Source organism: Impatiens glandulifera, chromosome 2 (genome assembly GCF_907164915.1).
Source record: "Impatiens glandulifera chromosome 2, dImpGla2.1, whole genome shotgun sequence".
Lineage (NCBI taxonomy): Eukaryota > Viridiplantae > Streptophyta > Magnoliopsida > Ericales > Balsaminaceae > Impatiens > Impatiens glandulifera.
This window is the reverse complement of record NC_061863.1, coordinates 66,390,068-66,454,371: the sequence shown is the minus strand read 5'-3', so window position 1 is coordinate 66,454,371 and position 64,304 is coordinate 66,390,068. Positions and strand designations below refer to the sequence as shown.

The following is a 64,304-nucleotide window of genomic DNA, read 5'->3' as shown; positions in this document are numbered from 1 at the left end:
ACTTTGATCTAAAGTCAAGTTAGGTTATATCATTGTCCTTACAAATTTCTTTCTAATTTATTGGTTTTGATCAACAATTTTGTTGTTGTGTGATTTTATAAACACAATTTTCAAATAAATATTTGTGTAAAATTTAAAAATAAATATATTTTTACACTGAATAATTATATATCCATTCAATATTTTGATTAAGATTGAGATACATAATCACATAGTAAGAGTGTTTAAATAACATATCAAACTGTTTTTTTATACTAACTTTAATTTGCTAACTAGTAGTTGGAACATTTTGTGAGGATCACATCAAATCTATCATAACTTTGTTAATTCTTCTTTATTTTGACTTAGTTTTTAAAATTTTTATTTTTGAAACCTTTGAACACTTTAGCCTTTTTATAATAACTCAACTTAATCAAACATTATTTCACTCCCCATATTATTAATTCCATCACTCAATTCATTAACTTTTAAACAAAATTCATGTCATTAAAAGAAATAACAATTATTTATCGTCATATCCAACGCAGATGAGCACCAACAAAACCAAATCACTCAATTTATTAACTAAAATACTAAAACATCATTTATTTAAAAATATATATTTTATCATTATATATTAATATCCTTTAAATATTTTTACCAAATAAATCATCACTTGAATCCGAACAAACACACTTAGGCTTATTCAATTTTGGATTATTTAAATAACTCAAACTAATACATCATTTCACTTCATCTCTTATTTATCTCCTCACTCAACTCATTAACCAAACTAAAATGTTTTTATTAATACATTTTAAATTTTTTTACTAAAAAAATATTCACATCCTTAAAATCATTACCCATAGTTATTTTTTAAATAACTCAATTATTTAAAAAAAATTATAATTCGAACAAGTTTAATGAGATGGATTTGAGATTGAGAAATGACAGAAGACTAAATAATATTACAAAAAAAATTGATATAAATGATGTGTCAATTGTCATGAATTAAAAATCTAAAAATTATCTTTTTTAATAAATTTTTAGTTGACACATTATTTCTATCATTCTTGTAACATATTATTTTAGTCCTATATTAACACTCTTTGGGATTAGAAGCATCGGGAGCGGAGCCAGGATGAAAAATTACCTGAGCCTGACTCCAACTTGCATATCATATTTAACATTCTATGCTCTGCTTTTTTTTCAATAAAATTTTCACGATTATTAGAAGATGGAGACTCGTCACGCCCTCTCAATGCACACGCTTGCAAAGTGAGCCACCGGGTGCTTTCAATAGTTGTTGTAAGCCGTAATCTGTTATTTTGTTTTTCATCTAAAGACTATGCATTCAGTACTTTGTCAATATGATAAGGATATTCATTAGATTATCAAGATATTCAACTGCTCTATTATGTGGTGAAATATTACATCATATATGCATAACAAAAGAGCATTTATCTCCATCATTAACTCGCTTTCAATATTTAAATTTATCTATTGTAAATGTAGGTTTTTGGGGTTGCTTATGTTCAAACAAGAAACATGGAAAACAAAAAGCAGCATCTTTCAAAGGAGAGTATTATAACCAAGTAAATTTCTTAAACCAATGACTTTGAAACCGTCGATTTTGATTTCCAAATTTGGTCGGCGGGCACTCATCCTTAATAGGTTGATATGACCACATCTTGATATAAACTCGTCTAATTTCATCCATTTGATTAAAAAGATATTTTCATATCGGAATATGTAATGCTGGATCAAGTTTAAGAGAACTTACATCAACATCAATTCTAGGAGATTTGTTAAGTTCTTGAGCAGAGATATCAAATTCTTTATTTAAATACCGAATCAAACCAAGGTAACTATTTTAACTTGTTTATTACTATTAATTTATATTTTCTTATAAATTTTTGAAATAGTTTAAAATTAAGAAAATATTGTTAGTATAAAATATTAATAATAATTATTTTAATAAAATTAATTTGTTTATAGATAAATTAAAGGTGAGGCCAGGATTGATCACCGACCTCATTTTCACATTTTAGTTACATAGCCAATTGGGATAAGAGTCACATATCAAATATATATATATATATATATAATGTTTTATTTTAAGATTTTAATTTAGGTGGAGCTCCACCTTCCATGGGTAGAATAAATAATATTTTTTTTTTTCTATCTCATCACTCTTTATCTTTTTTTCAACTAGTGATATAATAATATATCATTCTTTTCTCATTTTTTTTTCTCAAATTTCCTACTCTATTACTTTTCTTAATATTATATATATAATTTTAAAAAATGTTGAGAAAATGGACCCATAGATAAAGTGGAGAAATGAGTAGAAATGAGAAACACTCACCTGGTACGGTGAATCCAACCCCATTCTTTCTCTCTACGTAATTGTTGGTTGGTCTGCTGACGTGTCACTCTTTTGACGACTCCCCACTAACGACGTCTATTCTTTCCTATCCAAGTCCCACCACTCTTAACGGCAAAGTCACGTCCTTCCACTCATAAATAATAAATATTTCTTCATCTTCTTCTTCTCTCTATAAATTAAAATATTTATTTATTTTTGACATGAACTGATATTGCAGGCGATGATAACGAGATGGGAGAAAGAGATGATCATCACAAATTACGAGACTGATCATCGACGGTCGATATACACTAAATCAGATTCTCCAAACCCTAACGGCGGCGGGTTCATGGCGTTTAAATACTTTAACTTTCGATCTTTAATCATAATGGTGGTGGTAACGGCGTCTCTACTCCTTCTGCCGTTGGTACTTCCGCCGCTACCGCCGCCGCCGTCGCCGCTCCTTCTATTACCTGTCATGATAATGTTTATGCTCATTTTTGTCGCTTTCTCTCCCAGTTTTGATGATCCAAACGTGGCCCTGGTGGTTTCTGTCTAACTAATTAAACGATGTCGTATAGCTTGATGATCGATCAACTAGACTTGTATGTATTCTAGATTTGTGTTTTGTTACACCAACTAAAATACTTTTCTTCTTCAATTCTTGCTTTATTTTTGTTTCAGTTTAATATTAATTTTGATGCACTTTTTTTTTTTTTTGTCGTCAACTGATCATCAAAACTTCATAGTTCAATCCACATATTCAAGGGAGAAAAGTAGTTACATATTTAGTTAGCCTCTTTCCAAATTTAATTAATTAATTAAATGTTAATAATGTAGTTTTTTTTTTAAAAAAAGGTTAGTTCTGTATTTTACCCCCTTTGTCATATTTAATTTAGACTTTATTTGACTTCTAAAAGTTCAATAAAAATATTCAAACTTTTTATTAAATAGAGAAAAATATATATGTGATAAATATTGTATTTATTTTTAATAAAAAAATATTTTAAGTAAAAGTTATTCACATATATAAATAACATATAAATATTTAAATGGAAAAACAGATTAAATACATAACCCACAAATACACCTAACCGGACGTAGAATTTGTTGCCTGACAAGTTCGAACCCGGAATCTTATGATATTCACGTCTTGTTATTTAATAACATATTTAATAAATTTTAAATGGTTGAGTTCATATCTTAATATATGATATAATTTCAATTTCGACTTAATTTTCAATCCAAAATGTTTGTTTTGACTATTTTTTAAATTGAATTGGTTAAAAGATGAAGAGATGATACTAGTTTGTATCCTATCTAGTTGAACCTTGCTAAAAAGTTGTAAATATATATCAGCAATATAGATATTTACTTATATTTTGCTAATAATATAAAATATAAAATATTAAACTATTTATATTATATATAAAACATTTTTAAATGATTTTTAACATACATAAATATTATTATGAGAGAATATGACTGAAAAAGTTTAATTCAAAAATATTAAAATTGAAAAAAAAAATGTTAATCTAATTCAAATATATGAATTATCTTTTAATTATAGATAGTTATAAACAATTATAAAGTATATAGAATGTAATTAATTAAATATATATCTTATTTCTTTAATTTATTTGAATTGTTTTTTCTTATTAAAGTTTTTGTTTTTGTTTATTTAGATTTGTTATATTGTATTATTGTTATGCTTTAACCTTAGTTCGGTGCTAAAATATGATTGGTCAAACTAATATCAATTAAAATAAAGATCACATTATGTTAAAAGATACTTAAGTACTATGTTTGTACCATTAATTAGATTCAAACAATATAGACAAATTACAATGATTATATATAGATATTGTTTTATCGTAGGGATCGAATAAGTTCAAAGCCCTATGAATTACATGTAATTATATGATAAGAAACTTAATCACAGATACTTTATCTAAGTGGATGCATTAGATTTAAACCACACATTTAACATCACGTCAACCCATATTTTGAATAAATTTGTAATTGTAATTAGGTGGAAAAATGTAAACTTAGATTTAAATAAAAAAATTTAGACCAGATTTATTCTCAAGTGAAGATTAAATACATCTTTAAACTTCACCCGGAGTATATCAACTAGAGAAGAAAAGAGACTTATTTCATATTGTTTATTAATTTGAGAGTTATTTTTTTAGTTTTATAAAAAAAAAAGTTAATGCAAAACTAAATTAAGTTATTTGAGTTTTTAAATAACTATCACGTCTTTTGTATTTGAAATTTTAATTTTGTAAAGATAAAATAAGAATATTTTAATATTATAATCGATGAAATCAATCATTTAATGGACTATATAGCAACGTAATAAAGATAAAATTTATAAAAACCAAAAAATATTTATATAAAATATTTAATAATTATCGAATTGATTAGGAAGTTCCTAAGTAAATAAATGTCACATATTCGAGTTCATTTAAAATTGAGATGATATTAGCTTCTTACTTAACAAAAAAAAATGTGAGTTTTAACTTAATTAAATGTTTGTTTAGATTGATTTATTTGAATAAATTTGTTTGGTATAATTGTATTGGTAAAAAAAGAGTATTAATATATAATATAAAATTAATAATAAAAAAAATAGTTTATAAATTAAGTAATTTGATTAATAAGTTAATGTAAAAATGATTGTATTTTTTCTTACTTTCCTGTTTCGACTACGGGACAATTATTTTCAACTAATATATTGAATGAAAGATCAATGGGCAACGTCTACTTATAAGACCATCAAATGAAAATAATAATAAAAAAAGAGTTAACCGTTTCTTTATTCTCTTTGGAACGACAATAAGCAGGCATGCATGTTGGGTTTGCAATCGTCATTATAAGAAACTTGGGTCATATGTAAGACATGTGCAGTGCCTTCAGATTTGGAAACTTTGTAATATTCCAACGGTGATATGTATGCTGTGGGCTGGAATACATCTGTATTGAGACAAATGGTTAAACTTTTGGCTGTTTAAATTATATTATATTAGTTCAATCACAAGTTTCGTAAGAGATTTAAGGTGACGGATTTGATTTTCACATAAAAATGAAAATAAAAATCAATGAGTAGATCACAACTTGCCATTTTGGTAAAACCTTATGCTTTGTGTCTTGCAAATTGCAATATAGATTTCTAGCTATGTACGAACCCTTCCCATTATTAAATACTATTTAATAGTATTATTAATCTATTCAATTATTAAAAAAAAAACATTTATATATGGTTTATACATATATTTTTTCGGATTCAATGAATACATCAACTTTCTTTAAAAGTAATGAGAATTGTGTTATATATTAGAAGTTTTTTGAAATCTTTAAAACTTTAACATTTCATTAAAGTCAAATAAATTACCATTTTAGAAAAAATGACTCATTGTTCTTTAAGATGCAAATCTGATCGGCACAATTCAAGCATCTCAACCTTATCTAATAATGATTATGTGTGGAGATTCATAAAAAATATTAAATACTAGAGTCTATATCAACAAATATTACTTAAGTAATCAAATAAATTTTGATTGAAAGTTTCTTATCTCATTGTGTATTTCTAAAACCATAAATATCTAATAAATTTAGTGTTCTATACATATTATAAGTGTATCAAAATCACATCTTACAAAAATATGGTATAGACTACAGAGGAGTCCACTTCATTTGTGTGACATAGACTTCAAATACAATGTAAAAAGTTATTTTAATTGAATGAAATGAAAAAATATTAATTAAAATTAATCATAAAAATTAAATATAAGGAGCAAGTGTGATAGATTTTAGGTTTTTGAGGTTATTTTTATTATTTTAAATATTATATTTTAATCACTAAATTATTTAATTTATCAACTAAAATATCAAGATATTTTTATTAAATTTATATTTTTTAAATATAAAATAGCATATTTTGATAGTTCATCTAAAAAAAATATTTTTCAAACTATTTAAAAAAGAAAACTCTAAATTTAGGTGCCGATCAAAACACCCTTTCTTTGACAGAGAATTGCTTCTATATCTATTTAAAATTTTATTATTTATTTATTTATTTACTTACATTTTCTATTAATCCCACCACTAATTTGAATACAAATAACAACAAAATTAAACTGAAGTCAATAAATATATACTCATAATTTAATCCAAAACGGATATACAAACAAAGATCTCCCTTTCAAAAAAATATATGAATTTCATTTTAAAATCACATTTTGGAGAGTTTAAGAAATTACATTTGACCCTTTCAAAGGACTAATTAATTACTAATACAAATTTCAAGCATAATACAGAAGTACTGTTGCTTGATAATTAATTATTAATTATGCTTTGTTTGGTTAAAAGTTGATTCTCTAACCAAATATATTTTTAAAACTCCAAATTGATTTATTATAAATCAAGTAGTCCAATAATACTAGTTATATATTTATTAAAAATTATAGATAAACTAAATAATCATTTTATGTATAATATTACATATACACTATTATTATTCTTCTTCTTTTTTTCAAATTGATAATACAAGTTATCTAGCTAAATATATATATTGTTTTTCACTTTTATCTGATATTGTTCAAATACATTCCATCTGAAAATCAAATTTTGATTTTAATACCCAAAAAATGACATATTCCCAAAATTTATAAATTATTTAATTATCAAATAACCATATATATCAACATGTTCGCGCATCACTTGTTATTATTTTAAAATAAAAAATAACCCTTTTGACAATTAAGAAGGATTATTTTTATTAAATAAGAAAAACTAAAACAACCTAAGTTCAAGACAAAATAAAAAATAATTTTATCTAAAAATCAAAGTTGTTAATTTTTTTTTAAAATTAACATCACCTTTCACATTAATAATCTATCTCAGTTCAATTTGGTCTTTTAAACATAATTTTTATCATTTAAGTTATTATAATAAGTTGCAAATTGTATATTAATAAAATCATTTTATCATGTTAAATAATTCGAAAACAAGTTCTGTTTAATTATTGGGTTTAGGTTTTATCTAATTAGCTAGCTAGATACAATATTTATGTTTGTAAACTAAACTAAACTATTAATAATTAATCTAATATTGTTTATAAGATGACGACAGAATTTGGTTAGACTAATTAATATCTATCTCTCTTTCAATATTAATTACAACCAAAATATGAATTAATTATATCACACGAACACTTATTCAAATGAACAAGCTGGAGAGAGAAATAGATGCAGTGAATGTAGAATAAAGACTTGGAATATAAATATTCTACTTGCTTGAGCTTATCATATATATATATAAAAATTCATTCAGCCCATAATAATCACACCAATATAAAATATATCCACTTTGCATTCCTCTTATATATATATATCCCAACATTAATTAATATTCCTTCTTGTGAAATGCCAAAATTAATTATTATTTAATTAAGTTTAAATCTAATTGGAAACATGTTTCTAATAGGAGATTTAAACTAGTTAGTTTGAGGTTCCAATACTTTGATTAATTCTTTTAAGTAAAAACTAATTAAATGATCGAGTTATGACTGTAGGAGAGTATGCTAACATCTATCGTTCAAGAAAAAATGATAAAAAAATATTAAAAAGTGCCATCAAGTCATGATCCCAAGATGAAGATAAGAATCGACATGTTATGAATTACAATAATTGTTTAATGTTGCTTTTGTAACATAAAATCATAATTTACCCATTAAATAGAAAGTATTGTTGATTTGGATTTGGAATGGTTTAATCTAAAAGGAAGCAATTTATTTAATTAATCCCACCATTAAGTAAATTAATTCTTAAAATTTTAAACATAAACTTTATGCCAAGTTGGTCTCATTGAATAATAATCCATATGCATTGAAATGGTAGATTGTTGATTGGTTGGTTGATCACCATTAATAATTATTAATAAGTCATTCAGTGTACCTAGATGAATTCTTTCTCTTTCTCTACATAATTTTGTCTACTTTAGAGAAAGACACCAATATTTTCTTGATTCGGTTCTTAAATTTGCTACTTGTCAAATTGACCCGATGCCTCCTTTCATGTAATTATTTCAATATATGTTGGCTTTAAATGTAATTGTTTTTTTTATCTATGGTTTATACATTTTTTAAATATGTTGAACATTCTTTTCTTTAGGTGTTTGAAGAGACCATGGCGTGTAGGAGACAAAGAAGGACCAACATTCTGCAGTTTTGAATAAATGTCTCTTTAATGTGAAACCATTTTTATAGTCATAATAATAAACTTTATCTTTTGATTGTGATCATATTGTGTGCCAAAGGATAACTATTTTCTCGGGACTAACATATAAATATTCACATTCATGTTATTCATTTCAATTCAATTCGTGTGAGATGGAATATGAAAGATGAGTAACTCTTAAAATTTTACGAACTCTTACGTATAAAAGAACCAGTTTGAAATTCTTCTCCTAACTGTCTGTCATGCTATAGTAGGAATTGTTGTCACAAAGTGTAAATGGGGCAAGTTAACAAGAGCATTCCAACCAAACAGCTTAGAACAATTATTTTTGTAGTTTCCAAACTGGATATGCTTAAATTGTACCAAGAAGTTGGCATATCCCAAAGAAAAAAGAGATCATTTAACAAACAATTTCATGGAATCTTTAATTGAACCAAGAATATGGTGAGTACAGACTTTACTCAACATTTCTTTCCCTAATCACTGTACAAGTTGCTAGATGGCAAAGGAAGCCAACGTCAGATTGACAAAACTTCCCAGACTGTTCTAGCAATGTTCTACAATTTTCCAATATTGGTCAGGACTTTCCTCCTCTTCAGCTTTGGCTAAAACATCAAGAAGATCCCAACATACGACAATAATAACATTCCTTGTTTTCAATATCCCATGATACTACTACGGTCGAAGCAACCACATGAGGACAAGATCTCAAGGAACCCTAAAAGCTTCATATGGTTTGTGCCGCCATTCTAAGCGGATTGAAATGTGACCTTACCAGAAACTGTTTTATCGAACTCTGCACTAGCCTCTGGGGTGTCTTCCTCACTTGGTGGAACCAACTGCCAAAAGAGAGGCAAGTATCTGTCCCATTCCTTCAAGATAGCCGAGCCTTTGGTGCTCCCAGTTTTTTCCTTCAACAAAGAAGAAAATCATTCATTTAGGGCCTTGTTTGATGTGGGTTATTTGAGATTATTTTCAAATAACCCCCTATCCAATCAACAATCTACATACCAATCACATAATTCAAATCATCAACAAAAGATCTTTTGTTTTTTAAAAAAACTATTCATTGTATAAATACACCCTAATGTTTTTTTTATTTAAATAAACTGATTATTCATAATCTACATCAAATAACCCTAGATCAAACAAGGCCTTAGGCATATAGCACAATGGCAACAACATGAAATGTGTCATACTATGATCAGAAATTTGGTGATAAATCAAATGAAGCACCACCAAACAAACAAAACACAAAACGATTGTGCAAGTATGAACTAATGACCATGTGGTTTGTTTGGTGCACTTACAACATGGGCCTCGATGAGGCTCTTTAGCTGCCCCTGACCTGCTGGAGCTACCACTCTCTGGATCTTCACAATCTCCCCATTTACCTGCCAACAATATATCAGTCATTATCAGCCTCTGGAATAATATACATAAAGCAAAATAACTCCTTTTTTGTGTGATGTGAGGAAGAGAGTACTGAAGTGTAATTATATCAGCAGACCTTGGGAACAAATGTATCATCTTCGTCTAGAATGTATGCTAAGCCTCCAGTCATACCAGCAGCTACGTTTCTGCCCACTCTGTGAAATGGAAAAACGAGAAAGAATTGAAGACTTCAGCTTCCGCCAATATTCTGATCAAATTTGACATTAAGTAGAACTCACTTTCCCAACACAACCACACAGCCTCCAGTCATGTACTCGCAGCAATGATCTCCTGTGCCTTCCACAACAGCTTCAGCAAGAGAATTTCTCACAGCAAAACGCTCTCCAGCTTTTCCTCTAACAAAGACTTGACCGCCCGTTGCTCCATATAAGCATGTATTCCCTACTATGGTCGCATCCTCAGGCAAGAAACCCGGATTCTCAGGTGGAACTACCACTAACTCACCTCCAGCCATACCCTGGCAATCAAGCAATGATGTCAAAGAAGAGAAGATCTCGGGTTGTTTTGTTATCAACTTTATATTGTTGATCATGATCCACGATAAATCTACGTTTGTTATGTTTGCAAAAAATTATAATGATCTCGAAAATAATTTGATCATCGTTGAAAAAAACTCTTAATACCAAATTAAGCAAAAAATTACACTATAATTTGGATAATGATCTATAAAATAATTTGTATAGCAAATGAAGAAACATAAATCACACTGTAAAATGGATCATGATCTAGAAAAAATCTTATACCAAACGAAAAGAAAAAATAAATTCATTTTCAGTTTTAGCTTTACCAATTTTCCAATGGAAACGTAATTGTGTTTCTAAATATTCCCTTTGTGCATACTTTTATAGTATGATGCAATTTAAGAAATCACAGAACCTTTTAGGATTGGATCTCTTTCATTATAGATGTCATTTTTTTATGTTCCCATTTATGCGTGACATGGAACAGACTATACCACAGATGATGATTCACTAGATTCATTACCTTTCCCACATAGTCATTAGATTCTCCTATTAGGCGAATATTCATTCCAGGAGTGAGGAAACAAGCAAATGACTGCCCAGCGCTCCCAGTAAATCTGTAGAATGTGCGGGTTGCAATTATACTTCAGAGACTTCATCAAGAAAAAGTCATAAGCTACAGGTATAAATAGAATAAATATGAGAGCATACGTGATGTTCAACTGCCCAGCAAAACCAGTGTCGCCATATTTTTTCGCAATAACACCTGCTATGCGTCCACAAACAGCACGATCCACATTGTATATTCGTGCACTTTTATTAACCACTTTCTCGTTCGCAATTGCTTCTAGTATCTACATGGGAAATTAACTAATATTTAGACAATGAACTTTAAAGCAAGAAAATTTGGTAAAACAGCATTACACACACAAATATACCTAGTCATTTAGAAAAACAAAACAAAATAAAATAAAATAAGTTTACAAGATCCTGTAATATAATTAGTTCAACTTTATTGTTAATGGCCATGAAATAACTTTACCTCTGGATCTGCAAGTATAACATCATCGAGTACAGGACCATTACTGTGGACCTCTTGTTTCCTGATTTCAGTGCTGCTCCATTTTGGAAAACCAACATTCTACAACATAATCAAAGGGAACAAACATTTTGCATGAGTAAAATTTTACGACAATTGTTTTGATAACCAACTGTATATAGATAATACAGCAATGAAATGAAAAACATACTGAGAGTATATAGTTGAGATCAAGATGTTGGGTCTTCACTAGAGATATATCTCTAGGTTTAAGCAGATTTGTTCTTCCAATTACATCATCCAGCTTCTCATATCCCAGTTGTGCCAATATGCCCCTTACCTAATAGTAATCAATCAATCACAAGTAAAGTAAGAAGAGAATGAAGCATAGTTAATGACAAAAGAGACCAAACTTGAAAGCAAACTATTTCAGAATATTCCATGGAACCTCACACACAGATCAAACTAAATAATACTAGGAATTAAATAGGCAACTAAGTACCTCTTCAGCCACATATAAAAAGTAGTTGACAAGGTCGCCGGGGACACCAGGGAAGCGAGCTCGTAATTCTTCTCTCTGCAGTGTATTTCAGTTAATAAGGAAAATTGTCAAGAAAAGAACCCAAATTTTTTAATGAAATGAAATAGTGTTCACTGTCATACCTGACTGGCAACACCAACTGGACAATTATTTGTGTGGCAAATACGAGCCATGACACATCCGGTGGCAATCATTGCAACCGAACCAAACCCATACTCATCAGCACCCATTGCAGCAGCCATCAGGACATCAAACCCACTTTTGAAACCACCGTCTACCCTAAGGAGGACTCTTTCCCTGAGTCCATTTTCAATGAGTGTCTGTGAAAGTCATTTTAAGAGTTGACAAGATCAATTTTTCACGTCAAGAGTCGTCTAGAATATACTGTAATAAGTGGTGGAGGAAAACATACCTGGTGTGTCTCCGTGAGACCAAGTTCCCAGGGACCACCAGCATGCTTTATAGAGCTGATAGGGCTGGCTCCTGTTCCCCCGTCATGTCCGGATATCTGCACAGAAGCTCTCAGAAATGATGGTAAGAAAAACTTATCCAGAAAATGCATCTAGAAGGCTGCTTACTAAAAAATGAGGCAAATGATCAAGAGCATGTTCTTTTTTCATTTTTTCTTTAAATAGTCCGGGTAATGCTCTACCACTGAGTTATATGAGTCTTCTTTCAAGAGCTTGTTTGATGTATATATTTTGTAAATAAACCTAATTTTGGGGAAAATCTTGTTTGATGAAAAATGGATTATTTGGGGTTATAGGACTAAAATATCCTTTGTATTTAATATTTAAAATGTTATAAAAAATAAAGTGTAATTTAGTATATTGGTTGATGATTTGATAGATAAAGTGATTGATGATGGAATAAAGAGTTATTTGGATTAAATCCTGTAGAATTAATAGCAAATCAATCAATAGACTAATTGAGTTGCTAATTGACCGGGAATGGAAGGTTGAGAAAGTCAATAGCAAATCAATCAATTAGATTAATTGATTTGTTAATTGGCCGTTGATTGTCAAATCAACTAAATGATTTTATTGTTTAATTGATTTCCTTTCTTGTAAATGTAATGTTTATTATTTAAACACTAGACCTCCTATGTAATGACAATAGTAATAAAATACTCTACAATTTCCTCTCTCTAAATATTCTACTTGGTATCAGAGCTTGCCTAAGCTCTCTTAAAAGTTTCATTTTTTTTCGATCGGCTATCTCTTATCATGGCTGGCCAAAATTCTTCCTCATCCACCATCCCTTCTGTGGATTATTCTCCTATCTCCGTTTTTAGATTTAACGGCGACAACTACCTCGAATGGGCAAGCTCCGTCAAAATGAACATTCGAGGTAGAGGAAAACTATCATTTCTGACCGGAGCCACCGTCGCTCCCAAATCCGGTGATCCCACCTATGAAGCATGGGACACCAATAACGGCCTTGTCATGTCCGCTCTTCGTCAACTCCTCGTCGCTAATCCCGGGTTGCTGCACTCTGGAAACAACGATAACAGTTCTGCTGCCGCAAATGCATTCTGCAGAATCAACTCTGACTATCCCAAAGTGTATAACGCCCACTTAGGTACCTCTAACTCTAAATATTGGATTGTTGATTCAGGGGCTTCAGAGCATATGACAGGGAACCGATCTCTACTACATGATTTTTATACTCAAAATCATTTGCCCACCGTTCGCGTGGCTAACGGCGCGTCCGCAAGAGTTATAGGAATTGGATCGGCTTTTATAACGCCTACCATTTGTTTAAAAAATGTTCTATATGTTCCAAATCTTGAGTGCAATCTATTGTCAATTAGAAAAATTTGTCATGATTTAAAATGTCTTACTAAATTCTATCCGAATGGCTGTGAATTTCAGGATACGGAATCGGGGAGGACGATTGGCAATGCTAAGTTGTGTTCAGGGCTCTACATTCTGCAACCTAGTCTATCTACGAAAAATGTTTCATGTTATTCAACTTCCCTTTCAAATAAACGTGCCAAGATAATGTTGTAGCATCGTAGACTAGGACATCCTAGTTTTTTATATTTGGCAAAACTTTTTCCAAAATTATTTACTAATGAAGTCGCTAGTTCTTTTCGTTGTGAAAGTTGTCAATTTGCAAAACACACTCGATCTTCTTATCCATACATTGCATACAAACCTTCTAAACCATTTTCATTAATTCACAGCGATGTGTGGGGACCCTCTCGCACTAACTCTTTAAATGGTAAACGATGGTTCGTGACTTTTATCGATGACCACACTCGTCTCACTTGGCTTTTTCTCATGAAGGAAAAATCTGAAGTTTGTCAAATCTTCAAAGACTTCTTCGTCTTAATCCATAATCAATTCAAAGCCACAATCCAAGCTTTCAAAACCGATAACGGACGCGAATTCTTCTCTTCCAATCTCGGCGACTTCTTAAAATCAAAAGGCATCATCCATTTAAGCTCTTGTGTTGATACTCCCCAACAAAATGGAGTCGCCGAAAAAAAAAATCGTCATTTGCTCGAGGTAACTCGATCCCTTCTAGTCGACTCAAATGCTCCCAAAATATATTGGGGCGATGCCATATCCACCGCTGCCTACCTTATCAACCGTATGCCATCACGCATTCTCCAATTCCAAAGTCCAATTGAAACTCTCTTAAAAATCTTTCCCGATTCTAAAATCGCATCCAAAAACACTCCCGCAAAGATTTTTGGATGCACCTCCTTTGTCCACATTCATAACCACAATCGCGACAAACTCGACCCTCGAGCCACGAAATGCATCTTTTTAGGATACTCACCAAATCAGAAAGGGTACAAATGCTATTGTCCTCGCTCCAAAAAGACTTTCTACTCTATGGATGTCTCATTTTTTGAAGATCAACCCTTCTACCACCATGTTGAGGGGGAGAATCTCAACAATCCTCAACATGATGGTCCTTTCGAAGACACTATCACTAATACATTTATACCTACACCCGAAACAATACCTGAAATATCATCTCCAATTGAAGTCACATCCGAACCCTCAACCACTTCTTCGCCAACCTCACATCCACCTCTCGAAGTTGCACCCGAACCCACAACCACTTCTTCACCAACCTCACATCCACCTCTTTCGGAAAAAGAGCTAAAAGTCTACGTTCGACGAAAAACACAACTTGCACCAGTCCATGAATCCTCCTCGGGTCTGAGTCCAACAGAAATTTCAGGTACGACAGTTAATCATGATAATTTTACTATTGACTTACCCATTGCTCTCAGGAAAGGTGTTAGATCATGCACAAATCACCCGATCTCAAAATTTGTTTCATACAAATGTCTATCGGAGCCATATCGGGCCAGCATTGCCGACTACGACAACGTGAAAATACCTACATCCATTCATGAAGCCTTCGAACAACCAGAATGGAAACGTGCCGTTAATGAAGAAATTGATGCACTTATAAAAAATCATACATGGTCCCTCTGTGAACTTCCAAAGGGAAAGAAATCCATCGGATGTAAATGGATTTTCAAGACAAAACATAACTCAGACGGATCGATTGAAAGGTACAAAGCTCGTCTAGTTGCCAAAGTATTTTCCCAATCATATGGGATAGATTATTTCGAAACATTTGCGCCTGTTGCAAAACTCAACACCATTCGAATACTTCTATCCTTAGCGGCTAACAAAGATTGGGAACTACACCAACTCGACGTAAAAAACGCATTCCTAAATGGAGACCTTGAAGAAGAAGTTTACATGAAAGTGTCTCCTGGTATTAGTGCTTCACCTAACGAAGTGTGTCGCCTCCATAAATCTCTATATGGTCTCAAACAATCACCAAGAGCATGGTTCGAAAAATTCTCAATCTCCATCATCGAGAATGGCTTCTCTCAATGTCAAGCCGACCACACTATGTTTGTCAAGATTGCTCCGAATAAAAAGATCACAATCCTCATTGTTTACGTTGATGACATAATAATAACCGGGGACGATGAAAAAGAGATTCAAAATTTGAAAGAGTTCATAGATAGCCGATTTGACACCAAAGATCTCGGACCCCTCAAATTTTTCCTAGGAATGGAACTTGCCCGATCAAAGAAGGGGATCTCCTTAACACAAAGGAAATACACCATAGACCTTTTAATGGAAACCGGTATGCTTGGATGTAAGCCTGCCGACACCCCTATGGACTCGGTCCACAAACTTGGAAATAACAACGACGATACTCCAACCGATAAAGGTAGATACCAGCGACTCGTGGGGCGACTCCTGTACTTATCTCACACTCGTCCCGACATTTGCTTCGCAGTGAGCGTTGTTAGCCAATTCATGAATCGCCCTTCCGAAGATCATATGAACGCAATTTTCAGAATTCTAAGGTACCTAAAAGGTTCTCCAGGAAAAGGACTTCTATTCACACGTAACGACGACAAGTCAATTCGTGTGTTCACCGATGCCGATTGGGCCGGGGACATTAACGACAGAAAATCCACCTCTGGATATTGTTCATTTGTTTGGGGCAACCTCGTCACATGGAGAAGTAAGAAACAATCTGTTGTCGCTCGGAGTAGTGCCGAAGCTGAGTATCGTTCTCTTGCACTCGGAATTTGTGAAGGAATTTGGATACGCCGCATCCTTGAAGAGTTAGGATTGCCTCCAGATGGACCTATTCAAATGATGTGTGACAATCAAGCTGCAATCAGTATTGCAAAAAATCCGGTTCACCATGATAGGACCAAACACATTGAAATTGATCGTCACTTTATTTCAGAAAATGTAAATAAAGGCTCTATTGCACCTCTCTACGTTACATCTCGCAATCAGGTGGCTGACATACTCACCAAAGCTCTTCCCAAACCGAATTTTGAGGAACTATGTGGCAAGTTGGGCACGTTCAATATCTACTACCCAACTTGAGGGGGAGTGTAGAATTAATAGCAAATCAATCAATAGACTAATTGAGTTGCTAATTGACCGGGAATGGAAGGTTGAGAAAGTCAATAGCAAATCAATCAATTAGATTAATTGATTTGTTAATTGGCCGTTGATTGTCAAATCAACTAAATGATTTTATTGTTTAATTGATTTCCTTTCTTGTAAATGTAATGTTTATTATTTAAACACTAGACCTCCTATGTAATGACAATAGTAATAAAATACTCTACAATTTCCTCTCTCTAAATATTCTACTAAATAACCCTTCAACAAACAGGGCCCAAGGTTTAGAATTTCAGACATGACAATTATGATGATGTAGCTCATAGACAATAAATTCAATGTGTCATTCTACTATTCATCAGAGGCATTACCAAATTTCTCCCTCAAATTGAACAATTGGATCATATTTGATTTTGGAATTTCTGGGCTTCGAAAAGGAAAAGGATGCTTGAAAATATATTCTAAAAACATGTAGCCTTGAAATTTAAAGTTTGGTTAGTTTTACATATATGTAGCTGAATACAACTCCACTGATGACTGAATTGTCAAATAACATCAGATGTATGGAAGGATAAAGAAGACGATAATTAAATATACCTGTATGATATCAGCATTTCCCTTTGCGACTCCCGATGCAACAGTCCCAATCCCAGCTTCTGCTACTAGCTTTACAGAAACCTTTGCTTTAGGATTAACCTGCTCTCAAGATTCAAAAGTGAATTACTGTTATACATGTAACAGAAACATAAGCTCTTTCCATTTCGAGTTGTAAGATTAAGTAGTCACAAGATAAATAAATTGACACCTGATGAAGGTCATATATCAACTGGGCAAGATCCTCAATTGAGTAGATATCATGGTGTGGAGGTGGAGATATGAGTGGAACTCCTGGCTTGGAATTTCGTAATCTTGCAATATATGCACTAACTTTTTTTCCCGGGAGTTGCCCCCCTTCCCCGGGCTTTGCTCCTTGAGCAACTTTTATCTCCAACTGATCAGCATTTACCAAAAATGTAGGGGTGACACCAAAACGTCCTGAAGCAACCTGAAAAGCAATGAAAACTGAACCTTAAATATCTTGGTTATCATTTCAATTAGTGTATAAGGCTAATGTTAGATTCACAAACATCAGTGTTCAATACATGTAAAGGTAATTGGAAAAAATAATATATATTTTACCTGCTTAATGGCACTTGTAGCAGTATCCCCATTTTGAAGACCTTTCAGATGAGGTAATGTTGGAGAGTAGCCATCTTCAACATCCGTAAGAGGCTTCCAGCGGATTGGATCCTATAAAAAATCATCTTCATTATTTCAGTTCATGTTTCATGACAAGAATGAATCCAACAAAATAAACAAGAAATTCACGATATTTCCAATTTCCTCCTTCGTCTTCCTTATACTTTTCGTCATTATTACATATCAATTGGGATAGTGGTTGAGACAAAGTAGAGGATACATTCTTGCATATACTATTGTTGAAATATATTATATTATGAGACTATATTAAAATCTTATAATATAATATTAATATGAGAATATAATATTTGATTATTATGTTATGTTAAAGGTACTTTTCTATAAATAAATAACCTCCACTATGTAATCAGGATTCTCAATAATAAAAACTCTTTAGTTTTCTACAATTACCTCACCACCTTCCCCCGAGTTAGATTTTCCACCTAATCTATTCATTGCAATGGCAATGGCTTCATGAGTCTCCCTGGAAATGGCTCCAAGTGACATCCCACCAGTGCAGAATCGTTGAACAATAGATGAGGCAGGTTCAACCTTTCCAACTGGAATTGGGGCCCGCTCACTTTTAAACTCAAGAAGGTCACGTATAACCTGCAAAGAAAATATCAATAATATCATATAAATATTTATTTGGACTCCGGACATGGATATGTCAGTAAATTTAAGACCAGGAAACAGTAAAGAAACATACATTTACAGGCCTATTAGCCAAGTGCTGTTGGTATACCGAATAAGCACTCTCACTCTTTTGCCGAACAGCTTTATGAAGTAGTTTTGACATCTCTGGGTTGTTGCCATGATACTCTCCTTTTAAAGTGATAACATAACATTAGTATACCTTAAGGAAAGAAAAACTAAGCACTGGGTAATTGTTAAAGTTAATGATACTGATAGATAAAATAGAGCTCAAGGATGGGATAACATCATAACAGCTAATATTGTTTCCATAAGATCAAGAGATTTTTTCTCCAATCTTTTGCTTCAATCAAGAAAGCAATGACATGCAAAAGATGGGATTTCTTCGACTTATTAGGAATTTAATTTGTAGCTTTCTTTTCTGTTTTTATTTTTTCCTTTTCTTCGCTCTTTCCCTCATCATTGACTTGTGAACACATTTCGTGTTCATGCCTTATATGATATAAAATTTTGACTTATCCTTAAAATATGGGAACAACTAATATGTAACTAACAGAATGAATTCACAGTTCCAGTATGCAAACTGCAGAAGAGAAGTTGAATTGCAACTCCCATCACTACTATGCAAGATTGGACAAAGGCGTATAAATGTCGTCGAAAAGAGAGATTTTCAGATAAGCAAGAAATTGTGTTTGGACAAAATTTCAATGTAATAAATACAATAATAACATTTTCTAAATAACTTCTCACATATTATCATCTATCAAGAGTGGAGAGAATGAAATAGGGCAACTATCAAAATGAAGGAGAACATTCTTACCTCCTGGTCTAAATTGAATAAAACCAAAATTTTCAAGTCTTTTAGCAGTATCTTCTGAGAAAGCCTTTACCCAGAAAGATAAAGTTTCTCTAGCCAGCTGCAGAAGGCAAAGTCAATAATGAAACGTAAAAGTTAGAGCCACATATATTGAACAAATAGGAACAAAATGATGGGATCTGCTTATTAGAACTGTTAATTAAACAAACATTAAATGCATTCAAGATGTCCCTTGGACAAACATCTTACCTCATCAAGGGTTAGCCCACCAATGCTTGATCTACTCCCACAAAACGCCACATCAACAACATCTTGACCTAAACCATAGATTTCAAATATCTGTGCACCACAGTAACTGAATCCAATACACTTGTCAAATAATTTTCCCACCAAAAGAAAATATTATTAACTAGTTCTCAGGGAAAGGACAGTGAATAGAACTGTGCATATGTAGAACCATTACCTTGATAGCAGGGAGATGCCCATTTTGGAAAGAATTTTCATTAAACCAGATTTAACTGCCTGGAATATCATAAAACAGATAGTTCATCTACCAAAGAAAAGAACCAATAACAGTCTTGTTTATGAAAGCAATTACACACAACAGTAGTAAGGGTCAATAGATAAATGTTGATCAGGTAATGAAAAAATTATACAATTAAAATCAATTAAGTCATTGGCAGTTTCAGGAATAGCCTTCCATCATATGGACTTTGCTTTGATGAATCTTCTATTATTCAACCACTTAACTGTTTGAGCCACAGTAATCCAAATCTATACAAACATGAACATGTAAGACCCTCATACTATATAGGCCAAAGGGAGAAAATAAAATGTCATAATAAATTTAAATTTTGGATTCTGAATCACATAATATTAACTTCGACCAAACTCAAACTATTCTTGAATCATTTGATGATGACAGTAGGCGCAGGTCATTTTCTAACGCGGCGTAAACTGGTTTACCTTGCATGGAAGAGTAAAAATGAAGTAGGTACCATTTTAAAAGTAACAAGACAAGAAAGGGATAAGGTAGACTTGATATTGTGCTAATTTACTTGTTAACCAATAAACACAAAAAATCATGAAACCCAGGTAGTTTTGAAACAAATAACAATGTTTAAGATCAGCTTGTTAACCAGCAACCTATTGTCTTTATTCATCACATTCTTTGTATACCAAAACAGAAAAGAAAAATAAAAGTTTAACACCAAACCAACGCTCATTGCATTTAAGAAAGGTTTATGCAGATCCAGACACTGCAACTAGAAGTTGTAAACCATTCACAAAGAAACAATTCCGAACGCTAAAATCAGCAATAAATGTTAACATGTTGGACACATTCAATTCCTGACTAACCTTGCAGTAATTCTTTTGAGCCTGCTCGATTGTAACAGTTGGCATCTTGCCATTACGCATCAGGTTCACAGTTTTGGTACTCAAACGCCACTGCCGGCTAGTCTCCAATGCCAGGTAGGGGCAGACAGCACTGATAAATTCCAAGGCAGTGATAAAGTGTGTTATTGACTGATGATAGGGTGCACCCCTTCCACATTCTTCTTATAAACAAAGAGAATACTAAATAGTTGTAACAGATTGCATAAAATCTTCTGCTGAGAGCAGGTTGCTAAAAAAAATAGAATCAACAAAAAGTATGCCTCAGACAGAAGGACATATGCCTCCTAAGAAATTATTAATGCCTATGCAACTATATCTTATTTCGTCATTCTTTAGTAACAGCATGCCACTAGTACACTGAATGAGATCTCCAAAGAGCACCTGATCAGAGTCCTTAGGACACAGGGATGTTGCTACAAGAAATTTTCACATATATTGGTATGTCGAGTCTGTATTTTAGGCTCATTAGAGATCCAAGTTCCTCATTTTACAGTATGGACCCGCTACTTAATGCTAACTAGATTTTGTCCACCACTATTGGAACTATGCATTTTCAATATGAGAAAAAAAAGGTATAGGTCCACATCTTGGTCCATGTGAAAAACAACGACAATATATGAAGATCATTACAATGAAAAAAATACTACTTAAGCAGTAACATCGAGAGAGAAAATAACCTTGCACCATAACCAATCAAACAAGCAAACTGATGTGTACTAAAGCACTGAGCGGTATCTGCTACGATGGAAGCCGACATTCGCAGGCCATTTTGAATCAAATGTTGATGAACAGCACCAACAGCTAGAAGTATCGGAATTGCAGGACGTGTTGCCTCCTAAAAAAAGAGGAGAGGAGATCGAAGGTTAGAGTGGAAAGTGTAAGATCAATAATCAAAGACACAACTAAATGGATTGTGCCCAGCAGATAGCAAAAAGGCACCAAAACTATAACCAAAAACAACTACAATATTGAAGCTCATTGGATTTGAGAACGCTGGGTTCCGCAACTCCTTCGGAGTGCGACCAAAAATAACTAGAGAATCCAGCTCCAATGACATCAAACAAATGCAAAAAGAATAAAAGCCTCAGACTTAGAAAATTTAGTATAACAGTATACATTATACCGCAAGTTTTTTTCTCAAGTAAAAAACAATAATCCTGTAAGATTTATTTTATTGCTCAATCTCCAATTGAGTGGTTTAATCTGACCCTGTTTTTATTTATAAGACAATATGGGGGCACACTCACCAAATCATCAGACCTGTCAGAAATTACAAGCAACTGAGAACCATTTCTGACAGCATCATCAGCGGCATCACAGAGCTTATTCAGTGCCTTCTCCAGTGAACCTTCAACCCCATTTCTAATACTGAAGAATGTTTTTAGGACTTGAGGTTTCAGGATAGGATCTTTGAGCAACAAATCTAGTTCACTCTCATTCAGTACAGGACTTGACAAAGTGACCTGGAAAATGAGTTGGCAATGTAAAAAATTAGAGGGACCCTGAGCAATACTAATATGATTGCGCATACTTTATAGGATCTGCTAATAATATTATGGCATGCTAGGGGAAGAGATCAAATCTCAATAAACCTGTGAAGCATTCTCAGGGCCAACTTCCAAAATGTTTCTACGCTTTCCTATATTCACTTCAAGAGACATTACTAGACCTTCTCTAAGAGGATCAATAGCTGGATTTGTAACCTGAAGAAACATGCAAACAAAGTTAGAGGGGAGGAAGACAAAATAAAAACTCATAGTGAGAAACAATAGAAGAAGAATTAGTCCAATAGCCACTTGAGGATAGCTACCCTTCAAGAGTATAATAACAACGATCCAAGGAAATTTCTTTTCAGACAGTCAACTAGAGTAGATATGATTAATATGAAAATCCACTACCCAATAAGTCCGAAGAAAAAAATCATTCCAATTTGTACATTTTCCTTAAATGTTGATTAACAAAATTCAAGATAATAACATTATATTCATGAACCATTTCAAGATAAACTGGATAAGAAATAACCGTGAGTAATAAAGCATGTGTGATTAAGTTCAATTTTAGAAATTGCAAGCAACCTGAGCAAATCGCTGCTTGAAATAGTCATAAAGCATGTGAGGTCTCTGAGACAACACTGCTAACGGAATGTCATCTCCCATGCAAAATGTAGGTTCCTTTCCCTGAGAAGCCATAGATTCAATAACCATTTGGACATCCTCACTGGAGTAGCCATATGCCCTGTCCATAGTTGAAAAGAAGTTAATTTTTTTCCAGTTGGAAAAGTATTAACTGATTGGAGCCCCTTCATAAGTGAAAATAAGAATTTAGAATGAAAACAAATAGCTGTACAAGAAGTTCTGAATTATCTAACAGGAATAGCCAATGGAAGCACTTGCAGAGCTATTACTCTTTCTTCTTCTTAGATGAGTTCGAGGATAGAAGAATAGGCTGATGTAGCAACCGAACTTACTGTAACTGAATAAATTACATTAAAGGTTTTTCTGTTTTGGTAAATACCTTACCCATCACCACCACATAACTTTAGTTAAGGGTACTTTATGCAATATGTTGTAGCTGTGAAAAATAAAAGTTCCAAGTATTTTGGTAATATTATAATTTTAGTGATTTTTATTTAGATGGATATAATCCCTTAATATATTTTTTTAAATCACTTTTGAATAAAGGGAGAAAACGCACTTACTGTTGCCTTCTCAATATTGCTTCATTGTCCAGAACTGTTGCGGAGAGGAACTTCCCTGGTTTAAGTGACCGCATGTTCTCTTCTAGCCATTTCCCATACGGATTTGACAAAGCAACCTTCTTCTTAACGTCTGTATTCTCATAAACCTGTATTTAGTGTGTACACGTACATCACATATTGTTAGTTTTTTAGAGGGATTTAATGTGTACACATACGTTTGATGAGGGATTAAAAACCTCTTTTTACTTGTTGTATAATATATGAAGAGGGTACATTTATAAACTAAAATTGGTGGTTAGTTATCACTGCTATCTTCGTAGTTACGACTATTGCATATAGGATCTCACTAACACACTAACTACTGGTTTGACTATTTCCACACTCCCCCTCAAACTAGTAAATTTCAGCCTAAACGAGAAGCCACATAAGATCTTGATACAACTAAAACATAATGGCTTTGAGGATCATCGCCGAAAACTAGTGTCGATGTCGAGATTCTCGTAAAGTGGCATCGTGGAAGGTCTTTTGAGTGACGTCCACTTGATTGTCATAGTGGGTGATGAAGTTGCAAATGGACGACCCTTGAGTTTTTGCGATAGTGAAGCCATAAACTTTCCATTGTTTGATGATAATTCGGCCACCAAATAAGACTAAAAAAATATGATTGGCCTTTAAACGAATCATGTACATGGACTGTGTCCGGGGGAACTGGGATATTTTTTTTTTTTTTTTAATAACTGAAATATAAAATACCTCTAAAAACAGACAAGTCCTATGATGCAAAATCTGGATAAACTGTTTTGTTACTAAGGATAGTGTTAATAATGTCCATCCTATGATGCAAAATCTGGATATTACATTAGAGCTGACAAGATTGCCAAAATAAACCATCCTCAACTCACGGCTTCAAAATAATGTGTATAAGTGGGTTCAAGGCGTAAGTGGCTCTTCTGATGCTTGTTAAACCACTTATTATTTAACCTTCTGGTGCTTTTTTCCTCTTTTCGTTAGTGTTTTAATCGCATATTGGTACAGGGTTAGTCTCCCCCTCCATTATTGTTTTACCAGGGTCAAATTACTCTCATTCTAACAGGCTTTGAAGTTTTGGAAGAACTTGGGTCTCTTTGAACAGATAAAGGCCCTTTCTTTTGGGGGTTTTGGTTGCATTTGCAAACTATTTCTGGGTTTTTCGAAAATAAGTTCATGCACACAAGTACTCTGTACTCATGGCACCCAACGGTCTTTAATTTTTGTCCTTCATGCCACCAAAAACTCTGGAATTCCTATAGCCATGACCATCAAATCACATATTTGAAGTTTTGAAACAAAACATGCTGATACACATTCCTCCAAGTCTTGATTAGGTCAGACATTTTCTCTTTTAATGTTTATCATAGTCTTCATTTTCTCTTTTGTATGAGTATGTTGTTATTGACATATGTTTTCCATTTTACTGCAACTAACCTGGAGAGAATTTTATATAACTTAAAACTGTTGCGGCCAAAAAAACAAACTAATGAACAAACCTGACCACTTAGCAGATCCACCGCTATCATCATTCCTGGACCAAGACGGCCTTTCATTATCACCTTTGACTCATCCATTGGCAAAACACCAACCTGAATTTATTACACAACATATATCAGTACTCCAAGATTATAACAAATCATATTTAACAATCTCAAAAGCATGTCTGGAATGAACACATGAAACATGAATAAACTAGATAGAGCAAGTACTTTTTTTGTAAATTATCCGGGTGTGAAGACTCGAACACATGACCATAAGTACTAGATAGAGCAAGTACTATAATAGCATGTACACCTATTGGTCTACTTCTATTAGTTAGTGACTTTATTGAGAGATCAAGGTTCAAATCTTATCATTGTCAACAAGAATATACAAGAATCAATCTAGATAAAACAATGTTCAGGCACCATGCATTGCTTTCAATATGCAAAAAAATCATGAAACATCCTCAAATTGAGCATCTTATTATTATTTCCATGGAATTGAGTGACTATTTTGAAATTAGGTGCCAAAAACAATTTATTCTACTCCTTAGAGATGTGGGTACAACTGGGCTTCCTCAACCCCAAAAACTATCTCATAAGGTGAGGGTAAAAAAATACGGATACTCTTTAGGATCCTTTTTTTCGAGAAAATGATAGCCTTTTATTAAGTAATGAAAAGAAACAAATTTTATGAGCACATGAAAATTAATTTTTAAAAAGATTCAGCTTTTTTATATTAAAAAGAAGAAAACGCAAGGTGCGTTCATGGGTTGCAAATATTGGAACCATTACTATATGAATTAACACTCAGTTTTAACATCACCCTCATAAGACTGGGCATGGCTTGGCTCATTATGAACCTGTTCCATTGAACTAATGGACAAAGATGTCAAAGATTAAGTTCTAATACCATGAAGTTTAGTAATTAAGAAATGCTTGTTCTCATTATATTAACCAATTGTGGTTTCAAAGTTATATCTAACTCCCAGAACCAATGATTACGCAAGAACTAGCACAAATGATTAATGTCAGGTTTCATGGCATTCCACCTTCTCAGCTAATCCCAGGACCATTTATAATCATATGACAGTTAAACAATTTCACAAAATAAATGTTGATAAAGGAGATGAAACTTACCTCAGAAGCAACATAAACAATATTATCGCTAGTTCGCCAATATCTAGCAGGGCGAAGTCCATTCCGATCTAGACATGCCCCAACAGTTTTACCATCACTGTAACAAGGCAATGGATAAATGTGAGTGTTGTTTAAGTATTGTCTGTATATAATTAAAAATTATAGCCAGTTCAGCATGGCCTCATGGATGAGTTGTTTAATGATTTAGGTCACGCGTTCAAAACTTACTTGAACTCTATACATACAACCTTAAACAATTCACACAAACGCAAAATATTAACATGAATTGGAAATTTTAAATAACCTTTAGAAGGTAACAGTGATGCCAAGGGAGAAGGATGACACAAATATGAACAATTTGTGGGCAAAAAACTTGCCAAAACTTACACTTAATAAAAGTAACTGATATTAATTGGAATTAGAACCCATACCTGAATAAAAGTAATGCAGGACCATCCCATGCTTCCATCTGACCCTTGTAATAGTCATAAAAATCAACAACCTGAGAGAGACATTGAGGATTGATCATGAGTATTAAATCAAGGTAGTTGATAAGATAATAATTAATATTGGAGAATGGTAAAAACAAAGTCGAGATATCACTTCAGATATAGAAGAAAATACCTTCTGCGCTCAACATTTAGTACAAGATCTGGAGTTTATCAATTTGTACAGTGTAAATCAACATAATTCTAATTTTCGGACAAGAACACTTTTAAGTACAACACAAAAACATTATACTGGGATATATCCCATTGGAAGGGTAAATGTGGAAATCACAGCACATTCACTTCTAGGGCAATTTTATCTTTAAATAATTTAAATAGGGAGCGAAAAAATGGATGACAGCTTCGAGATTATTTAGTAGTTTGTGACCAATAATCAAACAAATACGAAAATGGTCCTTGTCTCCTTGAAATATTGGTTAGGTAAATAGCTGCCAAAAGAGATTGCACAGAACAAACAGTCCAATAAATAGATTGTGCATAAAACTAGACCCGGTATATGTCCTTGATAAAACTAATGAAAGATGATTTTCCTCTGTCACAGAAAGCCCAGCTTAAAACTGATGATGCGGGAGGCAAGAAATAACAGAAGACAGTCATGTATCACGGCAAAAGATGAACTCAAAAACAATGTGTAATTGCATTTACTTTTAGGATTGCAACCATAACATGTGCTTCAAGAAAGTTGTTACCTCGGGATACTTTATGGCCAAAGTTGGGTGATTCTTGTAACCCTCTGGTACAAGAATCATCAATGCTTCCTCTGGGTTACGGCCACTTCTTATTAATAACTGAACACAAAAAAAAAACATGAATGAGGCAATAAAAAATGCATTTCATAAATTGAGGGAGTATGTACAGATTGTTGAAACATGTATATAATTTAAGTCATTTTCATATAAAATGCTTGGAAAAATTTAGTCCATTTCTTCAAAAGCAGAACATTTCAAAGAAATATATGCAATAATAAGTTGTAAACAGTACCTCAGCTGCACTGTCAAGGTTTGCAGAGTCTGATGCTTTGGAGTTTCCAAAAGGACGGATTTCACTTTCACGGCCATGCCAAACAGGAGATTCTAGTGAGGCCTCTCGAGATTGCATCCAGTTCAAGTTCCCCTATTATTTGATTGACATGACTACAACTATTTACAATCAAAATGATCAAGGTGCCTCAGGTCAGATAAAATGTGTAAGAAGCTGACCTGTATAGTATTGATCTCCCCATTGTGGCCAAGAAACCTCATCGGTTGAGCAAGAGGCCACCTGGGACTAGTATTGGTGCTATACCTCCGATGGTAAATAGCAAAAGGAGATGTATAAAGGTTACTTTGTAGATCAGTGTAAAATTTCCCGAGAACTTCTGATCGAAGCATTCCCTTATAGACGATGGTCTGATTTGACAAAGAACAAAAATAGACCTCATTTCCCCAAGCTTCAGAAGTGGCTGCTCTTTCAATTAACTTTCTGCATATGTACAATTCCCTTTCAATGTCATCAACACTTTCTTCCTTGACAACTTTAACAAAAACCTGCTGTATGTTTGGCATTGTTTCTCTTGCATAATAACCAACTATAGAAGCATCTACAGGAACTGGCCTCCATCCAAGCACTTCAAGACCCTCTTGAGAAAATATATTGATAATAACTGCAAGAGTTGTGTATCATTCAGATTTAGGACCAACAAATAACTTAAACAACATTAACAGCCTAGTAAATAGACTACCAAACCAAAAGTCACAAAGAATAATGCATCATCCTTTCATAGTTCTAATTAAACAGAGCCATGGAAGATAATTCGCCAGGAGAAATCATAAACTCTTACAGAAGGTTGAGTGGTGGCCCAATTAATTAACTCAAAAATCATTAGGTTCAGGGATATGAAAATATGTAGGGTACAAAAGGTGTGTTTGATAAAACTGAAAATTAAGTGTTGAATATTGAATTTTAAGTGCCGAATTAGTTAAGCGTATGAAAAATAAATGTTGAATAAACCAACTGAAAATATCCAATTTTAAGTATTTGATATGTAGATTGACTTCATAAATGTGAAATTAATGTTGAGAAAGTACTTAAAAGTCTTTTTACCCCTTATAGTGACGTAATTTGATTCATTTTTATGGGTCAAAGTGGTATTTTACATCTTACCATATTACCGAGTTAGCTTACCGAATTAAATCGGGTATTCTATCTTAATTTGAGTTGAATCTAAATAATAATGTTATCAAATAAGCAATTAAATTTTTAATTAAATGATAGTTTTATTATCGAACATTGCCTAAGACTAATGCCACGGTACCTAAATTCAGCAATCTGTTGTCGAAACATTTTAAAATCCTGAGATTATCAAACAGAATAAATTATTTATCAGTATCACAAACTGAGTATTTCAGCAGGCCGCTAGCAATACCTAACTTTAAGGATAGGAAAGTTCACAAAGTAAAAGCATAATCCAACAAAAACTACAAAAGAACCCGTATCATTGTCTCTTTACACCTTGGTTATTTGATATGGAAAAATAGACTAGTGTAGCATGTAAATCTAGATGGATTCGCACACGCCATGCCCCATTTGGTAACATCTGGATCCGAAATGTGTGTGGATGAAACTTAGTAAGAGACAAATTAAAAAAAAGTATTGGTTGTTTCTTATTTGAATCAACATACATAAACAAAATTATAAGTGTTTCCAAATGGGCCCGTGTTATCTTGGTGTATCAAAATTAAATTACCCAGTCAACCACATAACTAGTCAAATGTTCTTGTATTTGTTTATCAAAATAAATTGGTGATTCGGAATCAGTAAAACTGTTGTTTCCACGTAATTCTGATAAGTTACCACTAAGTTGCCTCTAGATTATAAAATTTTGCATCTTAAATCAAAAATTAGTTTTAAAATTTTCATAACACATAACTGTTCAAAATGCCTACCTGATTTAGCTTCCTTCAATAGGTTCTCATCATTTGGAAGGAAAACCATTCCCACACCAGTGTGTACTTTATCAAAGGAAGCGAGCCCTTGCTTATCTGCCCAATTGTTGAAGAGATCCCAAGGGATTGATGTCATGACTCCTGAACCATCACCAGAATCATTATCTGCTCCACAACCTCCACGATGTTCCATGCAACCGAGAGCAGTAAGAGCATCTTTAACAATTTCATGTGATGGTTTATTTTCCAAATGGGCTATAAAACCAACTCCACAAGCTCCCCTTTCAGCTAGTATATCATCAATATGTGCAACCTGGGAAGTTAAGGAACATCGGAACATGCAAGATGGTCAGCTTCAAACAGTTCAAGCTCATGAGAAATTCCTACAGTGAAATGAGTTGGCCTATGCCAATTATATGCCATGCAAGCTGATAACTTCCCAAAAAAAACACCCAATTGAAGACACTAGTATGGATATCCAAAATAAAACCCTAAAAAATACTCCAATTTCGTCTTTAGTTTTAAACAAATTCAACTCTGTTTAAAACTGCAATCATAATAGAAGCACCATGACACTTCCATCAAGACTGCATATACTTTTCTTTTATTATGAATATTTTACAAGAAAATGATTAATCTAATACCAGTGAACTAAAAAGTAAAAACCCAGCTACAAAATAGAGAATAACCGATTCATGATATAAAGTTGGTCTCAGTTGAATCGGAGAAATTGAAAACCAAACCACACCTTACGCACTGAATCAGCTTTTTGTACAGAGGCATTTCCTACGCGTTTCAAATCTAGAATAGACCTAACAGAAGACCAGTTCCTGGAAGAATAGCTTCCGATACGTCGACACGACGAAGCTCCGATCCTCCGGCGAGTCCACTTGGACTTACAGCAAAGACCCACGAAATCTCCGAATAAAACACCCTGTTTAGACGCGAGAACAGAGGTGGGATTCGTTGACTTTCCATTAGAATAGAGAAGTTGAGGAAGTGACTGAACAGACATGGTTTGATCAGTAACACCAAATTCGATCAAATTAAAGGTCTTTTCAAGAATCCCTCCTCCCCGTACATAAAATATATGAATATCTTTGCTCGGCTTGAGAGATGAGAGTGGTGAGGATCGTGTGGAGAATAAGGAAAGAAATGGGATTTGAGGATAAACAAAAATATATGAAGGAGAAAGACCTCAATAACCACCCGCCCTCGTCTGTCTGTCTGATGTCTACTTCTTCGCCGATGATTCGAGCAAAGAGTAACTTATTCTCTGTCTCGCAGTATACTCACTTTACTCTACATCCCCCCATATTCACCGTTCGATTGCAAGTCAACGCATGATTTAGATCGCAACAATCCATCATGATCATGATGATAATGATGAACAACAATTTCAGACCGTTCGATTACTCACTATTAATTAATTCTATTTTACTAACTCAATTTTTTATTTAACTTGTTAATCTCAACTCTCAAGGATAAAATATTATTAATAATGAGTTTAAGTGAACGTCATTAATAAAGGATCTTATTTAATTATATTATAATAATAGTTGAAACTTCAAACTGAAAGTTTGAGATATTTTAACAACAAAAAAAGAGATATTTTAGGTATTTTCTTACAATATCACAATTATTATTTATTAATCTGTTTCTTATAAGAGATTTTATAAATATTATGTTATAAAAATAATTATTTACTTCATTTTAATGTAAATTAATTTAAAATTATTATTTTATAGATGTTTTTGTTTTTCGAATATAATGATCTAATAAAAATAAATAAAATAGATACTCAAGATCTTCGTCAGCCGTGAGGTCAGAATATAATAAAAAAATATTTACTCTTCTTAAAATATTCCTACTTTTTTAATCAATTCTATTAAATAATTCTTTTAAAATGATTACTAGACAAACAAGACTCAAGCTTTAAGTAGTTTTTTTATCTTTTTTAGGAGGATTGTTCTTAAATTTATTTGTCACTCAATATTTATTACTCTACCAAATTTTCCTGAAATTAAAAAATATATATATTAAAAGATATTTGAAAAAAAAATAAAGATCCTTCCATCCATGTGAATAGGACAAAAATATGGGTATAAAAATAAACAGCTTCCGTCTTTTGAACACTTGGAGAGTCAAGAGTCAACAACAACACTAATAATAATAATAATAATAATAATATTAATAATAAGGCACAACCACAGGTCTACTATCCATATAACAAATTATCTATGGCACATATTAAACTTTATTTAGATTATGTTTTATTATTTCTATCACAAATAAGGTAACATGTTAGATGTTAAATTAACCTTACATGTCAAAAAGTATAAAATATGTTTTCCAAAAATAAATTTATTTTATACCTCATGAGCTGCAACTGTTACAAATTTTAGCTAAAACATTTTCTTTAACAAACTGTATATATGATACTTGTCAAATTATGAGAGTTTTATTTTAATGAAATAATCACCTCCAACTTAAATAAACTTAGATGTGGAACATATAATTTATGTTTTTTAGCATATATAGATCAATTATGTGTGCCTAAATTTAACTTCAAGAGTCAAGGTTATGATAAGAGTTTGTCTTAATTTGACAATGAGATATAATTTGATATTAGTTAAAAAAAAAATACTTAATTAATTAAAATATCATATATTTTACAAAGGAAGATCCGTTTATGCCCCCTTTAAATTATTATTAATTATTTTAGTTATAGATAAAAATACTTATTTTATATTTTTACTAAAACAAATTATTACCTTATCAAAATTATTACTCTTTATTAATTTTTTTTCTAACTATGTTTTTAAATAAGCTCATACCAAACAATTTCAAACCATGCACCCAGCATGCCTTAGTATTAAGTACAAATAAATAAATAGATAGAAATTTAAACAAAAGCACCAGTGGTCTAGTGGTAGAATAGTACCCTGCCACGGTACAGACCCGGGTTCAATTCCCGGCTGGTGCAAATATCTTTTTATTTTTTTTCTCAAACAATGGAAAAAAACTTCAATGACAATTAAAAATAAACTGTTAGCAATGTAATGTTGGTGTTTGAAACTGATCTAATGGATGTGGTTATTATCAATACAATTTTATCTCTTTCTCCAAATTGCATTGATGACTCATTACCACATTTCCAATGATAGCTCAATTGAAGTAGGATTAAGAAGCAATCAAACATTGATAATTTGTACATCTCCCTAATGGGAACATCTTTATTGTATAAACACTTGAGTAATAAGCTTAGAATACACATATAAGCTTGTAAAATAACTGTATATATATATATGCTCACTCATCTAAAAGGTGTTTGATAACTAAATATAAAATTATTGAAGAATGGATAGACATATGAGAAGTTACCTAGAACTGAAAGAAAGACTGCATTAAAACCAAAAAATAACGCCGTTGCCGGGGATCGAACCCGGGTCACCCGCGTGACAGGCGGGAATACTTACCACTATACTACAACGACTTGTGTTTTAAAACTCAATTATTATTATCTATAAAATATATAATAAGTTACAATTATTAATTAAATAATTGTGTAATATGATTTTGGATAGATACTCATTAAAATAACATAACTCACACATACAAACCACAAAATACCATTTTTATAGTTTTTTTCCTCGTATATATTTATCAAATAAGCCATTTTCATACATTTTTGTCTTTATTTTAACTTGAAATAGAAAGTTTTTTTCTTAAAAAAAATATGTGATATAATTAGGTTGTTTGGTTTGAATTTAGTGATATTTGGGAAAACCAAGTCTTGAGAATAATTAGTAAAATAATATATAATTAGTTTCATAGTCAGTCAAATTGTAGCTTGTTTGATGTAGTATTTTTTCTTTTCAAATAATTACTTAAAAAAAGCTTCTATATTTATATTTTGAAATATTATAAAAAATTAACTAAACATAGTTTAATTAATTATTTAAATATTTAATGGATTAAGTAATTGATAATGAGATAAACTTTATTAATTTAAACCAAATAACCACTCATCCAATAAGGTTTTGAGTTAAAAGAATAATCACTTCATTAAAGTAATTTCAAAATATGTAAATTTGTTCATTTTAGAAAGAAAAAAGTGCTTTGTTAAAAATTAATTGTAAACAAACAAGTCCCTTAATGATACGCCATTATTGACCACATAAATGCCATGGATCACTGAATCTAACTTTGAATATTTTCTTTTTGGAAAGTGTGAATATAAAATTCCCAAGAATCCCAATACGAGATCTCTCTCTCTATATATATATAAAGGATGAGATTCAAATAATTAAATTAAATATTGATATTTAAAGTTGAATAAATAAAGTGTGGTTATATGGATGAGATGAATTGTCCCGATTATGACTTATGTTCTAACTACGTACATTGTTTAATTATCATAGTTGAATTAGTATTATATTTATTTGAAAACTTTATTAATATATAAACATTTATATTTAAAAGATTTTGGTAACAAATATATATTATTCTTTATAATAATTAAATGAATCTTCCTTTTCAGTTTAAAATACAAAATCTTATTAAGGAATACTAATTTATTTGGTTTATGCAAATTCATATGTTCAAGTTTTAATGAGCATTTATCAAAAAAAAAAAATTGTGACATTTTCATATATAAACCATTTACCCATCCTTTAATATAGCATACTAATTATACTATGAAGAGCATTTTCTAGTTGGAATTTGGAATTGTCTTGTTTGTTTTAGTTTATTTAGATAAATTAACAAAATTATTTATCATTCTATTAATTTCGTTACTTAATTATTAATTAGAATATTATTTATTCATATATTTTTTAAATATTATTATTACATAACAATACCTTTTAAATCATTCTCACTTAAGACGTATCAATCGAAATAAAAGTCATGTTAATTTTTATATTATAAAATGATAACTTTATAAATTAAAGTAAAAAAATTAAACATTATATAATAAAATTCGCATCCAATTTGCTGGTGCACATTTATTATTTAAACAAATAGTGAATGAATTTGTGAAAAAAAAAAATAAACTAGAGATAAGGAGATTTAGGATTTGTAATTTTTTTTTATCAAAGTTCACAATCTCCAGGTAAATAGTTAATAGTACTAGATCTTATATTTTTTATTAATTAAGTTGCACTTGTATTTGTTTAAAGTTCATATTTATTATTATATTTAAGTTTCTATTTTTTTTTTTTAATTCATTACGTTAACTTACTTATCAATAATAGTTTTTAATAAAACAAATATTAATGTTGAATTATTACTTGTAACATTTTAAGTTGAAATGTATGTCGTGGTGGTAAGAGTCAATGTTGACATCCCATATTAAATAAATAAATAAATAAACTATATGATTTTTATTAGTCATGCATTATAATTATATATATATATATATGAATGTGACATTTTCATTAAAAAAAAATATATTTAGTCATCCATTGCAATATAGTACAATATATAGACATTTTGAACTTATTATATATCTGAAGGTGACATGTTTGCTTAATTTAATATATAATTTATTATAGTATGATTCTCAAAATACATATTTGCTCTATTTATTACTTAATTTGTATATTAATAAATTCAGATATATAAATATATTTAAAAAATTAAAAATTAAATAGAATCATCATTTATGGTGAGTTAGTTGGTGACACCTCTTAACTTAATTTTGTTATAACATTGATTAACAAAAATGAAATGGAATAGTTAGAATATGATCTCATAACTCTATATATTTTAATATATTTATATCCTTTCTTACTTTTTGAATGGAGCTAATTATTAAATTTAAATGTAGACATCATGTTAATTAAACTTTTGTAACATTGACATAATATATTATAAAATTAGTTTGACTTTTTTGTTATTGGTCCTTTCGCCCCTTTCGCCATGACACCTTCTCTCAACTTTATTTTACATACAGTCAATATTCCAAAAATTATTGGAACACTCAATCAAAATACACATTTAAATTTGTTTTTCTTTGTAAGAGATCTTGTTTTAAAATGTACTTTAATATGATTTTTAACTATACAATTTTAGTTAAAATATACCATTATTTTAAGATAATTATGGACTCATGAGAAAAAAAAACTTCAATAATATCACAAGATATCACTTTTTTAAAGACAAAATTATATTCTCAAAAGAAAAAAAAATCAATGTCTTATGCCAAGTAGGTGTATACCATTTAAAATAGACATATTTATTAATTTTAAACTAATGTCAGTTCAAACTATTAACTCATTTCACTTATATATTTGCCAAAATGCAGCTAAATCCATTATGGAGCAAAGGAATGTAACATTTAAGCTTGAGAACAAGAGAATCAATCAGTTTTTATATCAAAATGCACAATCAATTCATATTGATTTTTTATATATCAACCATCTTTTAATTTACTAAGAACATTGGTTCAATTAATTTTACCTGTTGATCAGAAATAATAAAAATAGATATGCTTTAACAAAAAAAATAATAGAACTTTCTAAATATTTAATCTAGTGAGAGATTTTAAATTACACATGTTATCATTATTTGTTTAATATTTATAAAAATAAAGAAATTAGTATCATAATGGAATAAGGTCTTATTAATAAACTCATATTATTGAAAAAAATGTTAGAAGAGATATTACTTTTTTAAAATACTTAAAATATATTAATATATAATAATAAAATTTGAAAATGCATATATCCAACGTAGAATTCATAAATTATTTGTTTTTTATTGGCTATATAGATTATATGTATTACAATATTACAATATTACGGTATTAAACATATTAATCGAACTATCCACAATTACCCTTTCTAAAATAAAATAAAATACAAAATTTACAAAATGACGGAAATACCCGATTTAAATAATAAATTTATATCTTTAAAATTTTATCTCATATTATTAAGAATGTAAAACAAGACAAAAGAAAATTAAAATTTAATAAACTTTTAGATATTATTTAAGTTGTAACTTATATTCTTTAGAAAATAAAATTAATATATTATAGAATCTAAATGAATATATTTAATAAACTCTCGTTTAATATAAATCATTATTTTACTATAAATATTTCTAACATCGTATTCTGTTAACATTTTTTTAAATGTTTCATAATTGAAAATAAATTTTCTGTTGCAGTGGTGGTAGAAACTGATAAAGTCAAAATAAGTCGAATCAATCTATCGATAAAATTTCAAATTTTTGACTTATTTATTTTAACTAATTTGCGACACAATTAATTGATGAAAGACATATTTTGAAATTTTCATTACCAGAAACATAAATTTTATAATGTTGAGTTGTGATCTCAAATAATGTATTTTTTTTGTTCACTGAAATCTTATAGAAAACATTTTCAACTAATTTATAAATATTTTTAAAGTAATTTAAAATTAGTTTGAATATTTAAAGTTGAACTAAGTAAACAAAGTTTTACTGTTACGTCACTAAAATATGAAATTCAATTTTAGTTTTTTTAATTCTATTACTAAAAAAAGTTTATCATCACAAAAAAACATATATATTTTTTAATATATATAACTTTTAAAAAATTATTTTATAAATATATATATATAAAATGAAAAATACATTGGCTTACAGCCTACCCACCCACCCACCCGGTGTATGACTCCTTGTTGAACATATCCGAGACTAAATCTGGATTTTGGTTAAAAAAAATATTTTGAAAAATATTTTAATTCTGTATATATTAATTAATTTAATGATATTTGTTATTTAAATTCAGTTTCATTAGGAGTGTTTTTAAATCTGGTCAATGATAAAATAATGTATTTTTTTATAATAAATAATATTTAATTAATAAATTGAGTGATTTAATTAATAAAAAAAATATTTAATTATGATCAAATATTTGTAAAAACTCTAAAGTAAATATAGTTACTATTTTTATATAAAAATGACTGTTGTTTTAGTTAGTGGGTTCCTACACTAGTCAAAACGAGTGAACATATAAAAAATGGATTTGACTGAATGGATTAATTTTGGAGACGGTTGGGTATTGATTATTATTAAGTGTGGTAAAATAGATGAAGGAATTTGACAAAAATGTGGAGCGGTTTCTTTTTGACAGTGTATATTTATTTTTATCCTGGAGTAAAAGTCAAAGTCGGGATTGAAAACATCTGTTAAAAAAGAGTGGAGTTTTTTTATTGGGCGGTGAGATAGTTTGGGTGCCTCCAGGAATTGCTTTCTCCCCACCCCAGCTGCCGAATCAAAGCAGTAGAGACACCACCACCGAATGGATGACTCACTGTGAAAGTATGTCGTTTTCTCTTTTCGTACTTTCCATGATCCTGCCGCTTCTTCGCCTCACCCCATCCTTGTTTCATTTGACCAAAAGGGTTTTGTGGGTTTTTGCATTTCATTCCATTTATTTCAGTTTTTATTTCCCCTGATTTTGGTAGGTCACATGAATGAATGAATGAATGAATGATAAAACTGCCTTTCATTTCTGGTTTGTTTGTTTTTCTTTCAAGGAACTGAGCTGAGATTTCGTGGTTTATGGGTAGTTCATCAATCAATCTTGTTTCCAAAGATGGTAAAAGAATATCTGCAGTGATGCCGAGCTTTACGCCAACTTCAAATCCCATGTAATAACTCTTTTTCCTTCTTTTGTCAATTGAATTAGTTTTTGCTCTCGAGTTTGCTGTCATATCATGATGTTTTACACAAATTTGAATGAGTAGGAAAGAAGGCTAACTTGATAAAACCTGGTATTTGAATCTGTTTCATCAGTTTGTTCATTCTCGCTGACAGGAACATTTCATGTCATGTTGTTTAATGTTTTATGAAGCAAGTTATTTAGTTAGTTCAAAATGAATTTGTGTGTGTTTTTCTTTTAGAAGGATTGCAGATGGGGGGAATGAATCTCAACCTTGTAGGCTTTCTTCTGACTTTGGAATACTCGAGGAAGAATCTCTCAATGGTTATACTAATATTAGAACAAGTATGTAAATGTCTTTTGACTATTTTATCTCAGAATTGGTTATATTTTGCATATTCAAACTCTTTTTAATCGATTTTCAGATCCCATCTCCTCCCAGCTAACAGCTTATAATCAAGGAGGAGGAGGTTCAGATTTCCAATTTGCATCATTGACTAAGGTGATTTATTTCATTTTATTTTTCCTCAATACAATATGATGTTACATTCCGAAAAATGTGTGGTTTTGGTATTGCAGTTGCCCAACAACATAGGTTCTTCATCAACATTCTTGGGAACTTACGAAAACGGAAGGGATTCTGTTTCTAGCCCCCGAACTGATATTTCTTCCGACGCAGATACAGATGAGAGAATTCAACAGGTGATCTTTTTCTCTTTTTTCAAAATGCTCTTGCTTGATTTGAAAATGAAATCAAATTGTTTGCATATTCTTCACCTGCTATATATATATATATATTTTTTTTGTAGTTGGATATGGTTCAATCTGCGTCGAGCGATAGGTCAAAGGGGGATAAAGTGTCGGATCAGAAGGTGATCAGTTGTTCTAGCTCTTGGGCCAATGATTATTGTTATTTATTAGGATCATTAATATAATAACCCTAATACTATTAATTCGGCTGTAACGTGTCTTCTTTGAGTGGCACTTTGGAACCTAGTCTCCAGGATCACAAAATCTAACTCATCTTTGCAATGAATGTCTATCTTCAGTCATTAAGAAGGCTTGCTCAAAACCGTGAAGCTGCTAGGAAGAGTCGATTAAGGAAAAAGGTAAATAGTAATCCAACAACATATGTTACGGCTATGCTGAATAATAGAAAATCTAAAAATCTTAAATGGTCGAATGGTCAAAGGATTATTATTTTTTCTAAAAAAAGGGTAATAGAAAATGGAAAGTGATGAATATCGTCAATTACATAACAGGCCTACGTCCAGCAACTGGAGAGCAGTCGACTCAAGCTGACTCAACTCGAGCAAGAGCTCCAGAAAGCTCGCCAACAGGTTAATTTATGGATCATGATGTTTTATTTTCTTTTATTTTTTACCATAATTGCTCACTACTTTCGCCTTTATTTAAAGGGAATATTCATTTCAAGTTCGGGGAGTGATCAATCTCACGTAACAAGTGGAAATGGTATGCTCATAATGGTTGTTTATTAGCTCAATTGTGGTTTTACTAATTAGATTCTTATATTTAAATTGTAGGTGGGGCTTTAGCTTTTGATGCAGAATATACAAGGTGGTTGGAAGAGCAAAACCGACAAATAAATGAACTGCGAGCTGCTATTAATTCTCACGCAAGCGACAATGAACTTTGCACAATTGTGGACAGTGTCATCACACATTTTGAAGATGTTTTTCGACTTAAATCTAGCGCAGTCAAGTCAGATGTTTTCCACATCTTATCGGGAATGTGGAAAACACCTGCAGAAAGGTGCTTTATGTGGATTGGAGGTTTCCGTCCATCCGAACTCCTAAAGGTGTGTTTGGGTTCACTAGCTATTATTCAAGCAGGCCCTTTTATTCAATTCAAAGTTTACAGTTTTGATGATAAATGTACACATGCAGCTTCTCGCGGGTCAACTAGAGCCTCTAACGGAGCAACAACTAATGGGAATCTACAATTTGCAGCAATCATCGCAACAGGCAGAGGAGGCGCTCTCTCAGGGTATGGAAGCACTACAACAATCACTGTCTGAAACACTAGCAAACGGTTCTCAGTCATCGGGGTCGAATGGAAACGTGGCTAATTACATGGGCCAAATGGCGATGGCTATGGGAAAGTTAGGGACACTCGAAGGATTCGCACTTCAGGCAGATAACTTGCGACAACATACTCTTCAACACATGCATCGGATATTGACAACTAGACAGTCGGCTCGAGCCCTTCTCACGATCAATGATTATTTTTCTCGACTTAGAGCTCTCAGCTCTCTTTGGCTTGCTCGACCCAGAGAATGAGAATAAGAAATAATCATGGGTTCTTCCTTCTTGAAGGGGGCTGTAATTAGATTAGTTGTTGTTTAATATGTAACAATCTAGTTTGCAATAAGGGGTCGCAACTAGGTATTAATAGTACTAAGAATTTTCATGTGCCAAAATGCGGTTGCCCAATTAAAATGTTTTAGTTGTCTAAATATTTTTGTTAGTCTCTGATTGAAATCTTATGCTATTTTGATTTGGTTTCATATTGATAGTGTATTTTGGGATTAATGAAAATATATATATATAAATTTTACTTTTTTTTGTTGTTATTGTGTGATAATATCATCAAAACCTTAACAAATTGATTATAGTAACTGTAATTATTATTTATTTTTTTTACTTTTCATTTATGATTTTTGTAACATTAAAGCCTTGAATCAAGGTATGTTGTCTTATTTCTCTCATAAAAAGAAACCCTTGATTTAGTCAAACAATCATAAATTATTTTTAAGGTTATGTATATGAGAGAGAACTGATCAGAACCATTGATTAAAGGATGGTTTGTTGGTTGTTAAGTTAACAAAGCTCCTTTATTTTGATAGATATTTATATATATATATATATAGTGGTTACATTTGCCAATTCCAATATGTAACATTATTATAGTCTTTTTAACATGAGAAGGAATTTCCATCAAACTATACCAAATCGGTAAAATCTTAAATATTTTTTTATTTTTTTTTTTTGCAAATGCACCTTTCAAAGTATAAACACTCGTGTGTAAGGAATTAAATTATGTTATATTATAATTTTTTAATTAATATTAATGTATGACAAATGGTAATAGAAGAACAAAACAAATAAAATTTGAATAGATAAAAATGAAAAAATCTTAAGTTGTAAATAATGTACTAGGTAAGAAATATATATAATAAGTTAATTAAAAAGAATAGATAGGATATTGAATAATAATTTAAAAATAAATAAAAATGGGAAATGGAGGACCCCAAAAAAGTGGTTAGATTCTGGCTATTTGTCTTGCTTAAGGCACCGTTTGTGCTCTCTCTCCAAAGCCCACTCTGCATGTGCTCTTGTCTTGTCCTTATTTAGGCCTTGTTTGTTTATGGGTTATTTGAAATTATTTTTAAATAATTTTATTTGATTGAGAATATAAAAAACGAATTATGAGTAGAGTGAAAAGGAATACGTTATGATTAAAAATATATAATAAAACAATTTTGTTTTATAGAAATTAAATAGAGAGTTTAATATCTTGATTATGATTTAAATATTTTGTTTAATATATACATATATATAAGATTAACAAACAAGACCCAGTCACCCACCAAAGATAATTCTCTATCCTTCTTGCTTTCATTTTCCGCATTTTATCATCATCATGGACTTAATTTGATAAATTACTTTTGGAGGGGATATTTTGTAGCATTAGATAACTTTAGGGTGTATAAAATTTATGTTTTTGGGTCTTAAAAATTAATTAAATATATTCATTTGTTATAACCATCACCTCATTATGATGGTTAATCTTTAGAATAAAGAATGTAGTATATTCTTATTGAAATCATTCTATTAAACTAAGTAATATTCTTAATACTTTATACCTTCTCCTAACATGCATACTCAAATTAGGTTTAATCAATTATTTGCAAACCTATTATGCATTTTTCATCCATTTCACTCTAATACAAACACATATATTATAAAACTTTAATTTGATAATTCCAAGTTAAACATAACTAAATTTTAGTTTATATAATTTTTTTATATGTTTAATTTATTATTATTTTATATATTTTATTAATATGTTTTAAATATCATAAATTTATAAAACTAAAAATTAACAACAACAAAATATTTTTTTTTATTAAAATAAAACACACAAATGAACAAATAAAAATTAATAATCAGTTACAAACTACGAAATTGAAAAAAAAAAGATTACTAAATTAATGATGTTTAATTTGTTTTTTATATTTATAAATGATTGATCTATAATTAATTTTATCATAATTTTCTATAATGGATATGAATTGAAAAATTATTAGAGTAATATTTAAAAAGTTAGAAAATTTGTGGAAAAAAATATTCTAAGAATATTCTTTTGAGTTTAAAAACAAGTTTTTGAGTCGAAGATGAATTATTATTAATTGACATTATATTTTGAGTTTGAAAATGAGTTTTTAAATTGGAGATGATCTTAGTAGAGGTGTACACAATATTTATCTTACAATTGTATTAAAAAAGTAAAGTTATCTTTACCCATTAACTAATAAAATGAATCTCACCTATTTATTTTTATTTTTTTTAATTTAAAAAGTTAACATAATCTTATTTCAATAGTTTAACGAAAAGTGATGCAGATTGGACAATCTGTTACCAACATTCTCGTGTTCCCTTATTTTCTCGCATAGAGGGGCAAAATAGATTTTTTTATTAAAAAATAAATTTATTCCAATTTTACCTTAAGCGAGGTTGTTGATAGCAGATGATTGATAGTAGATGATCTAAATTCTAAAGTGAGAATGAGGATGAAATATTTTATATTTTAAATATTTTTTGGGTTATTTAAACTATTCTATTATGTTTCAAATTTTATTACTTTCATTTTTTATCCAAAGCTAACTTTGATTTTTTTTATTCTATTATTATAATTAAATGGTTAAATTAATAATCCACAATAATGGAAATTTTCAACTTTTGATTAATGAAGACCTAATAAGTTTTAACTCATTAAGTATTACAACTTAGGATAGCACATATCATTAATGTACCATTTGCTATAATTAACATAGTTTTTTATGGATTAATTATAGCTTAATCTGATTTATTTGGAAAGAGAGCAAGAGAGAAATTTATATTTCCGTTTTCTTAATCAAAATTTATATTTCCATAAATACGACATTAGGTTAATTAAGAAGCACTTAATTCCCCAGTTTGGCAAAGGTCAAAGTGGTCCTCTTTTGTCTGCTGCCACAACAAAAATTAAAACGTTGAAAGCCCTTTTATTTATTTATCACACAATTTAATACAACACGTAATGTTGCTTTCTTGTAAAAAAAAAATTAAATCTTTATAGTTTTTGATAATTATATTTAAATAAGAAACTTCCAAAAGTGATTAATTTTGATAACGTATAACCAAGATAACATATTTCATCTGGTCTATAGTCCAATACATGTATTAATGTTTCATGTTCCATAATTAGAAATACTGTTGTTATCATTGTTTAGGTTATTTTTTAAAATGATATTTTTTTCAAAAAATGAGCCCATCACTTTACATTTAATAAAAATGATATTATTTTAATTTACATATATAATTTATTATGAAGTTTATTATAATAATTTAGTAACTTCTTTTAAATATTGTGAAATAATACAATATTAAATTTAAATAATTAAAAGAAGGACAAATATAGGCTTTGCACTAGACCTGATGAAACATTCTTTGCTGTCAGGACAAAATAAAAAAAATAAAAAGCAGTTGATATTTTAAATTGCTGGGACATAATTTCCATGATTCCAAATTCAGTCAGTGGTTAATTTTTTTATTTATTTTTTATCTTTTTGTGACTACTAGGGTTAAAAGTAAAAACTATTTTAGCTTATTTGTAATCAAAATTATAAAATAATTAATTCAAATTGAGTAAAACTTTTTCTCTCTTTACTGAAAAAGAGTAATAAAGTAATTAAAGACATGTATTGAATACTATTTTTTTTTGTAAAGTATAATTATGATAACCATTTGAAATGTTATTTTTTAAAATTTAAATAGATTTAAGTCAACCTAATAATAATAATAATAATAAATAAAGTAACGTTTTTTAAAATTAAATTAAAGAGAAAGTAGACAATGAATGCATTATTATAAATGCGATGTATTTATTTACTGTTGAATATACTGAGTGAGATTTAATAATCTTCAATTCATTAACATTAAAATCCCGCCTAAACGGCTAAACCCTTTTTGCTAATCCCTATGTTATAAATGGCACAAAACCCAACAACTGGGTTTCTCTTCTCTCTCTTCACGCTTCCCCTTTCTCTCTCCTCACTTTCTTCGAACTTGGAAATCTCATGAACACGAACTTGCATTGCCAAATACACACGCATCTGCCATGGCGACCAATCAAAAAAACTCTTACTGCAGCAACGGCGATGGAATGACCTCGTCGGCGTCGATGAAGTCCAGGAGGAAGTCGGCGACCGTCTCCCGACTGAACTCTGATGTCGATGACATCATCAACGTCTTGCACGGCTCCGATCCGGTCAGAATCGAGCTTAATCGTCTCGAGAATGATGTTCGAGGTCTTTATCGCCTTCTCCTTTTTCTTTTTTCTTTTTACTCATTTATGAAGAAGAACGTTTGCTCAACGCAACCACGGAATGAATTTCTTATTAACTTTCATTGACCTAATAAACGATTCGAAATCATCCAGCTTTTTTCATTCCTAGCGATTGATTGATTGATTAACTGTTTATCTTTGTTCTCTTAAAACACTCAATTTCATTGGGTATTTGTCACATTAGATCAAATCATCATGCTTGTTAAGAGTTCTCATCGGTGCTTTGCTTTCATACGCATACGATCTTTTCCTTTATGTGTGAGCAATGAAATAAGAAGATATTTGCTTCAGAACCTCATTAGTTGCGTTGTGCGTGTTGCTCTTTAGCTGCTCTCATTGCCCACAGCATCATGGTTATCTCTAATGGGACTCCTTGTAAATGTTGAGAACAAAACTGAATTGAGAATTGGGATACCTATTGGGAGATAACCAGATTGAAGCATTGAATTTCATTTATAGCCAATTAGATATCCACTACTTTATTTTATATGTTTGCAGATAAAGAAAGGGAACTGGGAGATGCTCAGGCAGAAATCAAGGCACTGAAGTACTCAGAACGCTTGAAAGAGAAGGCAGTTGAAGAAGTATGTTATTAAGTTATCAAGTTTCACACATTTGCCATCTGCATTACCTTTCTACTTAGAAGAATGGGTTGGAGTTGATTATTAAATTACTGATTCTGTATGTAGTTAACTGATGAGCTAAAGAAGGTGGATAAGAAACTGAAAGCATCCGAATTTCTGTTAGAAAGCAAGGTATGTTCTTTATATATTTCCTCCTACACTGCTTTCCGTGTTCTGACAGTGATGTGTTAAATATGCTAGAATCTAGAAATCAAGAAGATAAACGATGAGAAGAAATCTGCTTTAGCTGCACAGTTTGCAGCAGAGGGAACTCTAAGAAGAGTCCATGCTAATCAGAGAGATGATGAGATGCCCCCTATTGAGGCCATTATCACTCCACTCGAGGCAGAGCTGAGACTGACACGGTTGGAGGTAAATGCCAGTGTTTCTGAAATTGCTCCGTTGTTATTAGTTTTCTAAATATATATGTTCCCATTTCAACCTATCTGAAAAAAATCAATAATTTTGTTCTATTACTAATTGAATGTTGTTTTTCTTCACAGAATAATGTTTTGGTGTTTTATAGGTAGCGAAGTTGCAGGAAGACAACAGAGCACTGGATCGTCTAACCAAATCCAAGGAGGCTGCTCTACTGGAAGCTGAGAGAACTATTCAGATGGCTTTGGCAAAAGCAGCAATGGTTGATGATCTGCAGAATAAAAATCAAGATCTCTTGAAACAGATTGAAATTTGCCAGGTTTATATTTATTTCACATACTTTACAGTTAGAAGTCAGAAAAAGGCTAAAGAATGCTGATAAAACTAAAACTTAAGTGCTGAATACTGATTTTTTAAGTGCCAAATTAGTTGTTTCCAAAACATAAACGGTGAATAAACCAAATGAAAATATATGAATCTCAAGTATTTGATATGTATTAAGACTATTTTACCCTTATAGTTACGCAATTTGATTGATTTTTAGAAGTTATTAAGTTGTCTTTGTACGCTCTTACTATTTTATTGAGCTAAGTCATTCATAGCTTATCGAATTAAGTTAGATTTTTAGCTTAATATTTTTATCAAATTAAGTGTTTCTTAAATAACAGTTATGAAATGAACTTAATTCAAACACCACCTAAGATCATCATTTGCATATATATATAAATTATTCTTTTTATAATCAGGAGGAAAATAGAATATTAGACAAAATGCATCGCCAGAAAGTTGCAGAGGTTGAGGACCTTACACAAACTGTTCGTGAGCTTGAGGAGGCGGTTTTGGCTGGTGGGGCCGCTGCTAATGCCGTGCGAGACTACCAGAGAAAAGTTCAAGAAATGAACGTAAGTTATTGGTAGCACTTTGTTTTCTAATTGCTGTATGTTTCTTTGGAATCTCATACGATCTCCTGACTGTTGGTGCTTAAACTTGCTTTAGGATGAGAAAAGAATTCTGGACAGAGAACTTGCTCGAGCAAAAGTAAGTGCCAATAGGGTTGCAACTGTAGTTGCTAATGAATGGAAAGATTCAAATGATAAAGTCATGCCTGTAAAGCAATGGCTTGATGAACGGAGATTCTTTCAGGTTTGTTGTAATCCGTACTAAGTTTAACAAATTTTAAAATTTATTCTTATTTTTAATGTACAATTAGGTGTGTTCTGCCTGGGGCTAAAGTAGTAGGCATCCTGTATCTGTAGGGAGAAATGCAACAGCTTCGTGATAAACTAGCCGTAGCTGAACGAACAGCAAAGGCTGAAGCCCAATTAAAAGTAAGTCTATATATCTTTTAACTGGTATCAGATACTTCCATTTGTTCTTAACTCATGATGTGTTTTATAAAACTGAAATTAAGTGTTGAATTCTGCATTCTGGATTTTAAATGCCAAATTAGTTAAGTGTGTTGATAAATAAATGTACCGACGAACCAAATGAAAATATCTAAATTTTATTGATATAACCTGGAACTAATGCCAAAATAGTACCTAAAAAGACTATTTTATAAGTAATACATTTGGATTAATTTACAAGTGTTAATGTTGTCTTTGCAACTGATTTTAGATGTCAAATATCAAATAAGCACTTAATAATTTGGATGAAATAATAATTTGTGTTATGAAGCTAGCCTCAGTCTAAATTTTGATGTTTTTCCCAGGAAAAATACCTGCTTCGTTTTAAAGTTTTGGAAGAAAAGCTTAAGCCAACCCCTAACTGTGTTTCCCGTGCCCCCACCACCGAACGAAGAAGCATAAGCAATGGCAGAGCTCGTCGCCAGTCTATTGGTGGAGTTGAACTGTCCAGACAATCCTCTAACAGTAGTTTATTGAAAAGATCAAATTCACATTCTGGAAGTAGAACAAATGCTAGTAGCATTCTTCTAAAGCACGGAAACACATCGTCTATGTCTTTTGACGGTGGCAACAACAATTCAGCTGCAAAAGCACCAGAGAAAGTCGAGGACGAGCCTGCTTCTCTTGGGAATCAATTCAGAAGCAGTGACATGGGTTATTTCCGTGAGTCTATTGGGAATGATAACAGAATAAAAACCGACAACGAAGATTTTGTTTCTGGTATGTTATATGACATGTTGCAGAAAGAGGTTGTAACACTGCGTAAAGCTTGCCATGAGAAAGATCAGATCCTTAAGGATAAAGACGATGCAATCGAGGTCCTGCATAGTCTCTAGATTCATATACAATTGTTTTTGGATGCTGAGCGAATCTAAAACTAGTTTTGTTCGTGCAGATGCTGGCTAAGAAGGTAGAGACGCTAAATAAAGCTATGGAAGTGGAGGCAAAAAAGATGAGGAGGGAAATGACTGCAATGGGAAAGGAGATAACGTCAATGCGTATTACTAGCAAGGAGCAGGATCCAAGGGGACTGAGGAGTGGAGTTCGAGGCCAACAAAATGTCTCTCACTCACATTTAAGAAGGTGAACATTATTGTTGAACTATAACTTTATATTGTATTGTCACTATTAAAATTGCTGAACTCCATTGATTTCTGAACTTGGCTGATATTATTATAGGAACACATGAAATCTGGTGTGACAGACAATATACAGAGGATCAGGATCAATCATAAGAAAGAAAAAAGGGGCCATATATGTTAAAGCTCATATGTGCAGTGGATATAGGCTGAAATCATATGTAGGGATCACATCTCCTTTATTTAAGCTCTGTTTTGGCTTGTAAAACAACTTAAGTCGGTTTTCTTGGCTTGTATATTTGAATTTCTAATGACACAAGGCGGTTCTTATTGTATTTGTGCATTTTGTTTGGGTGTGATCCTTCGGGTCTTATGCCCAGCCAATATACAAAAAAAAAAAAATATTGAGCTGCTTTCTTTATTAATATGCTTTTGACATGTTCAGAATATGTGAAGAATATCCCATCTTGTATCAGGAATATTCTTATGATCCAACTTCCTTAAAAAACATATCAGAAATCATTCTTTCATCTTCATGAAGGTCAGTATTCCATCCATCTTTCTTCAATTGCTTTTGTGGCTTCAATTTTAAAAGTGGTTGGTTGTTTTTTTTATCATTCTTCAATTGCTTTTGTAAGCCATCATACTGTATTATTTTATACAAAATGTGTGCATCTGTTGCATTTTCTTGCTTAATCTTTAGAATCTTTATGTACAGGAGTATTAATCTATCTCAGAGAAGAGAGAATTGTGTTAGGTTCTTAAGAAAGGTTTGTCCAACATAGGAGTCAACCTTAACAAATACAGCTGGGTAGCCTAAGGAGGCTTCTACCCATTCTTCAGACCCTGGTTTAGTATATAGTTCCCCTGTCCAAATATGTTTCCATGTACAAGTTTCATCTAATGGGAAATAAACCTTAACCCTCTTCTTGCCTTTGTCAAGAACCGGTGCAACCAAGATCTCTTCCCCCACTAGGAACTGTTGATAGGTCAGTTGCTGCACCCTTTCTTCATTTGGATAGTGAAGGAAGAGATGCCTGCAAACTGGCAACCCTTTTCGAGCTGCTTCCTGTTTTGTCAAAGAGTCTCATTTCAGTTCGATTAGAAACTGCAGCGAAAAGAAAAGAAACTGGAGATGGGAATTTTCTTTTACCTCGATTAGTTGAGCTCTGTAAAACTCCCAAGCCTTGTAAACTTTTGCAAATCGTGCAAAGTGTGATATCGTCTTATCGTTTGTGTAGAACTGGCTGTTGCTGCCTGGTCTGTTCCCCTGGATGCAAAATAAGATTATTATGTTTTTCCAGTCAAAATTCTTCCAACTTGAGTTGGAGTTTTTTAATTATTATTATTATTGCTTACTTCATGGGTGCGGAAAACTGTTGTGAAGGCGCTCAATTCCATCCACCGAAGTAGAAGTTCCTCACTTCTTCGATATTTCAAGAACGGTAAGTCGACTGCACAATAGCCTCCGATATCACTGTGATTAAAGGCATAACCTGAAATTCCGCTGCTCAGAAGGCCCACGACTGCACTCTTGATCCCGTCGTTAGCTTGCCAACTCACCATTTGGTCACCTTCCCATAACAACATCCCCCACCTTGGGCTGTTTGTGAAACCAGCCCTCATGAAGAAAACCAAGCCGTCGTCATCATCCTTACCCTCGTTCTCAATTTTCCATTCCTCCACAAATTCTCGGTTAATTTTCGCCCATAGTTCTGGGTACCTGTTATGGGCGGATATCGGGTCTTCACCTAAGATCAATAAATAACTTAGTTAGTCTGTTGTGTTGCTGTGCTAGTCTCCTCCAGAGAATAAACCCCGAGTGTGAAGACAAAAAATATGGAACGGACCTGAATAGAGACAGGCATCCACGGGCAGGCCTTCCCCAAAATCAGCCATCCATCCTCGAACGCCTTCATCCACCATATCGTGTAGAATCTTCTTGAACCAACTAGAAGTTTGCGGGTGTGTCAAGTCGAGCATGCCCACATCAAAAGCTGTATTGGGAACCATGTAGGATTCTCCATTCTCATCTTTCACCAAAATATCCAAACTCTTTGCTTCTTCAAATAGGTTTCTTTTCCAATTCGGCTTATCATCCATCTGCATCAAAACCTCAGTCAAATCAAAGCAAATGTTAATGAAAAAACACTTAGGTGGTTAGTTAGCTGTTTACCTGAGCTAAACACGGGTTACAATAAGTCATCATTTTGATACCATGTTCATTAAGATCTCCGATCAATCGCTGCCATCCTTCATACCTTACCATATCAACTTCCCAATTCCACCATAATTGAGAACCAATCACAGTCTTCCTCTGCCCTACCCAATCCTGTAACCAGAAAGCCGAAATGGGAATTTCGTGTAACTGCAGTTTACTCCATGCCTGTCGAACCAACTCCGTTCCTCCCTGCATGCCGACGATGGCCCCAGAAGTAATCCAGGCAGGAAGGCGAGGTGGCCTCCCTATGGCTTCTGTGAAGTTCTCAATCAGCTCCAATGGTGATTCACCGTTCAAGATCCTTCCTTCAATCGAGTTACCGTGCATCTGAATAGGTTTCCATATGTAGAAACAAAAAAATTAAGTCTCTGAACTAAATTTAGTTTCCAAATGGATATAATATTACTACCTGTATCTGTACTCTGTCGTGTCTTGTCAGATCAAAAACTGAATAATTGTATCCTTCAAGGTATAAAGATCGCATCTTTGATGTAATGTAGAACGGGGAAGGAGCATACGTCGTGCTCCAATCTCCCCCAGACCTGTAACTGATCAGATTGGCTGCGAAAGTGATGGGCTGATCGCCTCTTCCGATCCCCTGTTCTTGAACCAAAATAGGAACCCGTTTCCCTTTGAAGTTCATATGAGAGAATTGCTCTCCAAATCCATAGAACTTTTCGTCCTTCTCACTAACATATGTGAGACAAACCCTGTTAAATTCAGGCCACACTTTCTTCTTTTTCTTCGAGTTGGTCATCAGATTTAGACTCTCCTCCGACGATGATCTTCGTTGTTTCCCATTCCACCACCACCCGTGGCGACGCATTCTCTTCAATTTCCACGGAAAAAAGTTGGAAACAGTACTGATTCGGAAATCTGGCTTTCCAAGCTTTACATGGAAACCAAGTTGATTGCTGTTCTTCCCCTTTTGTTCAAAGAACAACCAATACCTAGCTGAAACTGAGGTTTTTCTCTCCTCGTGTTCATCAGAAAACTGAATCTGCTTCTTCTTGTTCTTCTTATTCAAAGTGAAAACTTTACCTGTTATGACTAAAACAGGGAATCGAGAATTCTTGTGATCTATACCCGAATACCCAAATAAAAAGTTTGGATCATCTGACGTATCATGAATCATCATTATATCGTCGATGGTTTGATGATCACAGACCAAATGAAGCTTTCTGTCTCTGACAAGGAACGATCCTCTGCTTTCTTCTACCTCTGTTTCGGAAATGGCTGCGTTTATAAAGGCTCGACCGGGGACAGTTGACCAGAGGATTTTGGAGGGATGAGATCGGTGTGAAACAGAGAGGTATCCGCCGCCGCCGCCGCCGCCTCCGACATTGTTGGATGATGTCGTACATGTTAAGTGAAAATCGTTTCCAATAGGATAGTTTTGGATGTTTGAAGGGTTGTTGTCGAGAGATTGGAGATTGAATTTTAAGGTTCCTTGGATGAAAGGGAGAGAAGATGGGGCAGAAGGGAATGGGTTGTTAAGATGCTTATGGTGCTTTTTCGTGATCTTCATCAAGTTCGCCATAAATGTCTATTTTTGGGAGAGATGTATAAATAAACTAACTTGGTTCTTAAACCAAACAAGGCCTTGCAAGATTGTTGGAATGAATCATAGGATCTTCTTCTTAATATTGGGATCATGATGTATATGTAAAATAAGAGGAAAGCTTGAATAATGACCGAAATACCCTCGTCATCTTACCAACTTCTCTATATCAGAGGGGTAAAACAGTAAAACAGCTTACCAAGGTCTGAATCTGCTGCAGATTCTTCCTCCAATGGTCGGTCAGAGTTGTCAACCAGGGGATTATAGAAAAGTAGTCATAAATTTACTAATGAAACTTATTATTAATGTTATTAAGTAGAATCTTCTAATACATATTATAATTTCAAATAAATTATTAAATTTTTGCATGCTAATTAATTAATTAAGTTATTATATTATTGATAGATGAATGTGGTCGTAATGTTGATGAAAATACATAATTGGGGACGGGGAAGAGTCTTAATTTGGCAATTGAATATGTCCAGTTTCAGGGCAACATTCATTCTTCCTCACTATAAACATGTTGCCTTCATTTCTTGTTAATTGTCGAGGATATATTTTCTTAATTAAACTGTTTTACATTTTACTATGTAAAAAATTATGCAATAAACTAATGCATCACTAAAAAGATAGCAAAAGTGCAAAAAGGGTTGAAATTCATTGACTGTGGAAAGTAAAATGCTTTAAAAATGGATATACAGAGACTTTATATAGAATAAAAACCCAAAAGTCTGAAGAAAATTCATATATTATTGTTATTATTATTTATTACTATTACTATATTATAATAATACATAAATTTTTCAAGAAAATGGATAAACAAAGAAGCTTTATTGCATAAACTCTGGCCAAATTACTTTAGCAGAACATGATAGGAGAAAATTCAAAATATTAACTAACTCCGAGCAGAAGCATCTTTGAGCCTGTGCTCTCTATCTATCACCATTTTCGGATTCGAAAGACATTTTGAAATCGACGGAGAGATATTTGTCATCCAGACTTTTGAGGAGGACTAGGAGTTGACGTTAACGAAATTATTTGATTTGAGTTCAAGCCTTCAAGAAAGAGCGGGCTGAAAGCCCGTGAAGAAGTCTGACAAATCCCAAGAAACTCAGCTTTCCGTCTGAGTGTCGTATCCAATCCTGGAGAACTACATGAATTGGAACCGACGGGCTAAGCCCAAGCTCCTGCATGCCAAAATAACAAAAAAAAACATATTGACCAATTGGGACCTTGATTCATTGATTAAATAACTAACTAACTGCTCCTAAAAAACACTTACAGAGGCGAGTTCTTCAATCATAATTGGTCTGTTCCCGTCCTTCTCAAAAAGATCGTATGCCTGCCTGGCATGTTGCTCCCACGTTTCCATTCCTTCAAGCTGATACACACTTATGGCCGCCCCACAAAACTCCTCGAAATCCATCTTTCTATACTGAAGATTACTCACCTGTCACGCCATTTCAATTATTCCATTTGTAAGTTCATTTCATAACTAAAAAACTATTTTATCCTTGTAATAAGGTAATTAAAATTAATTTTTTGGGTTAAAGTTGTCTTTTAGACACCCCTACTTTATTACCCAAGTTATAAGTTCATATAAATATGACAACATAATCTAACAAACAACTCTTACCATAACCGCATAATCTAAAACCCTCGAATCCTTCATAGCCTCGGTTGCGTTCTTCATTCCAGCCTGCTTAGTAGTATCAGCAGCATAAGAAAACTATAAAATGACAGTTGAAGGAAGTGAAAACAAAAGGCTAACCGTTCTGAAGTTTTGCATGGAGATTGAACCGGTCTTGTTTGGCCCTAACAAATTGAACTGTTCCCGAAGATAAGCCAACTGAGGTATCGTTAGCGTCTTGGCAAGGGCCTGTCATAGTATCGAAATGAAACTAAGAGTACCCGACAAGGAAAGTGATTATTTTCTCAATATGGAAACTGAATAACCATACCCCTAATGCAGCTTTTCGTAGAGAGGACGAACATACATAAGCTTTAACAAGCTTGTATATAATCATATCCAATGGAATCTTCAAATCTTGTTGATTTCCTACCAGCCACGGATGACCTAAACGCGAAAAAGATCAGCCCATGTTCTTACATTTTGTTCTGAAAAAATGGAAAGAACTTACATAGAGCTTGGGCAGCGGTTAGTCTCTTGCGATAGTCCTTGTTTAACAATCTTTTAACAAAATCAACTGCTTCCGAAGATAAAGAAGGCCAAGGGGATTCGTCGAAACTTGGGTCGGCTTTAAGAACTGATCGAAAGATCCCCGATTCTGTTCTGGACCAAAAAGGTCTGCTCCCGCACAGAAGAATGTAAGCAATCACACCAATACTCCACATATCTGCTTCTGTACCGTATGATCTGTGAAGAACTTCGGGAGCAACATAATATGCACTTCCCACAATATCGTTTAGCCTTTCATCTATTATTATACAGAAACTAAGATTGTCAAATCTCTCGAGAAATCTACATTTCATTCATAAACAATCAAATGTTAATGTTTCACCTGGTTTTACATAATCTGAGAGTCCAAAATCAATGGCTTTAAGAGGTGAATTCTCGTCTTTCGACGTGAACAGAAAGTTCTGAAACGATAATAGTTTACATAATCAGAGAGTTTCTTAAGAATCTGATCGAATTTAGTTGTATTTTGATCGATTACCTCGGGTTTAAGATCGCGGTGTACAACACCCTGAAGATGGCAATAAGCAACTACGCTCAAAATCTGGATTAAAACAGCCTTGGCGTCTTCTTCAGAGTATTTTCCACCTCTGCAGAAGGAAATTCGGGAAATTTAAGGATGAATAAAACGTATAATGACAGGTTATGGTTTTTTACCTTGAGAGAATTCTATCCAATAATTCTCCTCCTTTGCATAACCTGAAAGACATCAAATTATTCATTCATTGTTCTTACCCTCTTGTTCTTATTTATTATGAGTTTAATTATGGGATATGGATTAACTTACTCCATTACAACATAAACGTTGTCATCATCCTCGTATGAATCAAAGAACTGGGCAAGGTTTCTGTGGCCAGTTAAGGCACTTAATATTTTAACTTCTCTTCTCACATCTTCAATGGCTATTACAGTCGTCATCTTCAAAGTTGATACAAGAAAAGATAATTTAAAACTGATTGATAGCTTGCAATCAAAATCTATGTGATCAATCAAACCTTTGATTTTGGGATGACCTTGACAGCAACTTCGTGTCCTTTTAAGGTTCCTTTCTTTCCTTTAGCAGAACAGGTGTAACCAAAATGACCCCTACCAACTTCTTCACCAATCTCATAATGGTTGATGAATTGCTTTGAGAAGCCAAAGTTCTTATCCAATCCAACCTCAATTTCATCTCCTTCTGGAATTGTGGCTTGATTAGGTTTAACCGATCCATGTCTCCTGGCTAACAATGCCTTTATGTGTTTTGCTGGAGAAGGAGGAGGAAATGGTCGTTTAAAGAAACGAAGAGGGGTTGATGTCACGCTACTGGAATTCGCCGGTGAATTCTTGAACCCACCGGGTAAAGGACTTGGACTGTAGAATGCGATATTTTGAGTTTGGGTATTGTAACCTGACCCGATTCCTCCGGCCGGAATTGATGGGTTGTTGTCTGACTGGTTTTCCCGGGATTCAATTGGTTTTCCATGACAGAGTCCCATGGAAATACAAAACCCAGATGGAAGGAAGGAAGGAAGGGGGGGGGTTCTACTTTCTATATCAGTTGATCAGAAAAACAGGATCAAGGGTTTTGAAGAAGGAGATAAGGACAGCTGAGAACTGAGTAGAAGAAGAAAGGCAACTGAAAACCCATCCATCAGATCAACAGCGCCGGAGGAGGGGGAATATCATGAAGAATCCGATGGTTTTAAGAAACTAGACAGAACAGAATAGGAACAAGGGTTAAGAACGGGGAGGTGAAGAGAGCATTAAAGGAAGAAAAAAGATGCTTAGGAGAGACTGCAAGAAAGGGGAAGAAGAAGAAAAAGATGAAGGAAAGGATGGAAGCCACAATCACTATTTTTTACTTCTATGCTTTTTCAAGTTTTTTTTTTTTTGGTTTGTTGAGGAAAAGCTTGTGTCTTTGAGGAAGAAGTGTATTTTAATGTAACAACTGTTGTTGTTAGTAGCATCAACAACAAATAATAATGGTGGTGGCCCGTGGGGTTCTGTTTGGATCCTTCCATCTTGTCCAATATAATCAGGAGCCTTTCTAATTCAATATCCAAACACACATTTTTATACTACATTTTATGGTTTTTTTTTTTATATGAAACTTACTTAATTGGCTTCTTATATGTTGATTAATGAACATAAAATTATTTAATTTAGAAGGTTAGTATGAATTAATAGTATTTTTGTCATAATCATTATTTTATTAATTCAATTCAAGACGGTTTTAGTATGAGGTGAAATCGAAAATTTTAATCTTAGGTAAGTCTTAATATTTGAAAAATTAAATATATCTATAAATATGAAATATCTAAGTAAAAAACAACCAATTTTTTTCTTTTAAGTAGATAAAAAAAAAATGATTTTCTATGCCAAATAAAATATATTAGAGTTTTTATTTTCAGTAAGAAAAAATTAATATAATGCGATAGGAATGATTCTTTTTTGAATTTAAGATATTTTTATTGAAAATTAAATATAATTATTAGTCAAATCATTCAATAATTTCTATACTAATAAATAATTACAAAAATGTGTCTTTATACAATGATGATTTTCAAGGTACATACTATGCAAATGATTTTTTAAATATGCTCCAAATTTATTATTTAATGCAGTAAATTAACATTATTCCCAATACTTGTACTTATTTCTTAAACGTTTTTTATCATATGAATTAAGGCAGTGGATTTAAATCAAAATAATCATATAACCATGAGTTCTTGCATTCTTTCTAAAATTTAGTTTATCATATATGGAAACTAGCATAGAAATTTTAAACTTGTTTGACATGGTTATTTGAATATTTTTGTTAAAATGTTGACTATGAAAAATTAGGTTATTTAAAATTAGAATATAATAGAATAAGAAAAGAGTATATGAAATAGTGTTTGTAATGACAATGGCAGTTAAGTTATAATATTATTAACTTTTATTTTTATCAAAATAAAAATAAAAATAAAAATTGATATGCCCACCTTATTGTCATTGGGTCCTTTTATGAGAGGTTTGCAATAAATGTGATCCACTAGAGGGGTTGAAATGTCTTAATCTCATAATGTTGGGGCCATATCTTTTTAGTGGACTAAGAAATGATTATTAATCTTTCTTTGTTTTGCTTAAGAGAATGGATTTCACCATTTTTATTATAATAACCTTCCAGTTCCAGCTAATAATTAATATTAGGCCACCAATTTAAAATTTCATTCTAACAACTCATTATTGTTTTTTTTTCTTCTTCTTCATGTTCCCTTAATGCCATGTATTATGGAATATATAAACCATTGAATATTCATTATGTTATGTGATGATAAAGCTCCATTATTGAAGTTTTAAGTATTTTTTGCTATATTAAATTGATAATGTATTAGCTAATTAATAATGTAGGAATCAATATGTATTATTTTAATAATTTATAGCTTTGACTGAGTCTCCTACTAAGAAAGAAAGAAATAGAGTATTTATCTAAATAAATTTTGATTGGTGATATCACTACTAATTAACAAATGTCACTGTATCATATGGATTACTATGAAGTTAAGCAGAATATATATATTGAATAAAATGCATAAGTTAATAATAGACTTTTGGGAGGAAGGTTATTGCAAAATATTATTATTAATGAAAATGATTTTTTATTCTTAATATTTAACTAAAATTAAATATTATTTTATCTTTATAATGAATAAATCATTTTAAACTGTTTTTTTATGATAATATATAATTCAGAGCTTCATTTTTAGGGTATTGAGATATAATTGAAAAACTTATAACTAAATATATATTTTTTAAGACTCATAGCTTACTTGCTAAACCATAAAAGATGTAAGTTAACTGATTAAACCGTTCAAATTGAATCGAAACCTCTCAAATCAAATCGAATCCATTATGGTTTCCTTTTAACAAAACCGATTCCAACGATTTGATTTGTCCGTTAATATTTAAATAAGAGTAATATATTATAACTATTAGGTTATATCACACCTTTAAACTAGCTAATAATAATAATGAGTGAATATTATAATGAGATAATATCATAAAGACTTATTAGTTATTAGTAGAAATAGTAGATAAATTTAATTTTATAATTGTTGACAATTTTTAGGGTAATGTTTAATAAAACAAATCTTAGTATTATATGCATTTATGTTTTCCAAAATGATGATAGTGGTTCATTAATTATATTCTTATTCATAATATTGTATTTGTTTGTGTCCAATATATATATATATATAGAGGCAGTGCATGTATCCACTAACGGGAGGGAATTCGAGAGGAAATGACGTAGTGACGCAATATTGGCTGAAAAAATAAAATATTTTTTATATTTTCTCTCATTTCTCACATTTTTTTGATAATGTTACGTTATTCCATTCCCAAATTTTCTATATATATTAACAAATTTGTTAATAGATAAACTGGTTTTTTAATCGTTCAATCTGAATAATGTAAAATTTAGTAAATCAATGTAACTGTTTGAATGTGCATTTGATCAATAAATCAATCAAACTGAACTGTTTACACCTTATTAAATAAGTTACACCCTTATTAAAGTATAAGAAGTTATGTCTTTTATCAGCGATTAATTTTATGATCATTTACATAAAAAAAAAAAAAAAGAAAAGAAAAAAGTATTTGTTTGTTATTTCTATTATTTTAATAAATTAGTACTAACTCTACTATTATAAATCTCATTTTTCTTTAAGATGTTTTTATTTATTTTAATGTACCTGATTTTTTTAAAAGCTTGTTCGGATTAAAGTATTTTTAAATAATTCGTGTTATTTAAAAAATAATGATTGTTGATAATTTTGAATAGATAAATATTTTTTTTAAAAAAAAAAACTTAAAATTATTAATATATAATAATATTTTAGTATTTTAGTAATTTGTTTTAATGAATTAAGTGTTGTAATGAATGAAACATAAGTAAAATGATAAGTAAAATGATGTTCGATTAGTTTGTGTAATTTAAATAAATCGAATAAACTTTAATTTAATTTAATTTTTTTTATTTTCTCCCCCACGTTTTTTTTTGTTGATAGGATCAATGACCATTATAATTTAATTATTATTTCATAAAAATAAATTAATTAATCATGTGTGGTTGATATGAAAATCTGAACTTACAACAAATGAACAGTGATCGAACTTTGCGAGATTAATCGTTTTGTGAGTTTGTCCCTTTTTAGTATCCCGCCTGACATGGCATTTTCATGTATTAATGGAATGGGTCACACTAATTGTTTGTATCTACTTGGCATATATCAAAATAAAGTGGGACATTTATTTTTCATATTTCATTGAATTTTATTTCAATATTGGAATATGTTATACATTTTTTTTTAAATTTGTTTATTGAGTTTTAAGAAGTTAGCACTACCCTCTCCATTTTAAGATAGATATTTTTAATGAAAATCGAACTCGAGAATTTTGAAATTTAATATGCTCTAATCATAGTTGATGTGATTATTTTTTAAAAAAATTATTGTACATCAAATCATAAACAGTGTGAAAAGTCAAAAAAGTTTATTCTAATGATATGATTAATGATCATTTAAATAATATTAGTTTTATAAATAGTGGATGTTAAGTCATTAAAAAGAAGTCTTATATAGTAAAACAATTAATAATTTAACATCATTAAAGGGACAAGATAAAACAAGTTTGTTCAACCAAGTTTGGTGGACAAAAAATATATAAAAATAGAAGGAGTGATTTAAACCTTTCTGTCAAGTTTGAGGGGCAATTTAAGTTTGACCATAATCCTTTACATCTTCGGCCTGTTTGATCTTGGGTTATTGAAAGTAAAAAAAAAATCTTATTTGATGTAAGAGTGGATTATTTATATATAAAAAATAATTAAAAAAATTCTTAGAATATAAATTTAAATATTAAAACAAATAAAGTAAAAAAGTATTTTGGCATGTAATTCTTGTTATATTTAATTTCATAACAAGTTATGGACTTTTATGTAGGGTGGACTAATAAGAAAAAGCTATTTCCTTTCAAAAATAAATATATACAAAAACATAACCAAATTAAGCTGAATAGAATTTTATATTTAAGATAAACTTAATAGTGTAGATAATTTTATAACTTTTTATTATTTTTTTTTTATAAATTTTGTTTTTTTCTGAAATATATGAAGATATATTTTTTTTTTTTTAACTTAAATTGTGTTTTATCATTTATGAATTAGATAACACATCATTTTAAATTTACAATAATATATTTAATTAATGTCTTTTTAGTAATTTTATTTTAAATATTTACCTTTATTTTTCTTCATTTGAGTGTATCAGTATAGATAAAATGTTAATCAATGTAGTAATGAAATCGCAGATAAAAAATTTACATACAAAATATACGAGAATTATAAATTTAATTCAACATCATAATTGATCTAATTATTAAAATGTTCAAAATTTTACATTTAAGACTAAGATTCGAATCACGAATTTTCAAAGTGAAAGTATTATAAAATTTAAATAACAATGATTTTTATATATGTGAGTTTGAATTTAATAGAGTTATATGTGAATTTGTAAATGATAATAATTGTGATATATGAGAGAACATATTTGATTGGATAATTGGATAATGTGTCGATAATACTTGTAGGTACCTAACCAAACGGCCAGACCCCCGAACTTCGAGGGGGTCTATGTGCCGCCGAAATGAGAAATTTATTTAAAAATAGACAACTTTCTTTATTTTTGTTTGTTTTTGTCTTCCTATAATCGTGTTTTCAAATAAATGATTTTCATGTACATTCATTTTATAAGGAAAAAGGAAGTTATTTTAAAATGAATTATTCTTCTCTACCTTTTGCTTTTCTATCTATCTTTTATCCCATCTTTATGAAAGTAAAGATTTCTAATGAATTATATTTCATATATTTGAAATTTAATATTTTCTGAAAAACCTATATATGTATATATTGACCCCATTTAACTTTTGTATTAAATTAAAATTAAAGATGTATCTACAAACTGTATAGGTTAAAAATTGGAAACAGACTTGTTGAACAAGAAGGAATATATTCTTATGGTTGTGGCAAAAATATAGAGAATATATTCTTATTTACACTTTGGATAAAATTTATCTCAAAAAGGAGATGATTTATTCATTTATAAAGAGAATATAAAAGTTAGAATCAAAAGTTTTAAATGATTGGCAAAAAAAAAAAAAAAAAAAATATCAAAAATTAATAAAAGGGATCAACATACATATTATTACATTAAATTTGAGAAAAATGACAGTATGAATTATATAAAAAATTTGATACATATTTTAGAAACGGTTTGTAGAAGGATATTATAAGAGAGATTCAACTATTCTTAAATCTCCTAATTCTGTTTTTAAAGTTGTCATACATTTTTTAATTATTTTTTTATTTTCCTGATTTAAGAATAATTTTCAAAATTATGATTTTAATCTTAACTTAAAACGTTTTCAGTGAGAATTAAGATATGACTTTTATTCTCAAAGACAACTTTTATCGATTATACCAACTTTATATATATATCAACAATGGTAATGAGAATTGGGGTGCCTTAAACCAAAAAATATATATTTTTATTTTTTAGTTAAAATAATTATATTTTATATACTATTAAATAAATATTATAAATTTGTATTGTTTTTTTTTTTAAAAAAAAAACACAATTTAACTGGTATTTAACCCATATAGTGATTTAAGGATCCAACCTCAAATATATATATATATATATATTTAAAAGTGGCAAGAGTATGATCATGTTTTTTCTCTATATATTATAATTTTGTTATTGGATGGCCAACTACAAGATAAAATGACTTTCTTGAAATACCTTATAGTTGGGCACATATAATAAGATGTTAGGCATATGGACAAGAAAGAGTATATTGGGGATGATGCCACTTCATCCATATGTAGTGGAAGAGGAGATATCTTTGTGAGATTATTAATTAATAAAATTATTCTTATTCCTTGATGCCTCTCCTCTGCCCACACCTTTGCTCTTCGAATAAAGGGTATTGTAAAAAAAAAAAAAAAAAACTTTATCAAGATATATATTCCACCTTTTTTGCTTAAAAAAAAAAGTTAAAAATATTTTGAACAATTTAATGTTTTTTAGTGTCTATTTCAATTTGAGACACATTGTTTAAGGTGGGAGAGATTTAGATAAGAGGATAGTGAATGGGTAAGTATAGGCAGGTAGGTAGGTACACACATGAACATTTAAGAAAGAACATGGGTTACAGATGTACTTTCCAACTGAGAAAATTTCAAGTCAAATATAGTTTGTTATCTTATTCATATACATTAATTAATAAATAAGTACCTTCAATTTATGCCCTATATATTGAGAAACAATTGCCTTATAAAAGTAATTAGACACTCTAAGTGTAAGTTTGTCAAATAGGAAAGAAAATCAATTAGAGGTAAGGTGCATATAAAATATATTTGGTGATAATTTCATAACTTGTTCTTATGTGTATATAAATCTATTTGAAAACTCATTAATAAAGTCATTGCTTGTCAAATCATGATCATATATATATATTTAAAAAGAATAGACATTTTATTTTATTTATTTACAAGAATAGAATAATTAACATGCATGTTAAAACAAAGAAATTTGTGTTAGATCTTACATTTTAAATATTGTGGGATGAAAATTAATTATCTTAACAAAATATATTTTTCCTTGAATTACATCAAATTTTTATAAATAAATATATGGTTTTAAATAAAAATAAAAGAATAAACGTAAAAAAAAAAAGAAGTTAAAAGAACTATTTTCAAACATATTTTTATTTTGTTTAATTATATTATTCTTAGGAATCTTAGCAAACTCATTCAGAAACCCATCCAAATTATTTTTCTCTACTTCTTAGTAAAACTTACCCATCATCCATGCATGCGGTTTATTTTATTTTTTAACTTATTATTATATTTAGTAAGTTTATATTATATTTAACATTAATAGTTTAGTTTAGTATTTATATGAGATCATTAAGTTTAAACCATAGTAAGGTAGTTTAAATAAAATTGAGTGGGATGATAATTATAATTCGTTCAGTTCTTTTCCATTTTAATTGTTTTATTAGGGCTGTTTTTCTCCGATTTGATTGAAAGTTGACTGATAATAAGATATAAACACAATTAAGTATATAATATCACCTATATATTTATTTATTCTTCATAGAGTTAAATTTATTTATCTATAATAATATAAATTTATAATATATTATAATATTAAAAAAACTGTATATAATTTTTTTTAGAGATATTTATGTGTAGAATTCCTAAAATTCAACTGGTGAAGATAATAATGAAAAAAAATCTCAAATAAAATGAGGATAGTAGTGAAAAAAATTATCTTAAGCGATTATATCATCCTCTCTATTGTGGACAAATGAGATTATAAACTATAAAATTAAAAGAATATTTTCAACAACAAATATTCAGTACCTATTCAAAAATATAATTTTTAGTTTTAATTTAAAAACAAACGAATTTTGAAAAAAAAAAAACTAATAAGAAATGGGCCTGACCAATTTCTTCCTCTTTGTTGTATTCTGGATTCTGGAAAAGAGGCCTAATCAGGTAACATGTAAGATGTAAAATTGGGCCGAATAAATTAACCCTTCATTTAGCTTCTTTCAAAATAAACTTTGGGTAC

At 31.1% G+C, this 64,304-nt stretch overlaps 5 protein-coding genes and 2 non-coding genes across 8 annotated transcripts; 3 read left to right on the top strand and 4 right to left on the bottom strand.

Moving 5' to 3' along the window:
* Nucleotides 1-8,985: 8,985 nt before the first annotated feature.
* On the bottom strand, nt 8,986-31,040 carry LOC124926776 (ferredoxin-dependent glutamate synthase 1, chloroplastic/mitochondrial-like). The gene is made up of 33 exons (XM_047467072.1): nt 30,637-31,040; nt 29,889-30,201; nt 28,164-28,606; nt 27,946-28,077; nt 27,654-27,752; nt 26,887-26,957; nt 26,456-26,552; nt 25,331-25,423; nt 23,805-23,950; nt 23,182-23,341; nt 22,699-22,809; nt 22,354-22,569; nt 21,784-21,941; nt 21,068-21,197; nt 20,172-20,230; nt 19,958-20,063; nt 19,712-19,808; nt 18,947-19,062; nt 18,649-18,846; nt 18,178-18,288; nt 17,804-18,043; nt 17,596-17,694; nt 12,495-12,590; nt 12,205-12,402; nt 12,044-12,118; nt 11,753-11,881; nt 11,545-11,643; nt 11,214-11,356; nt 11,026-11,119; nt 10,260-10,498; nt 10,097-10,175; nt 9,897-9,980; nt 8,986-9,497 (listed from the first exon to the last, which is right to left on the bottom strand). The coding sequence occupies exons 1-33, from the start codon at nt 30,901-30,903 to the stop codon at nt 9,336-9,338; spliced, it is 4,860 nt and encodes a 1,619-aa protein (XP_047323028.1). The 5' UTR covers nt 30,904-31,040; the 3' UTR covers nt 8,986-9,335.
* A 1,763-nt stretch (nt 31,041-32,803) lies between these two features.
* TRNAG-GCC lies at nt 32,804-32,874 on the top strand. The gene has a single exon. It is a non-coding gene; the product is annotated as a tRNA-Gly (tRNA).
* A 438-nt stretch (nt 32,875-33,312) lies between these two features.
* Nucleotides 33,313-33,384, bottom strand: TRNAD-GUC. Its single transcript has one exon. It is a non-coding gene; the product is annotated as a tRNA-Asp (tRNA).
* A 4,697-nt stretch (nt 33,385-38,081) lies between these two features.
* LOC124924138 (transcription factor TGA2.3-like) lies at nt 38,082-41,039 on the top strand. Of its 2 annotated transcripts, none has more exons than XM_047464215.1 (11): nt 38,082-38,204; nt 38,422-38,536; nt 38,792-38,892; nt 38,973-39,049; nt 39,127-39,249; nt 39,357-39,419; nt 39,597-39,656; nt 39,810-39,887; nt 39,966-40,020; nt 40,092-40,366; nt 40,455-41,039. In XM_047464215.1, the coding sequence occupies exons 2-11, from the start codon at nt 38,448-38,450 to the stop codon at nt 40,845-40,847; spliced, it is 1,314 nt and encodes a 437-aa protein (XP_047320171.1). In that variant the 5' UTR covers nt 38,082-38,204; nt 38,422-38,447; the 3' UTR covers nt 40,848-41,039. The 2 variants fall into 2 exon arrangements, with proteins under 2 accessions (XP_047320171.1, XP_047320170.1); XM_047464214.1 differs by having other exon boundaries at nt 38,789-38,892.
* Nucleotides 41,040-44,858: 3,819 nt separating this feature from the next.
* LOC124924137 (microtubule-associated protein 70-2-like) lies at nt 44,859-49,121 on the top strand. The gene is made up of 11 exons (XM_047464213.1): nt 44,859-45,139; nt 45,676-45,761; nt 45,867-45,932; nt 46,002-46,172; nt 46,327-46,497; nt 46,925-47,080; nt 47,175-47,321; nt 47,435-47,506; nt 47,890-48,402; nt 48,480-48,667; nt 48,764-49,121. Exons 1-11 carry the CDS (start codon nt 44,950-44,952, stop codon nt 48,771-48,773), a joined length of 1,770 nt encoding a protein of 589 aa, XP_047320169.1. The 5' UTR covers nt 44,859-44,949; the 3' UTR covers nt 48,774-49,121.
* On the bottom strand, nt 49,055-52,431 carry LOC124924136 (sulfoquinovosidase-like). The gene is made up of 6 exons (XM_047464212.1): nt 51,294-52,431; nt 50,840-51,211; nt 50,514-50,766; nt 50,023-50,414; nt 49,817-49,933; nt 49,055-49,732 (listed from the first exon to the last, which is right to left on the bottom strand). The coding sequence occupies exons 1-6, from the start codon at nt 52,422-52,424 to the stop codon at nt 49,397-49,399; spliced, it is 2,601 nt and encodes an 866-aa protein (XP_047320168.1). The 5' UTR covers nt 52,425-52,431; the 3' UTR covers nt 49,055-49,396.
* Nucleotides 52,432-53,179: 748 nt separating this feature from the next.
* On the bottom strand, nt 53,180-56,501 carry LOC124924043 (CDPK-related kinase 7-like). Its single transcript, XM_047464086.1, has 11 exons — nt 55,638-56,501; nt 55,430-55,560; nt 55,300-55,341; nt 55,124-55,232; nt 54,968-55,046; nt 54,587-54,883; nt 54,407-54,522; nt 54,217-54,324; nt 54,082-54,144; nt 53,728-53,895; nt 53,180-53,632 (listed from the first exon to the last, which is right to left on the bottom strand). Exons 1-11 carry the CDS (start codon nt 56,118-56,120, stop codon nt 53,495-53,497), a joined length of 1,734 nt encoding a protein of 577 aa, XP_047320042.1. The 5' UTR covers nt 56,121-56,501; the 3' UTR covers nt 53,180-53,494.
* Nucleotides 56,502-64,304: the final 7,803 nt, after the last annotated feature.

Bases quoted from the DNA above. Each gene is read 5' to 3' on its own strand.
- LOC124926776 (XM_047467072.1), bottom strand. From the start codon at position 30,903: ATGTCTGTTCAGTCACTTCCTCAACTTCTCTATTCTAATGGAAAGTCA. The intron at 12,119-12,204 runs GTATGACAGTGA...AATACACTGCAG, and splicing joins CAGTTGGTGTTGCCAGTCAG to AGAGAAGAATTACGAGCTCG. The intron at 9,981-10,096 runs GTCTGCTGATAT...TATTGTTGGCAG, and splicing joins ATGATACATTTGTTCCCAAG to GTAAATGGGGAGATTGTGAA.
- LOC124924138 (XM_047464214.1), top strand. From the start codon at position 38,448: ATGGGTAGTTCATCAATCAATCTTGTTTCCAAAGATGGTAAAAGAATA. The intron at 39,657-39,809 runs GTAAATAGTAAT...ATTACATAACAG, and splicing joins AGAGTCGATTAAGGAAAAAG to GCCTACGTCCAGCAACTGGA. The intron at 39,888-39,965 runs GTTAATTTATGG...CTTTATTTAAAG, and splicing joins TCCAGAAAGCTCGCCAACAG to GGAATATTCATTTCAAGTTC.
- LOC124924137 (XM_047464213.1), top strand. From the start codon at position 44,950: ATGGCGACCAATCAAAAAAACTCTTACTGCAGCAACGGCGATGGAATG. The intron at 45,140-45,675 runs GTCTTTATCGCC...ATATGTTTGCAG, and splicing joins TCTCGAGAATGATGTTCGAG to ATAAAGAAAGGGAACTGGGA. The intron at 46,498-46,924 runs GTTTATATTTAT...TTTTATAATCAG, and splicing joins AACAGATTGAAATTTGCCAG to GAGGAAAATAGAATATTAGA.
- LOC124924136 (XM_047464212.1), bottom strand. From the start codon at position 52,424: ATGGCGAACTTGATGAAGATCACGAAAAAGCACCATAAGCATCTTAAC. The intron at 50,415-50,513 runs GTCCGTTCCATA...TATTGATCTTAG, and splicing joins GGATGCCTGTCTCTATTCAG to GTGAAGACCCGATATCCGCC. The intron at 49,733-49,816 runs GTAAAAGAAAAT...TTGACAAAACAG, and splicing joins ACAGAGCTCAACTAATCGAG to GAAGCAGCTCGAAAAGGGTT.
- LOC124924043 (XM_047464086.1), bottom strand. From the start codon at position 56,120: ATGGGACTCTGTCATGGAAAACCAATTGAATCCCGGGAAAACCAGTCA. The intron at 55,561-55,637 runs GTTTGATTGATC...TCAACTTTGAAG, and splicing joins AGGTCATCCCAAAATCAAAG to ATGACGACTGTAATAGCCAT. The intron at 55,233-55,299 runs GTAAAAAACCAT...TTCCTTCTGCAG, and splicing joins TTGGATAGAATTCTCTCAAG to AGGTGGAAAATACTCTGAAG.